Below are 60,948 nucleotides of genomic sequence, written 5' to 3' on the forward strand. Positions count from 1 at the left end.
TTAAAATCTGTCCTGTCTGTAGAACTTGGCTGACATATTATTTGTATCAGTTGATTCTATTATTTTTGAGCCGGGAACCTGGCTTGAGTAATTAAAATTCTAATAACTTATTTGGCCTTGATAATCTGAAAATAAAGTACACAGTCATCTTGTAGACTGTTTTCTACAAAGCCCCTCTTTATGGTATCCCCTCTCCCCAATGGTGAGAGCACCTGCCACCCTCCTCTTCGCCGCCCTCTTGCGGCCATCCCGGTCCCCGGGGGTCTCTCCACAGCCGATTCTGACCCTGTCCTGGCCCCACTTAGCCCTTGCTCCAGTCAATCCTCTTAGGCCGGGCCAGCCTCAGCAGAGCAGAGAGAGAGAGAATTAGATCAGATCTGGGAGGTGGGGAACACCTGCGACAGGCTCTGGAGGCGCATTCTGGGTGTGGGGAGGGGGAAGACAGACTCAGGATAGAATGAGAGCCCCTCCTGCTTACCTGACAGACCCTGCAAGGGCTGGACACACGCACACACACAGTCACTGCCACCGCAACCCCAGTAAGCAAGGGCAGGGAGGATCACATTTATCTACCCCAGGAAAGGGAGCAGAAGTGGGGGAGTCTCTGGGGGTGGGGGTGGGGCTGAGATAAGATTGAGACTCATACCCTGGGCAGGGGGGTGAGAGGGCGGGTCCCCTGGGGACCTCCAGGCATCCAAGGACCACCAGTGAGTGGAAAGCAGATTGATTTTTTAACTCATGGAGACAGAGTTTGCATCAGCCCTAACTGGATGAGTGGAAAGTGAATGGGTTAAGGGGACAGGGGTCCCTCCCTTCTTCACTTCACCTCTCCCCCCAGCAGTCAGCACCCCCCACCTCTTTCTGAATCCAAGACTGTTCTCTCCCCTGGGTAGCTCTCCTCGACCTCTCCTCACAAGCCCAGGCTGTGTCCTGACTGTCAGCAGCGGAAGCACGTGGACTTTACACTCAGCTTTGGAAGGAAGGAGGCGGTGACTTCCCAAGGGAGGTCTTGGAATTTCTCTACATGTGTGTCCCGCAGGGTGGTGCTAGAGAGAGAATTTTTCTGTTTGTCTATCTGTAGTAAAAATTAAAATTTTTTTTTCGCAAAGTCAATCATGCGGTATGAGCAGCACCGTTGGTCTGCCGGGAGCTATGGTGAGCAGTAGAATCCAGAGGGATTAGTCTTTGGTGGTTTCCATGGTGATCCTTGTAGATTTATTAGTCTCCATGGGATCGATGTGAAGATGTGAATCTGTGTATTTTGCTCTGAAGAAGGCGAAGCTTTTAGAGTTGGGAAAAGGACTCAGGGTATATTTGAGAGAGTTCATCGTGCCTTCAGTGAACGGGTCAGGCTCAAGTGTCCCCGTTCAGGAATGAGGAAGGAGGGGGGCAGGAGAGTCCCTGAATTCAGTGGGTCTCTGAGTCATGGGAAACCCGTTCGAGGTAACAGGAGAACAGCGTGTGATAGATCTGGACCTAGACAGCCAGGGTGTCCCATTGTCCAGGAGGAACAAGTATGGAAGAGACAGAGGACCCAGCCAGTGTCCAGGGAGCCGGAGGAAGAGGCAGGCAGGTGGTTAGTTTCTACAGAGCTCCGTCTCTGGGATGAAAAGATAGGAGTTGGCGGATAGAGGAGGTAACCCGTTTTCTAGCAGTGACATGTGGAATCTCTGAATGGTGCACAGTTTGGGTTCGGTGGAATCACCACCACCTGAGACCCAGGTGTGTTGGCTCCTCAGTCCAGCCAGAGGGAAGGTGGGGCATGCAACCCCTAACCTGTCTTAACCTCGGGTCTGCTCGTTGGAGCCCTCCATCCAACCAGACAAGTTAGCTGTCTCCCCCAAATTCCAAGTCTACCAGGGCCTGTGAGGTCCCTGCAGGATGCAAACCTCAGGGGACCTCTTGGTTCAGGTGCCTTTTTCACCCTGAATTCCTAGTTTCCGATTCGGCCCATCCTGGTGGGGCCTGGGGCTTGGCATTCTCAGCTCCCAAGTGATGCTGAAGCCGCTGGTTCAGGGGTCACGCGCTGAGAACCACTGCCGGAAACCATGACGCTCAGACTTTGCCACCTGCGAGTTTTAGGATTCTTTAGTCCCAGGCAGTTACAGCAGTGGTCCCCAAGCTTTTCAGAATTCGGGGACTGGTGCTCCGATGAGAGTCTATGATCTGAGGCGGAGCTGAGGCGGTGATGCTGGCGCCTGGGAGCGGCTGCGAAGACAGATGCCTCTTTGCTTGCTCGCCTGCTGTGTGACCCGGTTCCTAACAGGCCATGGACCAGTGCCGGTCTGCGGCCCGGGGATTGGGGACCCTGGAGTTAAACAACACCTCTAGGGGTGGCGCCTGGGCACCAGTGTGTTTTAGAGCTCCCAGCAGCTTCCAACGGCTCTGTCAAATCTCCGCTGGGGCGTTCATATACTGGCCGTCATCCTGTCATTAAGACCATACCAAGACTCTACTTCACGAAAAGAAAATTCAAAATTGCTGCATCTGAATGTCCCTTTTGCAGAAATCCATCTAGAAAATTCAAGTGCCATAAGAAGGAAAAAAAATGATCATTTTTTAATGGTCATCATTTTTATAGTAAATGAATACAGTATTTGCCAGTTATTTCGCTTGTAAAAAAAAATAAGAAAACCATTTTATTTGACTCTTTATCTGAAATTCCTCCTAATAAAGTGTCCAGCAGGAAATAATCCTAAACCCGAGTAGCTTTTCAGTTGTTACAGTGAGTGAGTCATAACGGGCCTGGAGACACAGCTGGGTCAGATCCAAGACGCGTTTCGCTGCGGGGCACCGCAGGCCTGGGCGGGACGGGGTGTCCGCATGCCTGTTGTGACGCCTCAAGGCCACCAGGGGGCACCCACACGCCACCGCCCCTGAGCTGGAGACCGTGGGTGGGGCGGGAGAGACCAAGCAGGTTCAAGTGCGAGGAAAGCAGGGGAAAGACACAAGGAGCGTTATGTTTATGTCCACTGGTAGCATTTAAGGCGCAAACCAAACAGCTGGAACATGTTAGTTTGGCAAGGATTTGGAACCATGGCTAGTGGAAACTTATATCGGAACAAGCCCTTAGGGAAATAGTTCACCTACTAAATCCTAAGGCGCATGAGTCTTACCATCCTGAGATTCCGATCCTGAAATTCCAACAGAATTGTTCGCCTGGAGACAGACAGACGCACACATCCCAAGGTGCATGAAGGCTTGTCAGCCAGCCAAGCTGGAAACTTCGCGAATGCCCGGCCGCGCTGCAGCGGAGGGGGCCAGTTTGGCTGCAATCGCTCGAGGAAACATTTGCATGTGACCTCGACCGCTGGATGCGAACGAGACCCACGGCGGTAATGAACTTGAAACACACAGTCCAGTATCGATAGCTATGAGGACAACCGTACCTCCCATCTCTGGAACTAACTCACCTTGTGCAGCCTCGACTTTAGGCCCATGCCATCGCTCGCAACTGCCCAGACGCGGGTGGGACTATTTTAGATTCCTTGCGTAAGTGGAACCGTGCCCTGTGCGTCCTTCTGGCTGGCTTACTTCTCTTAGCGTAACCCTGCCGCTTCCTCCACGTTGTCGCCAAGGGCCCAGTAATCTTCCCTCATTTGTCTATCTAGCGCATTCCCTTTATCCGCAACTCTGATGAATGTTTTCTGGGATAGATCATAGGCTAGGCCAAGGCAGTGTTTTAAATAGGAAGAAATGGGTAGGAGAGGAAATCCAGATTCACCTACAGGAAAATGAGTAACTGAAATATAAGTCTCAATATTAAATACTGCACTGTATTTCATCCATGTAATCAACATGGCTGAAAACCAAACATAAAATACATGAGTGAAAATGTTAGTTGATGAATGCATTATACAGAATGCCATTTATTTAAGTGTTAAAAAGCCTTCATAAATACCATATATTGTTTATGATCAAACATCGCATAGTAAGAGAATGAGGCTAGGCTGGGAATTGTATACGGCAAGGTCAGAATAATAATCGATTGTGAAGATGCAGGCGGTGGAAAGAAAAGAAGCCTTAACTGCTTCGTACTTTTCTCATTTTTGTAAAAAAAAAAATGTTGACATAGCTTTGGATAATACTTATAGTATTTTCATATCGCTCTGTACGTAGGCAACATTACAGCTATTTTTTTAAAAGCTGGGAGGCCAAGAAGTGATTTAGAGGTGCCCTGGTTAATTTTCAACAATCAAACCTTCAGAGATACAAAAAATCAATTAATTCAAGGCTCCAGGATGCAAGAACAGGTTTCATGCAATTACCAGCAGTCATTCACATGCACAAGGACAGGCGAGCGAATGTCTATCTCTGTGAGATCTGGAAGTTTCTGAGCATTATTTCCATGGGAACAGCTCTTGCGGAAGGTCTGCCATCTTCTCCTCGAACACTTTATCAAAGACCTCAGCTTGGGCCACTGTCAAGTAGGTCTTCCAGTCCCCAGGGATTCCTGATGAAAATAAAACAGAGAGGCTCAGATCAGACCCAGGCACAGGTCTCAAGACCCCAACACACCTCGTCCTGGATCTATTCCTGTCTGCTGCACGTGGGGATTGTCGCTGACCCAGCAGAATGGCCAGTGGACAGTTCATTGCTGGGCCTTTGTGCTCGTTCGCCTGTCAGAGAACAATTTCCTGTGTCCTCCTCCCAATCGACCGACCCATCATGTATACGATTCACCAGCAATAACGTACCTCTGTGTTCTGATGCATCTGGCACGTGGCTGCTTCTCACCACCTCTGTGTCTACCACCCGGGCCTAAGCCAACATCATTTCTCGCCTGCATTATCGTATTAGACTTCTCACTACCCTCTCTGTTGTTTTTGATCATTCTCCTTTACGTGTTATTCTCAGCTTGGCAGCCATCCTGGTTCCTTGAGAAACTGAGTCAGATCACGTCGCTTTCTGCTTAGATTCTCTGAGGACTTCTGGTGTCACTTGACGAAAGCGTTTTTGGCTTCCATGCAGCTCGCTTTGGTCCCCTGGTGTTTCTCTGCCCCCTCGCCTCTTGAGACCAGTCACATGCTCACTCAACCTCATCTCATTGAATCTCCTGATTCTGCTATGTGTTTTTTCCTCTGTGTGTGTGTGTGTGTGTGTGTGTGTGTGTGTGTGTGTGTGTGTGGCGTGTATCTCCAATATACGTTTTAGAAAGTCACAAACTTTTCTTTTTAAGTTGCCAAAGACTTAGTGTTTCAGTATATGTAAACACATAGCGTGTACTCAGATAATTGTCGAGAAGATGACTAAGAGAATGGGAAGGGGTGTATGAGCATTATCCTCACTTTAAGGTTGAGGACAAAGAGACCTGAGGAGGTTACACAGTTGGAAAGTGGTGCATGAGGATTTGCAGGCAAAGAGTTTGATCTCAGAAGCCATACTCTTAATTATACAATTATAGTATTATTCTGTATATCACATAAATTAATACTTAGGTATTATGTTAACAAACTGACTAAATAATACATTAATTAAGTTAATCTAGAACAGAATGATATACGATTGTGTATAAGTCAGTCATGCATATATATAAATTATATGCTTAACTTGTATGCATAGACATATAATAACAGAATGTCTAATAAGTAATTGGTGCCCCATAAACATGCACTCTCACGTTCATCCTTATCCTGATCATCAGAACGATTTTTATCATAATTGATTTCTCATGTTCACGTATCCTCCATAACACACCTGACTTTTCGTGTAGCCTCCATAACAGACCTGGGTCTTGAGGTACCAGAATCTCTGTAAATCCAACATGGCCGCCCCCATGAAACATCAGATAAGAGAATGTTTCTGTGAAACCAAGCAAGTTGTCTGCTTTCAAAATGCAGTGGTAGGAAAGGCGTAGGAGAGATACCCTCATTCCAAATGGGAGCAGACAGAAAGAAGAATGAGGTCACAGGTCCCAAGCAAATCTGAAACCTATCATGGCAAATGCCATTAGATTAAAAAAATTTTTTAATTAAAATATAGTTGACGTACAGTTTTATATTAGTTTCAGGTGTACGGCACAGTGGGTCGACATTTACATACCTTAGGACGTGATCACGATAAGTCCAGTAACCCGTGTAGATTTTAAGGATGAGAAATTGGCCTCTATCTGGATGCTCTGACCTCCTGGGCTGCTGGGGTGGTGACCCCACCTCCTCTGCCCTGAGTGACAGGCCCCTTCTACTCGAGGCCTTTCGAATCATTTAATCCCTTTCTCCCATGGATCACCATCCTGGATATACTTGAGCTGTAGGGTTCTGGGATAACGGACTCCTCCCATTCCATGGAGGAGACACTCCTCATTCATCCTGAGCCCAAAGACACAGACATGACCCTTACAATGTCTGACAGCAAGGTGGCCTCCCAGCTGAGTGCGAAGTCTCCTCACTCTTCTTTCTCCACTCGAGTTATGGTTTGTACACTTTTTAGTTCAGGACAGTTCTCTGTGCTGAATTGCCAGTCCAATACGACCCTGCTCAGTCCTGTCCTCCCTCCCCGGGGTCAATCACGGCCAGCAGACTGGCAGGTGGGAATTCACCTGGCCATGTCTTATAGAGTGGATATCCCCCATGTCAAATTCTGAGGAGAGAGGACCTGAGCATCCTCCTGCGAGTCAGATGACCCCTCCAGGTCTAAACAACCTCCAAGTGCCCGCAGCCCACATCAGTACTATGAAGAGAGCAACTCTCAGATAAGGGCACGTGAGACATCCTCCAGGGGACGAGCAGTTAAAGCTGCCAAGTCCAAACACTCCCTGGTCCCCACTGTCAGCTCAAGGATGCCCTCCTCACATCCCCTCACGTCACATTTTCTTTTACCTTTTCTCAGGAACGACCCTCTCTCGTGATCCAAAAGGTTACTCGGCAGGAGGGTGTAATTAGACATCTTGTTTTCTTTCATGACCTGGAAAGAACTGTGCTTCAGGAGTGAGTTCAGTTCATCTGGCTCTAACTTCTGGCCCAGGAATTGGCATAGCTTCTGCACAGCGTTCCTTGTGTCCTAGAAGGAGAGAAAGCGCGAGAGAGTGAGGCTGTGTGAGAGAAAGAACACAGAAAAGGGGATGAAAAAGAGGAAACGGCAGAATGAGGAGAAGGAGGGTGGGGGAGAGAATGAGGGGTACAGTACAGAAGTGAGAAGTGACTGGAAGAAGTTCACAAAGGGCACAAAAATGTCAGTGATGCAAGAGGATCGACATGGAGTCCCCAGTGTGACCGAATTCAGGACACCTGACCATTGAGGTACGGAGCCTGGGTTTTCTAAAGAGACTTTTAGAAAAGTGTCTAGATGATTGTGATGAGAATTAAGCAGGAGAGGTTCAGGGACAGCTTGACAAAGATTTAAGAACTTTACGTCAAATCCTGGCTGTGCCATTGAGCCATTGAATGGTACTCGGCGTGTGATCCTGGGAGATTATTATGAGAAAATGGACTTTATAACCAGAAACACATTGTTTTGAACCACAGACCTTCCTCTTAGAGCTACGACGCCTCAAAGTTTTTCTTTATCCCATGAGCCAACACAACCTGACAAGAAAACACAACTGTAGAAATGACCACAATAAAAGTTCATTCCGTGGCTTGAAAGCGTAATTACAGGGACATGTGGGGGCATGTTCCACAGGTAGTGACACGTGTTACGAAGGCTTCTGGGGGAAAATGAAGTTCACGTGGAGGCCATAGAGGACTGGATGGAAGTAGCCGGAGGAGGATCATGGGAAATAACATTCCTTAGATAGAAGCAAAAGCCTTTTTACATCCTTTTCTCTCTTCTCCAAGGTACTACTAATAGGGAAAGTCCTTCTTTCAATGGTTTGATCACCCTGAATACTTTTCAGCATCATCCGACACTTTTTCCTGTTCACTGTTGCTTGGATCAGGACTTGTCCCATCAGAATAATTATGCAGATTGATTTCATGACTTCTCTCCCCTTCGATTAGTCAGTTTGGAATTCCAGACTGTCAGACACGTCTCCAGAACAAGCTCACTTCTGCCCGGTCTCATCTTCTTTCACAGTCCCCAACCCGCCCTCCAAACCAGCAGGGCATAAGCAGCACTGTATGTCTCACCCCTAGACTTTTAGAGCCACTTGCCAGTGTGAGTATAAGCCATCGGACTCCACCTCAGTGCATGAAGAAAGACCTGAAGATGTCGCAAAAAGAAAGAAAGAAAAGAGAATGTCGAGCTCAGGGCTGCCAACCAGAAGCAGGACAATGAAGACCAAGGAGCTGTTTTTACTCCTAGGGACCCTTTGATGAGCAGGTGGAAAAGAGATGCAGAAGCATAGAGGGAAGTCAGAGGGAGCCGAGAGGCGGGTGAGAGGGCGCGTGCTAACCGTGAAGACAGGAGTTACCCATTTCAGCTCTTCATAACTCAGCATCAAGAAGTTCTTCTTCTCTCTCATGGACAGCCAGCCACGAACGTGGTCAAACCAAGATCCAAACGCCACTGCATGGTGGGAGGGGGGAGCGGGAAGAGTGGTAGGTTAGAAAGTGGGGAAGGGGCACCCATCGACTGTGTTCTCTCTTGCGGGCACAACGGCTCACACAACACCTGGCACTTTGGGAACTGTCCTAACTTTTTGCCAAACGAATGAGAGTAGAGGTGGAAGATGATTAACCGATGTCATGCATTTACCTTGCAATGAGCCTAGTTCATTTAGAGCAGGTTCTGTACCCAGTTTTTGAGGGTCTCTTTGGAGAATTGGTGAGAGATCCATGTGGCGGAAAGAATGGTGTTCTTGCAGGCCCCGATCTGTTCAGCCTTTAGAATTTTAGGTTGTTAGGTCACTCCCACAGGCCTTGAAGATATTTTTGTTTTTGTTTTTTGCCTTCATCGTTGCTATTATAACTATCGTTCCTTCTGGAATTATCTGCCTTTGCTCCGGTTTAAGTTTTCTATTCTTTTTCCACTACAGTTTTTCTTGAGACGAGGTGAAGATTCATTTGCAATAATTCTCTGTGAGGTTAGGTGTGGTTCTTCCAATTGAGATATCCTCAGGAAATCCTCAGGCACGTTTCCTTGAAAATTTCCTTTTCCTGAATTTTATATCACCTTCCTGGGAGGTAAACCCTCTCACTCCATTCTCCATAGCTTAACCAGCCCAAGCCCTTCTTAACTCCTAAGAGTCGTAGGAAATTATTGACTGAGAATTCTACTCAGTTAAACTATCATCCAAGAGCGAGCATAAAATAAAGACATTTTTCAGGTAAAATACTGAGGTGATTTACCACTTTCGTTGCAAGAGAACTAGTTTAAGTTATACTTTATGAACAATTAAGGTGAATCCAGAGAGTGGGTTAGAGGGGAACTCAAAAGGGAATCGACAAATCTTGAAGCAAACAAATATGGAAGCACAATATCTTAAAACTTATGGGATGCGGCAAGAGTGGTTTGAAGAAGAAAATTTATGGAGATAAATGCCTACATTCAGGAAAAGAACTGTCTCAAATAAATGACCTAAATTTATACCTCGAGAAACTAGAAAGAGAAGAGCAAACTGAGACCAAAGTTAGCAGAAGGAAAGAAGTAAAGACCAGAGCAGAACATATTAGAATAGATTACCAAAAACGAGAGCTTTTTTTTTTTTTTTTTTTAAAAGATAAACGAAACGATACACATCTAGCTAGATGCAGGAAAAACAGAGCGGACTCAGATAAATAAAGGAAACGAAAGAGGCGACACTACAACAGATGCCACAGAAATGCAAAAAGTCGGAGGAGGCCGCTGGGAGCAGCACCACACCAGCGAGTTGGACGACCTGGAGGAAATGGATAAATTCCTAGGAACGGACAACCTGCCAAGACGGAACCACGAAGAAACAGAAAAGTCGAACGATCCAAGAACGAGGAATGAGACGGAATCGGTAATCCAGAATCTTCCAACAAAGAAAAGCCCAGGCTCACATGGTCTCCTGGGAGATTCTAGGAAAACAGTACAGAAACGATTAATGTGAATCCTTTTCCCACTTCAAATACCTCAAAGAGGAGGAAACACTTTCGAGCTCAGTTCATGAGGCCAGCATCACCCTGATACGAAAGCTAGATAAGCACTCTATAAAGAAAGAAAACTACAGACTAATTTCCCCGGTGGCTATGGATGCAAAAATCTTCAACAAAGTTTCAGCACACTGAGCACAAGACACATCAGGATTATATGCCATGGAGAGCACTTCTAGTCAGCATTGTTACAAAGCCTTGGCTAATGAGGTCAGAGGGGAAAAAAAGACTGTGTATTAGAAATTAAAATAACAGTCGTTAAGTGAAGGTTATATTTATACTTTATAATCAAAGAGAATCTCCAGGGAAACAATTAGAATTATGGAGAGAGTTCATTCAGATCGGTGAATACCCGATAAACATTCAAAATCAATGATACTCCCCCAAATCATAGAAAAAAATCATAAAAGATCATGCGAGATATTTAAAAAGCTTTAGATAAGGGAAAAGATAAACAAAGGGATATGTCTGCAAATGAAGAGATAAACTAAGTAAAACATGTCATGTCCACACTCATTATTCTGTAAATTACTATAATGACAATCATTGAAGATATAAAGTAACAGGTTCTCCCATATGCCTTTTGTGGGAATATGAAGTGATATGATTACTCTGGGGAATAGTTTGACATCGTCTTTTAAGATCGGAATTCATTTTCTCTGTGCCTCAGCGGTTCCGCACTCAGGTTTATAAACCAGAAAGGAAGTCACACACACGTGCCCAGAGAAGCGTTGTTCCCAACAGCCCTAAACTTGAAACACCTCATTGACTTTCTGACTTTGGATGTACAAAGTGTTGGGAGAGGCATTTGACAAAAACAAAACAAGACAAAACAAACAAAAAAACCTAACAGCTTCAGTGATGCTCACACACAGCGATTGTGGTTCATTCCTTCTGTCTCTGTCCAGCCTAACCCTGTCATGGCTCATTCTGCTGGTATGATCGGACTTGGCAGGTGGCAGACAGAGGGTCATCAAAGCATGCTCGGGGGCTTCTGCTTGGTGGATTCCAGATTTCAAGTCTCCCAGAGCGTGGATGATGAAAGGGTGGCAAGCTCCAGGAGTCCTATAGATGCCTTACTGTTCTGGGGAGCAAATGCATCTAGAACAGGGAAGCTCCCTACTCCCGCCACCCCAAGGCTCTGTTATCATGCATCAGGGGCCAGAGGAGGGACTCCTGTTACCTAGGACTAAGCACAAGATTTCCTGGGACTTAAATTCCCCCACTTTCTTCATTCGTATGAGGGAAAGGGTTTGGATTGACTTTCTACAGGCTGTAGACACCCTAGGATATCGATACTAGTTGAAAACAATAATGATTCTGGTGTTGGTGGTACCTGACTGGATGAGAGAGACTCATGTGTGAGTTTTGACACAGAGATAAACAAGATACTGGGATAGCATCTTCATCACCCACCACCGCTGACTGGGTCTTCCTGGGTTCCTGGTGACAGCTGAAGTACTTTTTGGTCTGCCTTACATGCCGGATGGCAAGATCAAACATAGCACTGACGAGCAGGCTGTCCCCTTTGCGTCTGGGCTTCCACCGTGGGGTTTCCCTGTTGCCTTTTTTTTTGTCCTGAAAGAGTAATCTGAGGCAAAGTAGGAGGTGGGGCTGAAGGGTTGGGCCAGGATCAGCTCAGTAAGAAATATGACGGTAGGGCTTGAAGGTTAAACTTTACACTGAGAGCAAACAGGTCGGGGTCTGCATACTCGTCCACATGGGTGATTGCGACACAGCCTAGAAGGGTCAAAGAGCAAACCGATGAGGACACCAATGAGTCTAGTATATTAACTTAGGAAGGACGTAAGGGTGGCTCTGGTTAATGGAGTACCTGGGGAAGGGGTAGCAAATACACGTTCATTATTTAACACAGGTGTAGTAGCCGCCTACTGTGTGACGAACCGCTCTAGGACCTGGGGTCAACAGTGTACAACCCAGGGAGCTTATGTTTTAGTGGGAAACACATGGAATAAACAAATAATCAGAATCCGAATTCATCGGTGATGTGTACTAAGAGGAAAAATAGGGAAGACTGTGGAGATGAGGAGGGATGCTATTTTATACACCACTGAAAAGGAATACTTCCCTAACTACGGTCCTTTCAGCAGAGACTAGAATAAAGATATTAATCAAGGTTGTGGGATTAACACTTTGGTTGAAAGGCACGCATGGAAGCAAAAAGACATTTCATGCAAATGGAAAAACAAAACACAAAAAAACAAAAAAATGCTGGAGTGGCAATACTTATACCAGACAAAATGGAATTTAAAACAAAGGCTAGAACAAAAGATAAAGAAGGACTGGGCAAAGAGCAGGCCGATGAGGACCAGTTCAAATGGCAGGCCAATGAGGACGCCGATGAGTATTTACCTGAAGAAATGCAAAGCACTAATTCAAAAAGACATACGCACCCTTATCAGCGTCATTTACAATAGATGAGAACACTTAGGAAGCAACCTAAGTGTTCATCGTGAATGAACAGAGAAATAAGATGTGGTACGTACATAAAATAGAATATCAGCCATAAAAAGAGTAAGCTTTTGCCATTTGCAACCTCGTGGACAGACCTGTTACGCTGAGTGAAATAACTCAGGCAGGAAAAGACACACACCACGTGATGGAGTCTAAAGAACAAAATAAACAAACAAATGAAGCAGAAACCAATTCATAGGGGCAGAGAACAAACGGATGATTGTCAGATGGGAGAGGGGTTGGAGGAATGGCCGAATAAAGGGACAGGATTAAGAAGTACAAGGCGACAGTTACAGGACAGTCACAAGGATGGAAAGCACAGTTTGGGGAACGTGGTCAGCACGATGGTACTAACCGTGTCAGGCGTCAGATGGACACTGAGCGTAGTGTGGCGATCACTATGTAAGTTGTAGAAACGTCTAATCACTGTGTTGTACCCCCGAAACTAATATAATATTTTATATCAACTGTTTGATTATGTCAATTTTTTTTTTGAACAAAAAGAAAGTATTTTATAAAATGGTTGTGGGATTTAGGTAAAGGAAAATGGCGAAGGGCATAGGGAGGTGGGCTGGGAAGAGAGACCACTTATGAAGCGTCAGAATCACACTGGTCCTGGGACGAAGGGTGGGTTTATTTATTTAACGAGGTAAAGATGCATAAGGGGAAGTTTTGGCTGCAGGGGACAATGTGCTCAGTTTTGAACTTGTTAAATGTGAGGGATCTATGGTTCTCTCTGCGGAGCGGATGTCTGTGGATTTAGAGAGACAGGGTTGTGGTTAGGGAGACAAATCACAGCTGAAATATGGGACTCGTCATGTAGTTTTGGGGAAGATCATAAAATTTTAAGTATCTGAAAAAAGCCTAGAAATACTGCATAATTAAAAGTAGAGATATCCTCAGGTAATGCTTGGGTTTCTCTTTCTTTCCTTCTTTCTTTTCTCTCTCACCTACAGCACCTGGTCTTCCTAGGTGGTCTCCCATCCAAGTACTAAACAGGCCTGACGGTGCTTAGCTTCAGGAGATCAGATGGGATCAGGCTTGTTCAGGGTGGCATGGCCATAGGCCATGAACTGTGGCTCCACTGGGACCCGAACCCACATGTGAAGCAGATGTGCTAGCCGCATGGCCATAGACATTTTTCCTTTTTCTTTGAAAAAAATTCTATTTCAAATGTACACCTGAAAATTATATAATCGTATTAACCAATGTTACCCCAATAAACGTAATAAAATTTTTTTTTATTTTATTATTTTCAAGTACACAGGATGTCGGTTAGACAATTATATAGTTTATAAAACGATCCCCTGATTGCTCTTTCTCTGGCTCTCCACCTGGCCTATACATTCGTGCTGACTGCATTCCCTGTGCCATTAATGCACACATTTTTTGAGACTGATGGGACAAGAGCATAAAGGGAGTTTTAGAAGGATGCATCTAAAAATGGTGGAAGGTCAAGACTGTGTTGTCCAGGAGGCTGGTGAACAGCTGACTTTTAGAAACCCATGGATTAGGAGGGCAGAGGAGAGGAACAAAGATGCTCTTATTGGTGTTAGACGCAGGGGCAGCCTAAGACGGATGACGGCGGGGCAGGCTGAAGGGCTGGCTGGGGTTCTGTGGCTCTGCCAGAGAGCATGTGGAATCAGAAAATGTGGGTTCCGATGGAGATGGAAGCTTTTACCCACAGGTTAGCAAGATGTAGGGCTGAGCGACAGGGTGTCAGATGAAGTCTGGTTGAGGACTCTGACCACTTCCCAGCCACCATGTCTTACATTCACTCACCATTTCCTTGGATGAACCATTCAAAATATTGTTCCAGTGACTCCGGTCTCTTAACCAAATTAGAAATAGTCCAGAAAAAATAACCGGACACGAGGACATCTCTGGGATTTCGGAAGAGATAAATCACCTTAGAGAGAAAAACGGGATACCGAAACATCAGTGCAATTTCCCATGCTGCCTGGTCTTCATAAAAATGGATGAAAAAAAGCTGGTTCCTGGAAAACGCCTAGTGAGTATCAATGGATTCTTTTAATAAGTTGACTATGGCATGCATTAATAAAATATCTGTTTTATGGTTCTTAGCAACCAGTCACTGGGGTGATTCGACAGTGGAAGAAAAAAGGATTGTCCCTTGTTTCTGAGCTATTTTAAATCTGGGTCTCGAAGGTAGTTGCTCGGCTGTGTACGTATCTAAAGATCCAACACGCTAACACTCCTGTCGGGTGAGTAGACACAGACGCGCGCACACACACGTGTGCAAGGACACGGCATCTGATCATCTGAGTTCTATTCTAGATTGTGTGTCAGCTTCCTGTGGGATGTGATTCCAGGCCCCCGTGCTCGCCAGGCCTCAGTTTCCTCATGCAGGGGGTGTAGAAAACACCAAGAAGCCACAGGTAAAGCGGCGTATTATAAATAAGCTTGGAAAGTGACGAGTTTTTTTAAAAAAAACTTCATTGTGCTGTGACATGTTGTGAAATTTCAAAGAGAGGAGAATATTATTCTAAGCTTTATGATCTAATTTAAGCATCAAACATAAAAAAAAAAAAATAGCACAGACCAGTTAGACCCTTCCAGGAAAGTGTGTTTCTAAAAGCGATCTGAGATATGCTGGGTCCTGGCTATCCGTGGTCCCCTCTGCTGGTCATCTGTCAGCCTCATGAGAGATTTGTGTGACTGTTAAGCTCAAGAGACAGCTAGCTACATGTAGAACAACAGAATGGTTAGTAAAAGCAGCTGTACTGCCAGAGAATCGCCCTGAATTTAGGCATGGATTTAGATATTTGTTGCTCCCCAAATGGGCAGCTCTATGTCCAGTGCTTCTACCTAAGTGGCAAGTGACATCTACTTAAGGTTGACCAATGACTTTTTAGAGCAACAAAGTGGCGGGGGTGGGGGGATGGGGTTCTCTAGTACATAACACAGTTATCAATTCTAGCTGGGTTTAAAACGGTTTTCTAAGATTCTGGCATTACCATTTTGCTCTGCCCCTGGTTCACGCCTGGCTAGTATAACCTGTGAAATGGTCCACAGCCTCGTACCCAAGGAAGGACCTCATGTCACCAAAGGCAGAATCTTAGGCTCCACCCCAGACCCGCTGAATGAGACTGCATTTTGGCCAGTCATCCAGGTGATTCCTAGGCACATTAAAGTTCGAAACACACTTATCACGCACATCTTGGCTCTTGTGCACTGACCTTGGCATTGGACTTGAAGATGGACTTGGGGAAGAGGTGGATGGGGAGGTGGGAGGTCATGAGGCGTAGCCCTTCCTTATCCTTTAGTAATTTATATCCGTTTGAGGTCTCTAACCAGGGCGAGCGTTCCCAAATGGGCACAGATTGGATCCACTTGGTATCCCCCTTGGAGTAAATCAGGCAGAGAATTTCAATCAACCAGTTTGTCCCTGGACAAAGAAAGAAAAAGCACAGTCGCTCATTGTTTAATCTGGCTTTTAAAAATATCGTAATGGACTAGAACGTGAAATGTACCTTCTTAACCGTGGTCAAGGGCATGGTTCACTGGCGTTAAGCACAGCCATCCACATTGCCATGCAACCCATCTCTGGAATGTTTTCATCTGGCAGAATGAAACTCTACACCCACTAAACAACACTCCTGCACATCCCCTCCCTCCAGGCCCCGGCCTCCACTACTCTGCTTTCTGGTTTGAAGTCTGATTCCTCTAGGTACCTCATCTGAGTGGAATCACACAGTGTTTGTCCTCCTGTGACTGGTTCCTTTCACTTAGCATAATATCCTCACGGTGTGTCCATGTCGTAGTGTGTGTCAGAACTTCCTTCCTCTTTAAAGCTGGATAATATTCCATTGCACGTGCATGCAACCTGTTGGTGACCCATGCAGCCTTCAGTGGACGTTTGGGTCGCTTCCACCTTGTGGCTGTTGGCCTAAACCCACGTAACGTGTTCTCATTCATTGTCCTTGGCTTTTCACTTCCCTGCCACTTCCAATGTCTTCAGCCTCACTCCTTGCCCAATTGTCCCCTCAGAGAAGTGCGACCCATATCCTATCGTCCCTTGAATTTACCAGGCTCTTTTACAGCTCCTGCCCCTGAAAATATCCGTTTTTTTCACTAAACAATTTCACATCCATTCTTTTCATCTCAATTTAGATGCTATTTCTTCCACCTTTTTTTTTTTTTTTTTGGGCAGTGAGAATTGTGTTTTAGTCATCCCCCTCAGTTTTACCAAGATACAACTAAAGTTAAAATTGTGTATATTTAAGGTGTGCAACACGATGATTCGACATACGTATGTCTTGAAATGATAACTACAATCAAGCTAATCATTTCACATAATTACCTGTTTTTTTTCTTTTTCTCTTTCTACTTCTTCTATAAGGATTTCACTGGTCATCCATCATCCTCCACTTCTCCATATAAGCAACTGCATCTGCCTTAGGATTCGCCTCTGCGCCTACCGCCCCCCACACACCTTTGATTTCCTGCTCTGAACATGCATCTCGCTGTGTAACTGCCCAGCTCAGTCATTTCCCCTGAACACAAACGGTTCTAGGGCACAGCTCTGTCTCCCCAAAGCACAGAGAAAGCACTCCATTTGTCTACTGAATGGATGAGGAACATAAGCAAAGCCTGTCTCTGTACCTGGTCTTGCTTCCTCACCTGATTTGGGGAAAGTCAGTATTAAGACATCTTCATCCTTCAACACAAAATTCTCCTTCACGTTTCTCAGGTGTTCGGGCGGGAAGTTCACGAAGGGAAAAGGTATTCCTTCAAACCACACATACTCGTCTGACATTCTGAGAGCGCTTTGGACCTGGTGCGAGAGATTTAGCTGTAGCCACTGCTGGAGGCTGTGGCAGCTGCCGAGAGATCGGCTTTTATAGTGAAGGTAAAACAATCATTAATCTCTTGGTTCGTTGAGGAGTTTGCCTGCTCATAACGAGTATATATTGTAACTATTAGGTTATCATAGGGTGATCACAGGTATTGAGCAACTGCGATGTCATTCAGAGTACATTTCAAGGTAATCTGAGTTTGAATTCATGGATCCAATAACAAGCCCCAGGATGGAGAAATGTGGGCAAATTAAAAAATATTTTTAGCAAGCTTTATTTTTTCGAGCAGTTCCATTGAGTCATCATGTCTCCTCTGAAGTGAGACTGTTTCTCAGATTTTCCCTGTTTTATTCATTCATTCATTCATTCATTCATTCATTTTTATGACCTTGACAGTTTTGAGGAGTCTCGGTGAGGTATTTTGGAAAAGTCCCTCTTTGGGATCTGTCAGATGTTTTTATTTTTATTTTATTATTATCTTTATCATGACTACATGGAGTTTCTTGGTTTGAGGAGGGAGAAAGATTACAGAGGTAAAATATTCATTCATCACCATTATGATAGCAACATTTTCAGGGTACTCATTGTCAACATGACATGTGACTGTTGGTGTTGACCTTGATTGCCTAACTGAGGTAATGTTTGTCAGATTTCTCTTCCACAAATCTACTCTCTCCCCTCCCCGCTTTCTACCTGGGCACATTTAAAAAACAAACTCTAGTCCTGAATGTAAGAACACGTTGTATAAACTCCAACAGGGATATTCTACGAAATGATTCTCTGTTACTATTCGAATTGTTATGCTAATATATATATATATATATATATATATATATATATATATATAACATTGAAAAGCTGAGACTTTGTTCCAGATTAAAGGAACATGTAAACGAAATCCTGGTTTAGATCTTAGACCAAAAAAAAAGTGCTTTCATTATATTGTTGGGACAACTGGCCACATTCGAATATGCAATATCTATTAGATAATGATATTCCATCAATTCTAAATTCCTCATTTTTTATAATTTTACTGTGGATATATAGGAAATAACTTTGTCCTTAGAGAATATATACTGAAGTTTTGAAGGATAAAGGGGAATGGTATTTGCAACTTACTCTCAAGTGGTTAAGAGAAAATAAATATTCTATATGAGCAAGAAAATGATCTAGCAGATGCTGCGAAATGGTCTCATTGGTGAATCTGTGAATTGCTTATAAGAATTCTTTGTGCATTTCTTGCAAGATTTCTCAAAGTTTGATGATAATTCAAAGTAAAGGTTAAAACTAAATAGATACAGTGGAAATGATAAGCCGGAGGGAAACCAAGAAAGCATGGAATGCAATCTCTCTTTTTGAGTATAAAGGTCAAGAACTTGTTTTAGACACACAGATGTGGGGTTAAATTTGTATTAAAATACAACCGAACTATAAAATCTGGCTCTTGTTTACAATTTAATCATCAACATACTGAGAATGTATTGAACTCTTTCAGGTTTTATGGTTTGGGCTAAGAGAATTCTCATATGTCACATTGAAAATCTGTAACAGCAATTGTCATTTCATTGGTGCAGCCCTTCTGTTTCTCAGTGGAGGACTCTAAGGGCCCAAGGTTTCACATGTTAACTCAAGAAGCAAAAGGGACAGTGCCCACTGAATGCATAAAATATTGACTTTAGGAGTATTTACAGAAATATCTACCTTTTCTCTGTGGGCTTCAGTCCGCTAAAATGAAGACCATCTAATGAATGATCTAAGACCCACGTTTGAAGCAATGATGATTAAATTAGAATACTTGATAATCGAGAGAACAATCATCATCTCTTTTTCCTATTAATTCCGGGCCGGATCAGTAGATTGAGCACTTGTGTGTTAAACCAGGTGCTGATAATGCATAGATTTAAATCTGACACCGTTTTTGACCTTTTGTGCTTTTGATGGACAAAGACAAGAAAACAAACCATATCTAGCAGTATAATAAGTGCCATGAGGGCGAAAGTGAGGGGACTTGTGAAGAAACATTGGAGAGACACCTCACTGAGGTCGGGGGGACAGGTGACGCCCCAACCTGGGGTGATAGTCAAACCGTTATCTCAAAATTGAGTGGAACTTAGCCAGGCAGAGATGGAAGTAGATATATGTTTTAGGCAGAAAGAATAAAGATCAAATAGTTAACATTTTTACCAAATAGTTAACTATTTTATTTTTTCATTCATAGTAATTTCTTTGCCACACGACTCTAGGTAGTAATCACAGCAATACCGTGAATGGCCGATAATCATTGAGAGCTAGCATGGGTCAGTGACATGCTGGTCAGTTTACATGCAACACTGATTATATGAGGAAATGACATTTTTCTCCCACTCCATACCCCACGGAACACGAATGGATAAAACCGGATTAAATCATTAATGGTTATTGGAACGATACAGCTGATGAGTGTTTGGGTAAGACTTACATCCAGCTCCTTAGCCTCCAAACTCTTTATTCTGTGCTTAATTAACAGTTATCTCCAGGTGACATCTGAGTCTATGTTCCACATTGGATTACAGTTAGCCCTAGGTCACACCTAAGTTCACTCTCCGTCCTGTACTTCGCTTATCACTGGGTGACATCCAAAGATTGGGACATCTGCAGTTTACTGAGAAAGAATTCAGGATAGCTGGTTTAAGGAAACTCAACGAGCTACAAGAAAAAAAAAAACAGAAAGAAAATTCAACGAAATCAGGAAAATGATACATGAACAAATGAGAAGTTTAACAAAGAGCTGGAAATCATTAAAAAAAAAAAAAGGAAAAAATCCAGAAATTCTATAGGGGAAGAAGATAATGAATGAAATGGGGGAGGGGAACGCAGTGGAGGCCGCCACTATCAGAAGGGATCGAGCAGATGAAAGAACTAGTAAGAGGTTGGAGCCATGCGACGCTGAGAGAATACATTTCTGTCGATTTAAGCCTCCGAGTCCGTGGTGATTTGTCGCGGCAGCCTTGGGAACCAGAGCAGTGCTCTCGGATCCTATGCTACACTGCTCCTTCCGGAGATACGGAGCGTCCCCTGTCACCTGGTAGCCGCCGGTCACCTTGCACAAAACTGTAGCCATCCCACGCCGCTCAGAGTCTCCACGCGTCTCAGGTGGAGGGCTTGGGTTCCAGGCTCCAGAAAAGAAGGGTGGCCTCCAGAAACAGTATGTTCTCAGCACGGAGCTGAGAATTTCCCTGTCGCTCTGCGATCCTCTGATCACGGACACGACGACGAACGCACCGTTAACCTAAAATCGAAAGGGCTTTCAAAGCGAGAGGCAACAAGCGTCTCTTTGAGATCACAAAGTAAATAAATAAAATAGCTGTTTGGGAAGTGATGATTCAGGCAGAAGCCCCCAAAGTGTCACCCATAGGAGACAAGAGGCAAGGTGATCATGATGTCAACTGAAGGGAGGCACTTTTCTTGGCCCAGGTAAGTGAACAGAGTGACACTAATCCTAAACGATACTTTTATTTCCCAGTCTGGTAGGCGTCAGGCTCCTAGTCATAATATCTGCTTTCTTGTTTGTTATCTTTGCAAACACTTGTTTGAGACACAATGTTGCTTCACGCTCCGTCCCAGGTTATTTTGCTGGGTTTTAACATTCCAGAGGGTTGAGGCATTGGACCTGCAAAGAGGTTCCTTTGGAATGGCAACTCTTACTCTATTTTAAAATGGCTCTGTTAATGTTATTTTTTAGAACACAAAACGGTTGCATCTGAAAGAAATACAGATATCTTTGTATAACTTTTCCTCCCAACAGCTCCTCGTCTCAGAATCTGCAGAATCTGCAGATATTCCTACTGGAGAAGCAGAGGTGAGTGCAAACATTTGGGCTGGGAGTGGGTGGAACAGAGAGAAGGCCTGAGGCCATCCTCTGGCCCTGGGCACCCGTGATGGCACTTGCAGATGGAGTCTCATCTCTGCTCTGAACAGAATGTACAGGCATCTGAGAGAACAAAGGATCACACTCTCTCTGACCTCATTAACCTTAAGAACATTCTAGCCTCTTTCATGAATACACACAGTCCCACAAATTTTTGAGATCCAAAGAGATACCTTGCTATTGTTTTAGCAAATTTACAGAGATCCCACCTATGGCGCTGCGTAGCAGTGATGAGAACTTTCCAATAACCTAGGACCCCTGCTTTCTCACAAGGATTTTCCCACAATCCCCTGCGGCTGGCCATGGCCACACCCTGAGCCGCCATCCCAACCTGCACCTCCTCAGGCTGCCCTCCAAAAGTCCCTGATGTGGTCAGTGGGACCTATGTCCCCTTGTTCCTCACCCTGGCTGCTGTTCTTCCGCTGTTCACCACTCCCAGCCTTGTAACTCCGAAGTCAGAGCTGCGGCTGGGCCGAGAGAACCAGCCTCTTCCGAGTGTCCCGCACAGCAGGGGGAGGGGGTGCTCACTGACATGCTCTCTTTCTCCAAGGGGAGAAATCGCTGGCCTGAGAAAGTCTTTCTTGGCATTCAGCTGTGCCACCTTAGGTGAGGGTGATGTGGATAATGTCACACTGGTCTTCTTACCCTCCCCATGCATCCAAACATATACACACACACACACACACACACACACACACGTATATGTATATGTATATGTATATGTATATGTATATGTATATGTGTATATATTTTGCTCCAATAGATTACTGGAACTTTCTCGATGGGCTCTTGGACTCCCACAAAGGATCTCTTGGTGGGGGTAGTGGGTAGTGATTGTCTAACTCATGATTCTTCAGGAAGCTCCAGACGAAGCCAGGTCACTGCAGGATGCACCCCGCTCCCCAAGGAACCTGGTCTGTGTGCTTATTAGCCAATGCATGGGTGGGCAAGACTCCTTCTGGGTCCCTTGGTGTGTGGTGCTTGTGATGGAACCACAGTGAAACGGGGCTGTGGCTGAACCCTCAGGGGTCTGGAGCCGTTTCTAGGTCTGTGGACGAGACCACGGCGGGGGAGCCAGTGCATGGGTGCGAGCCTGCCTTCTCAGAAGGGCCCCCACGGCCTTGGACTGGGACTGGGGCTCCTTGGACATAGCTCACAGAATGAATGTCAGCGAAAAGGGCAACTTTCTGGGCTCCGAAAGCCCAAAGTGAGGAAATGGCAGAGGGACGATGGCAGATCGCCGGAGGAGGCGCCGCCCTCTGAATACTCTCAGACCGCAGACGAGCTTTGCCCCGCGGGAGGGAATATGCCTGAAGCGTCTCCTTGACTTCCCAACAGTTTAGGTGACACAGAGGAATGTCTGCCTTCACCTCCGTGACCATCCAGAAGAGTCATGACTCTGACTGGGTCACGAGTCCATGCTCCGTGACCTGGCACTGTGACCTGACAGGGGACAGGTCGCAGTGCCAAAGCCTGAGCCATCTTCCTGGCCCCGAGGTCCGAGGGTCCCTGGGTCACCACTAATACTGAACGCACTAATGCCTCCGACCCAGCAACTGTCACCTTCGTGTGCGCACTCACCGAAGGCGCGTAATGGAAGGCTGTCACAGCGCCGCCCGTGACAGACCCTGACGAAGGCCACCCTAGCGTTTATCAGGAGAGGCTTGGATGAGTGAGTCATGGTGCAGTCACACAGCGGGAAATTGAACTTGGATGAAAATGAAGTGTCATCATCCACACACACAACGTGGCCCGACCTCACACACGCAATAGCGAGTGGACGAAGCCGGACACGAAGGCGTCATACGATTTACAGGAAATGGAGCAAACGGACCTGTGCTGTGTTAGAAATCAGGCTGGCGATTGCCCTTGGCGGTCGGGCCTGGGAGGGGAACGAAGCTGGGCTGGAAATGATCTCTTTCCAACTGTGACTGTCAGTGACACGGAGCGTTGACGTCGTAAAATTTCACCTAGCTCTACGCTCATGACAAACGTATGGATAAGCAAATGTGACACAGCCACACAATAGACTATGACTCAGACAAAGAAGGAATGAAGTAGCGACACAGGCTACAACATGGATGCCCCTCGGAAACGTTCTAAGTGAACGAAACCAAGCTGAAAGGTCACATAGCGTGTGGTTCAACTTGTATGACGTGTCCAGAACAGGGACACCCGTGGAGACGGGCGAGTCATCGGCGCGGGCTGGGACAACGAGGGCATGGTGGGTAAAGCATTTCCTCTTAGAGTGACAAGAATATTTGGAACTAGATAAAGGTGATGTTTGCACGACATCGTGACTGCATGAAATGCCACTACTTGTTATCTTTAAAGTGGATAATCGCACGTCATGGATTTCACCTCCAAAGACACGTTATACTTTAATTTGAAATTTTAAAAATTGCGTGAGTGGGAGCTCGAGTTTCTCTGAGAATTTCGTTCACTTTCCAAAGATCATACTGTTCGCGTTTCATAGGGATCTTGATTTGAATGCAAGTGCTTCCCCACAGATGCCCTTCTGCTTCCCACCCCATTATGGCCAACACCCCATCGGAGAACGTTGAGTTTTGTTTTTTTGGGTTTTTTTTTTTTTTTTGGCTGTGCCTTGTGTCAAGAAAATGAATCATCCACATAGATGGGAGATCAAACCTTTATTGGTCAGAATGATCTGGAAAAGGACGTATTTTGAAGAGGCAGCCGATGAATCCTATAACCACCGACCCTTCAGGACACCAAGACTTACCTAAGTGCTGTGGGGGAAACACAGAAGTGAGGATCAGTGTCACAGTCTGTCACCCTCCAGGATCATCTTTTTTCCCTCCTTAACAGGAGACCTGGTCCACCCCCCAAGAACTACATGGCATAGAACAGAAGAGACAGGAACACGAGAGATTGGTGACCTAAGGAAGGTATAAGTATTTCTCTTTCACTCTCAAATATAATATGCCATTATTGATTATTTTATTACTTGATTATTTTAGCATGGGTTATGTGGTCTATTATTGGAACGAATTTATCCAATTGATAATTTTCAATGTTAATTGTTAAAAATGGGTAGTCTCCTGTGTTGACTGAGGGTGATTTGGAATAACTTGAAATTTAAGATGCACGTGCACATGCACACACCAAACATATGCATAGCCTTTGACCAAGACATTTCATTGAGCTAATCGAATAATAATAATAATAATAGCCCTCACACACTCAAAAACCAATGCAGAAGGTACACATTTAGTCATGGTCATATCAAAATATTAAAACTCTCAAATTATGCTCTATTAGGGGAAGGGTATATCCATATTTTTAAATTCTTCAAAGCATGAAGAAAAGTGAGATAGATTTCTGCATTCACGTGGAAAAATTGCCATACGGTATATATTTAAGTGATGATCAAGTCAGAGGGCAAAGGGGATAGCATGATTCATTTATGTTTAAGAAGACCTTATATTCATGCAAATGCATAGAACAAGCCTGGACGTCCATACCCTGAACTGCCCAGTTGTGTTTTCTGTTGTTAACCAGACTGGGAGGAAGGGAAGGTGAAAACTCCCTTTATTTGAGTTGCCTCCATGATTAAATTTATTCACATTACTTGTGTAAATCAAAATAAATATTCAAAAAAGAAAAGCGAAGCATGCATGGGATTACAAATACTAGTGTGTAAATATATAGAAATGGAACTCGATTCAGTGCAAATGTGACTATTATTAATATTTCTTCATACTTATCTATCTAGGGCCCTTGTTCTATTGTTGTAATATACAATATTTGCTAGTGTTTAAAAATCATTTGGGTTTCTTCGAGTCCTCTACCTTGAAAATGTAACAAATAATCTTCATGAAGCCGCTTTTAAAATGAAGCGGGAGGAATTGACTTGGGCCTCTTATGCCTCAAAACTTTGGAACGTTGAAACAGGGCAAAATAAACTTGACCTGGGCCTAAAGCCACACCGTCTCCCAAAGAACTGTTTGCAAAGATAAGGAAGCAGATATTATGGCCAGAGGACTGATGACTACCAGACTGGAAATTAAAACCATTCTTTAGAGTTAGCATCACTATGTTAGCTTATCTGGGCCAAGAGCAATGCCTTCCTTCTATAGAAGTAATTTTTTCCCTTCTTTTTCTCAAAAACGCCTCTTGCCTTTTTCTCCTAATTGGAATGCTATTTAGGTTTCTGCCGGAATCAGTGTTTACAGAGTATCTATTTTAAAGATCTCCAATAAAAGCCCGTTGCCTCTCGCTTCGACCTTTTATTTCCAGGTTAACATAAGATCGGGTCCTATCCTGAATGTTTTTTGTGTCGCTAGCCACCACCTTGTGCATCTGTTTCTATCACTCTATTTCACTGTGCCCACACCCATTCTATTGACTATGACGACTGGTCTTGGTCACCGTGATGACAACCGCCTTACATACGTACTCGTGCAGTTGTCCAATGCTTTCTTTAGGATAGTCCCACAGGATGGACGTTGCTGGGTCAAAGGGCATGGCTATTTACGGCTGAGGAGGGTCCAAAGTCACGACCCCAGCTCACCTGCAGCCCACACGAAGGCTCTGGGTTCCATTTTAATCTGTTAGGCTCAGAGTTCCATAGTTTTCATCTCCTACTAATTGATCTTATATTTAATTTTACACGGCCATTCACTCCATCTTAAATCTCTTTCCATAAAAGAAAACTTGGCGAAGTAACAGAGGGGAAGAAGGGGAGGACAGGGAAAACGCAAGGAGAGGGACATGCCGACGCACAGCATTACTCTGTGTCAGCGCTTTTTTTTCGTCTTGGCGTTTTTCTCTGAGCGCTTTATAACGTCTAATTGACTTGATGCCCTGCGAGGTATGTCCAATCCATATACCTATCTTTATAACCACCATGAACGGTTAGGAACGATGATCTATAAAAGGCCCATTTCGTAGATAAGAAAGCAGACTCAGAGAAGGGGAATGAACGATGCATTAGTAATCAGCGCATCAGTTCAGAGGCTGTATTTTTTAGCTGCCGCCCGGTGTGGCTTCTCAAAGCCTGATCTAAGCCACTGTCAGATAATTGGGACCCCAACTTCCTTTTCCATTGATCCAGAGCGTCCACTGCTTTAAGAAATCTATAAGACCCCTACTCCAACCCTTCCCCCAGCGACCTACTTGTAAGGAGAACATTGCTTCCATTTTCCATCTTTGTTGTAATTTTTTGTCAACGAACACCAACTCCGACTCAGAATATAGCCTTTCGTGGTGCATTGGTAAAAGAGTCTCTTTTTGAAGGAGAAAGGGAAGGCGCATGCAGGGGGATCTGCAGAGAAAGAGGGAGGAAGAAGTCGGGTTGCCGAACCCCTGGTAAACAAACAGCACGTGATTTTTCTACCACGTGGAACAGTTTTCAAAAGTTTGGACTCAGGTTCATCCCACACCCAACATCACATAGCTAGTTGCTATCGATTGCTCCTTGGGTCGTAGGTGTTTGACACGGCCCGTCGAGGGGTGCTCACCGGTTCTCGTGCAGTACCGCCACCTGCCCTGAAATTTCTTGTCGAGCGAACACCAGTGATAGTCGCTGTGGACGGAGATACAGCTGTAGTGGGTCATGTCGTTATATATAAACGGAAAGACACAGGTGCTGTTAACAAAGTCTGGAAGAGAGAGAAGATGCCGGATGGCAGGCCGGCTCACAGCGAGGATTGACTTTCCGACCCCCATCACGATCGGTGATGATTGGCACCAGGCTCGCCTCCCCGCCCCCACACTTCCCCCTTGCCTCCAACCCCCCACGTGGTTGGCCCCGCTCCCCGCCTTCCCTGTGAGTGGAGGGAGCTTTGAGCGAGCATCAGAGGAAGCCTTATTTCGAGACTGAGCCGGAAGCCTGCTGGAGTAGCCGGCCTCTCTTGCAGCTATATTCTGTACTGGCCTTACCCACGATCTCCTAACCTCAAATTCTGGTCTCTCTTACAGTCCATTTTCTCCCTCTCTTCTAGAAAAATAAATCTCTTAGCCTGCTAAAAGCAGCCCTGAAGTATCTCTCAAAGTTATCCACTTCTCACCACGGCCCTCGTCACCATCTAGCACCGTGCCTCGCCTTGACTACAGCGGTAACTTGTTTTTGGAGACTTCCAATCTGTTCATCCCATCGTCCTTCATGCTGCAGGGAGGATGTTCTTTCTCACACGCTAACCTGCCGCTGCCGCTCACCAACGCATGCCTCAGCGCTCTTAGCATGAGAAATAGCATCGAAGTGGCTCGCGACGTCCTACTTGTTCCGGTTTCCCGGAACACCACCAGCCTCTCCTGGTGTCCTCTCTGCTCAGGCCACGTACGGTGTCCTGAGGGCTCCATCGCCTTTCCTGCATTGAGGCTTTACAGGTGTGACCTTGGCTTTGTGCGTTTGGCCTCTTCTTACGTTCAGCCTAAACTATGAAACTCCCTTAACGTCCAGACTACGCTAGATCTACTTATCCTGACTTCTTACACGTTCCCGTTGCTTGCATTTATTGAACCTGTGATGACTTGTTCAGCGTGTTCCTCGTCTGTCAGAAATGACCCCAGATATTTTGTTCAAAGCTAGATCTGTAATGTCAACTGAGAGGCACTGGAACAAACGGGAACCACAAATATTGGTTGTCCTTTCATCAGCCTGAAAGAATCTTGACGCAAGATTTATTTACTTTTATAGTTTAGGAACGATTTATTATTTATCGATGCCTGTTATTTATGTTTATTGTGTAATAATAATATTTTTATCTTTAGCAATGTTCACCTTAAATTTCATTAAACTACATCGCTATAATATTTACCGCTTAATAGTTTAGATGACTGTTTAACAATGGTTGTTACTATGTTCATTATTAATCTGTTGTTATTACTTATTTGTACGATAAGCTATTATTTAGTTTACCCTGTGGGGGACATATTTACAAACACTAACTAACGCATTTATTGCTATCTTTATGTCAGTCCAACGACTTGGTCACTGTGCTCAGAGAAAACCCCATTGTCCTGAGCTCTGAAAATAGCTTCCCACCATGTTGGCCAAACTCCCAAATGAATAATTGGTGATCGAGATAGTTTAAAAAAAAACAACCCAGTCGATATTTTCGTAACTAAAGTTTCTCTTTCACCCGCTGGACTCTCCCCATCAAGTGTTCCCACATCTCTGTTCCTCTCTCGAAACCCCCAACTTCATGGCAGCTACAGGTTAAATCCGAGGTCCAGCTGTCAACAGCTGGATATGGTTTGACTCTGCCTGGAACGGAGACGCTGAGGCACCATCATCCATGGGGAACTCCCATGAGCTCTAGGATTAACTGTCATGCTTAAAAAGCAGACACGATGGTCATGTGTATCATTCCATTTACACGAAATGTCCAGAAAAGACCCATCCAAGGAGAGAGGAAGTAGATGAGTGGTTGCCTGGGAATGCGGTGGGGTGATAGCAAAGGAACACAGAGGGTCTTCTTGGGGTGATGGAAATGTTCTAGAATTAGACTGAGGTAACGTTTATACCACTCTGAAAACTTACTAAAAATTATGAAATGGCACACTGAAAGTGAATGAATTTTATGGTATGTAGATCATACGTCTACATAGAAAGTTGTTAAAAGCAGGAACCAACCAAACAGCAAGACTCACACATGCTGATATGATTCCCAACAAAGAAGATGGTACTTTTCTGGAAGGGCCGGGAAGGAAATCTTAGGGGGCTGAATGAACTTGATCTCGGAATACAGGATTTGTCTGCCATGACCAGGGAGGGCTTTCTGTGCCAGGAGAATCCCAAAGGAGAAAGCGAAATGGCAGGTAAGTGCAAGAAACTTTCGAGAATATAATACCGTCCCATGGGCATGGGCTAACACTTGAGACGCTAACAAATAAAGAGATATCATCTCACCTGGAAGGGGAGCTTGAAAATAGGTAATCAAATCTGAAAAAAAAAAGAAGTGATATTTAGACCATCTCCTAAAATACTCTATTCCCAGACTAATGGCTGTTGAAAGTATCTTGAAGTTCACGCAGCCGACTGCTCTCCTGTTGCAGAAAACCCTCGCTGTCACATTTTGGGTGACTTAGGATTACGCCCAGTTGCTGGTAGTCGGGGGTCTCACATTTACCAGCGACAGGGCCCGTGGGGTCGGTGGAAGCTCCCACTGTTCCAAAGTTTTTCTTTGAGTAAGTCAGCGGAAACCCAGCGTTGCCAGCGCCCATCCGCTGGTTGAGGCTCCGTGTGTCTGAGAGTTGGAGGGACCGTCCTAGTTCTTACCATCGTCAGTGTTTTGGGAAAACGACCCGTTTGTTCAGCGTGACAGCCGCGACCATTCCCGGCAGCCTCGGTGACCCTGTTCTGTTTTGATTGCTAGAAAATTTTGCCCTTTCATCGCCCTGATTCAGGGACTAAGCGTCTTGGTAGCATCACTGCCATAGAGCCAGGTTAGATCCTGTTAAAGACTAGAAAGGAAACGCGAGACCCGTCGTCCAGGAGCCCGGGGTGGCCTTCGACTGGCCATTCCTACGTCCAGTCATTGTCCTCGGGTGGCCTTCACCGTGGCCCTATGAAGGAGAGGTGATAATTCAGAACTTCCTTCTCCTCCCCATTCCCCAAAAGGTTAGACAGGAGACGACACAGGCGAGTGAGAGTGACTGCAAGTCATGCGACCGCAGGCTGGTGGGGGCGAGGTTCAGACTCAGAAGTCTGACTCCGGAGCCTGTTCTGAGTGCAGCACTGAGCTTTTTACAGAACTGTCACTTTCTCGTGCCAGTGGCTCAGTGCATGAGCCTCCCTTTCTATGTCTTTGATGTCATGATGCTAATTTATACGTTTGTGTCAGGTGCTGACCCAGGAGCTCCTGTGTGGTGACTATGGCATCTGTGTCACCTGATAGTGGCTACACTCTCAGAAAGTAGCTAATGAGACTTCAACTTAAAGAAAAAAATTTTTTAAATTTTCAATTACAGTTGACATATATTATGTTAGTTTCAGGTGTACGATATGGTGATTAGACATCTATACAACTTATGAAGCGATCACCCCCATAGACCCATGTAAGACGTCAGCGTTTTTGAGGTCACGGTGAAATAAACGATTCTCGTGGGTGGGGTTTCATGGGCTCGCCCCTCCCCTAGCTCCTTACACTGATTCCCACAGGGAAACATCCTTGTCACACTGCCTGTATCTGTTGCAGATGCAGAAATCCCTTGTTCAAAGACACAGGACTAAGGAGCAGTTCAGGTCCTCTGGCTCCAGAAACTGAGCCTGTAAAGCAACCCCACGTCGGCGGGGGAGGGGGAGCATTTCTGACCCTGAAACTCTTTGAGGAGGCGCTGCCACCAAGCTGAACCCTTGCCTTGTGGGTACTTACACTGCATCACGAACCCCAGCAGCTGCTGGGGGAGCCTTCTGCTTTGTCCCCATCACGGTGGCTAATCTTTAAAACCTTTCATCCCTAGTCTCTTAATCCCCATAGACTTCTTCTCATGTCACAGACGAAAGAGCAGGGAGGTGCTTGCATTTAAACCGTTAAAAGCGGGTGCAGCCTGGACTCACATCCAGTTCGGTATGGTTTCAAGGGATGAGCTATGTCTTTCAGACCCTGGTGCCCCCAGAAACAGTCCTTTGTCATTTCGTCTACTCATAGTGCCGAACACGACCGAATCCTCACAGAGCTTCTGTCCTAGCATGTTGTGGTGGCACCACGTACATCTCTAGCCATTTGACCCTCTTTGTCCTCGCCCTCCCCTCTCCTCCTCCCGCTAACGATGATGAAGAAGAAGCAGCCCCAATACTGACTGAGGACTTACGCTGCCCCCAGTGTGTTCTGGGAAAGAGCAAACCAAAAGGTGGCCCCGGATGTCAGGAAGCCGACCTCACACTCACAGCCATCCTGATGTTTTCCTGCCGGACATAAACGATCTCACAGAATCAGGACCTCAAATGAGCTCGCTCCGAGATCGTGAGAAAACGAGCTAAGGCAGGTCCACTTCGGAATTCTGCCTGTGCCAAGTCACCGTGTCACAGATGACCAAACGCCTCCTCCCCCTTGGCTGAGATGAGTGACTGCCATTTCGTAACCTGTGACATCTTTCTCCTCCTCCTAGTCCGTCTCCTCTGGAGAGAGTTATTGAGATACCCAGGCACCGGCTCACCTCACTTCCTCTCGACATCCGTTGTCATGGGAACTCTGCTTCCTTAACTTAGTCGCCCCCCAGCCCTCCAAGCACGTCCCAGACCCTAGGTGAGTTCTGACACCATCTCGTCGGGAACCCCAAGGTGCCCCACGGCCTGCCAAGGTGTGTGTCATCTTGATTCCAGCGAGTGATAAACAGAACTGTGCAGCTCCCGAGCTGCTGGTGGGGTCGGTCAGGCTGCGGGGCCGCCATTGTCACAAGGGTGCTGCCTGCCTTTTCTACTTTCATCTGTGACCGTGAGAGATAAAGATCACTTTCTCTTTGTTGCATTTCTTTGTTTTCTGGGGAGGCAATTTAAATGGTTTGAACTTCCAACATGTAACAACAGGGGAGTCAGAGAAGTCCCCAGCCACCCTGCCCCCCTCCCCGCAGACAACCGACGTGATTCTCATGAAGCGGTCAGCAGCAGTTTCTGAATGTTCAAGGGCACACATATTACTAATGTTTCGTTCCTCGTTGACATAGAGGGTCACAGGGCCTACGTACCGTTTATTTGGGACGCTGCCCCCTTAACAGAAGACCTTGAAGAAGTTTCTGAAACAGGACATAGCAAGCTTCCACTTTCTCTTTCTACTGTGCTAAGAATATTTAACATGAGGTCTACCCTCTTAGGAGCATTTTAAGTGCACAGTATAGCACTGCCGCTCTACAGCACTGTGTTGGACAGAAGGTTTCTAGAACTTACTCATCTTCCGTGGCCGAGACTTTCCACCCATGGAACAGCAGCCCCTCCTTTTCCCTTCTCCCCAGCCCTGGCCGTAGCCACTCTACTCGCTATTTCTACAAGGCTGGCTATTTTAAATACTTGGTGTAGTTGGAACCATGCGCTCCTCGTCCTTCGGTGACTGGCTTATTTCCCTTGGCATAATGTCCCCTGGGCTTGCTCACGTTGCCACAGATGACAGGGTTTCCGAGCTTCCTCTTTCTTAAAGATGGTTATTACCATTCTCTGGGCGAGAAGGCTGAGACTTTAAGAGAGGCAGCGTGGCCACCCAACCAGCTAGGGGAGGAACGAGGATTTGAGCTCGGGACTCTTTAGATTCTCACATTCCACATCGACCACTGTGCTGTGTTCCAGACACTACGCACGCTGGACAGAATGTGTTTCCTGCCTCAGCCAGACCCCTGCGTTCTGGATTCCCTTCCTCCTCCGTCCTCTCCCCGTCCTCTCCGTCACCCACCTTGCCATCTCACCTGCTTTGAGCACATGCACGCAGAGAACCAGGGACACCCAGCCTGCCAGATTTTTCATCACCTCCAATGACCTGCAGGTGGCCTGCATCATAGCAGAGGTGGCCTTGGACTTTATACGCTCTGGCTTCTGCCCCTCCTACTCTGGCTGCTCCCGCAGCACATGGACTTACTCCAGAGAATTTTCTCCCGGGCCCCCAATTTTGGGGAGCATAGAAAACTCTGGAGTATCCCTCTCGGAAGCACTCTGGAGGTGCGGTCCCATCCCCCCCACCTGCAAATGCTGGGGTCTCACTCCAGACCTGCTGAAACTGGAGAGGGGACCAGCCACCTGTGTTGCAACGAGCCGTCCAGGTGAGTCTGATGTTGCCGCGGGTTTGAGAACCACCGTGTCACAGCTTCTTTAACACTTCCATGTCCATTTCACATCGTTCACTCTCTCGATTATTATTATTTTTTTAATGAAAGTCCAATGAGAAAGGCAAAGCCGATGACAGCCACCTGAATAAGTAAGGCTCAGACGGGCCGAGCGTCGTGGCCGTGGTCAGCCAGCACGTGCAAAGGGCCGGTTTCAATCCCGCTTCCTGTGTGTGGCCTTGGACCCTGTAGAGTTCCTTTTTTATCCACCATCTGTGGAGGGATCTTATGAGAGTAGAAGGGGCAAGAACGCTTTATAGGAGAGCGAAGGGGCTGGAAGAGTGAGTGCCGACGAAGAGGCGGGCATCCTGGGGGACCTGCAGGCCATTCCGGGGGACAAGCATCGTGACAGTGCTGGGAGGGGTGGGGATTACCACTCACTCTTCAGCATCTGTCCACGCCGAGATCTTTGCAGATGTTATGTCACTTACACCCCGTTTGTAACGCAGAGGGACTGGGCCCTGATGGCGAACACATTTGCCATTTTCAAACAGTGATGAGAAAATGCAGTAGGAGAGAAGTGAAGAAACTTTGATCAAGGCGTGGAGCACGGAGAAGCCGAGCTTCTCCCGTCCGAGCTGTAGGCTTTGGCTTTTTGCTGTTTTGCTGAACCAATTGATCTTAAGACACAGCCCTCAGCCTCTCTGCAGGGACTGAGGTCGCCTGTCAACCATGAGTGTGTGCTCATGCCACGGGCTGGCATCCCCCAGTATGACGTCTGGGAAAACTGAGGCTCAAAGAGGCAAAACCATGTGTCCAGGTGACACGGCTCCATAGGTTCGACCCTCACTCTGAACTGGTCCCCAAGACAGAACTTACCTCGTTTCTGACAGGTGCCAGCTGAATGACTCTGGAAAGTTTTGCTTTCTAACCCTGAACTCCAGATCTCTAAGATGTTTGGGCTATGTGCACTTGATCTGACAGTCCAGTGAATACTCTTTTTTTTTTTTTAACTTAATTCCAGTTAATTATATTCCATCACACCATAGTCTCTGATCCACAGCTCTCACTGTCCAGGATACACACAAATAAAATCCGTGGGAACTGATCAGAGGCCAGCTTCCCCTACCTCTTTTCCAATAAACTAAAACTTGGGGCAGATATTTAAGCTTTTGTTATTTCCAGGGAAGATAGCGCATCTTTGACTCTGATTTCTCCACAGCCCCCCCCCCTTTTTGGTAAATTTCACAAAAATGCTCTTAATTCTAATTGTAACTTCTCCCGAAGATGATGGGAGTTATACTTCTGAACACTTACGATTTACGGAGGCGGTGATAAGTTGGCGAGGCACGTTCTGGGGATTCACCCCACCCCACACCCTAAAGGCATGGCCAGGACACTCTGAGCAGGACCCAGAACAGCCTACCCACCGGGAGGGCTGAAGAGGACATCAGAGAGAACCCATTATTCCTTTCTTGCTCAACTGAATAGTCATTGTGCCCCAAGGTACTCAACTAACTGTGATCAAACATTTTTCAGAAACAGACCTGGTATCCAGCCAATGGTATTAGGAGAGCTGGGTGAGGATGAAAGAAAAAAATGTACCAAAGTCAAGTGCCAGGGGCTGGCCTTGGACTTTAGAGGCTCCCTATGAATAGCACTAATCTCAGGGAACTAGAGAGGAACGACCAATGATTCCAGCAGAGAAAGGGTTTTATGGGGCTCAGTTTTACCTTCTGTAAGAATGAAAAGAGAGAGACAGCACTGGGTTTGGATTCAGAATGTCAGCTTGTAATGCCAGCTCTGGAACCAGTGAAAATTCGTGTCTGCCAGGGCTGCTATAATAAAATGCCACAAACCACATGTCTGAAACAACATGCATTATTTTCTCACAGTTCTGGAGGCTGAAAGTCCACGGTCAAGGTGAAGGTGCTTTTCCTGGCTCGTAGACGACCATCTGCATGTGGTCTTTCCTCTGCACTCATGTGGAGAGAAAGAGAGATCTCTTGTGTCTCCTTGGGGGTTGGGGTATCAACATATGAATTTTGTTTTTGGAAGGGGACACAGTTCAATCTATAACACCCTGATTTATCTCTCCAAAAAGAGATCGTTGGCTTCACCCTCGTTTAGGTGGTGGGAAAATCTGAGATCTCGGGCCCGCATTGAGAGTCAACTTAAAAAGCCAAGATGTCTTGATTCTTGGAAAAATTAAACCAGGTCCACTTGTAGACAACTAGTTGTTACTTTTGATCTTGAACCCTGGTGGAGTTGAGAGTTCCAAGAGGGAACTAGAGATGTGAGATTTCACTGACATACAGAAATACTGAGGGTAAAGTGAAATAACGTCTTACTAAGGGTCAGAAACACCCGAGGTTTGAATTTAATGTCCGCCTCCTTCTCCCTGGGAGACTCTGGGCAACTGGCTTAACTTCTTCAATCTTGTTTTCCTGATCCATAAAATCGGGGTCATCAAAATACTCTTTATGTTCCCCTGCTCATCCTGTCATCCCCTCTCAGTAAGCGACACCACCGCTCACCTGGATGCAAGGGTCACACTGCAGTCATCCTCGGGTCCTTGTTTTCCCCTTCCATCCAAATCCACCCTCACCTGAATCCAGCTGCTTCCCACTTCTGCCAGTGCTGCCTCTCTAAACCAGCCACCACCATTCCCCCCGTGTACTGTGACAGCTGCCTAACCAGTCCCCCCGGCTTGTCACCTTTCCCTCCCCTCCATTCTCTCCACATGGTATCCAGAGCGAGATCATGTTGCTGCTATGATGGGAATCCCAGATAATCCTCTGTGACACTTAAGAAAATGCTAAAAGCACTACTCCGTCAGACCACTGATGTTCGCATCCCTCGCTCACCCAAGTGCCCCTCCTGCCATTCCTCAAACACCCCACACGCAATGCCGTCTCGGGGTATTTGCATCTGCCTGTCTGTCTGCTGGAAACTCTATTCCTTGAAAACATCGGGGAGGACTCCCATTCGCTGTTTTTTGAGATCTCTGAGGTTCCATGTCATCTGCTCAGAAAGGCTTTTCTTAGCCACTCTCTCTCTAAGGCAGGAACACCCACGATTCTCCCTTCTTCCCTCTTACCCTGACTTACTATTTTACAGGGCAATGATTACCTGTACCTGAACTAATCCTCCACAATCACACCTATGGCTAAATCCATCTCCATATCTACGAGTGTGTATATTTATTTGCTTATTTTTTTCTCTGTTACCAGACTGTGGGCTCTGGAGACGAGGACTTTCTCCCTTTCAATACTTTACCTCCAGTAACATTAAACAGCTCCTGGCAAATAGTAATGTCACTGTCGAGCGAAGAGCCTTGGTATGACGGTTTTGTGAGACAATGTGGTGAAGCCACCAGGCCAAAACGTGGCACAAGGTAAGCAACGGGCAATTACTATCACCGTTGGTCAGTATGGTGATCACAACTTGCTTTGCAATCATCGGAACGCCATCACGGGCATTCAGGTGGGCAGAGAGTCAGCGGGGATGGCTCTCAAACTCTTTTTCGTGGCTTGCTGTAGTAGCTACACGTTTTCATGAGAAACTAATATTTACGGTTCTGGAGAGCCAAGAGCCAGTTTCAGGCATCGTTGATGGTGATGCTGAAATGGTCCAGTTACCCTCTGATACATGGCTGAAGGAGAGGAGGACCTAGCGTGTGGGCCAAATGGCATATTTGTGGCATGCCTAAATGGCCTCAGATTTGCTACGTGCGTCATGGATTTAATGGCCATTTTTTTGTTTGTTTGTTTGTTCATTTGAGCCTTGGAGGCAAATTGCATTTGTGGAAGGATTTTCATCTTTTCTCAGGATCCTGAATTCTTAAATAGAAATTGATAAAACTGAAACCAAACCTAAAAAAACCTCCTAGGCTTATCTCAAAAGAGTCTCCTGAAAACTTGCAAACAGGAACAGACCTATTATGGGGAAGTATCTGAACGGCTGACGATCTGAAAAGGAATTGTGGGCTGTCGCTTTTAAATTTTGAAATATCTGTTTTCTCTATGAGGGACAGTGACAGGGAATGGCCAAGTAAGAGAAAGGAGCAGGGGTGCCCTCTCAGGACACACTGGAAGAGATGGTAGAGAGAAAGAAGGTCACAGGTGGTCCCTAGGGTGTGTTACAGGGCCTTGGGCTGGTCCCTGAATTTGATTTCTCCTGAGGCTTGATTTCTTCTTCCTCAAAAGGGGCAGATAAAGCAAACCAGCAAGGTCCTCGCGAGGGTTCAGTGAGACCATTCGTGTAATCCAGCGGTTACGCTACATAACATAGAGTAGATCTTCAATAAGTAAAGAGTTTATTTTTACTTTTTTCCCCTATGATATCTGCTGGTGCAGGTGTGAGATGGAAGGGGAGGAAAAGTCTTCAGTCTGTGGCTTTCTGACCATGGGAGGACAGCCCTAAGTGAAATATTAGCCATAGCAAGGGGCCATTTCACTGATACTGAGAAAATCAGGTCATCGATTTCTCAAGGTCAAGGTCACTCTCAAGGGAAGCATTCTGTGTGTGTTTGCAGTTGTCAGGGAGAGAACAGGAAGGGCCAGTGAGAGGAAAGAATGGCCTGGGAGGAATAAGGAGATCTGTCAGGATTAGCCAGGCCTTGCTCCAGGGTGCCCTGGGGAGGGGGGCCACTCCACGTTAACATGTGTGCCAGGCCATGCAAGCTGTAGTGAGCAAGACTCATTCTGGGGGAGAGTGATTAAGAAACGTGTGAGCACGTCGCCCGTGACTCAGACTACGTCAGTTCCTGACACGTATCTTTTCTGCATCCCAAGATGGAATTCAATTTGAGGGGATTCATTGTACCTGTGTTTACATTATTCATTTTTAGAAATTGCGTATATCGTAATGGATGCCATCCTATCAAGTGCGCATATCATAAAATTTGCCATTTTAACAATTTTGAAGTATACAGGCTGGTGGCATCACTAACATTCACAGTGTTGTGTGACCATCACCACGATTTATTCGCAAACCTTTTTAATCACCCTAAGAAATTCTGTGCCCCTCTCGCCAGCCGCGGGTAACCTCTCGTCCACTTTCTGTCTCTATGGATTTGCCTGTTCTACACATTTCATATAAATGGAATCATCCAATATCCGTTCCTTTGCATCTGGCTTATTTCACTTAGGATAACATTTCCAGGGTTCGTCCACATGTTAGGATGTATCAACGTCATTGCTTTTTGTAGCTGTAGTGTTCCGTTCTATGTCTGGACCACGCTTTGCCCTCTCCACCCATCTGTTGACAGACTTTCGGGTCATTTCCTCTGTTGGCCATTGAGGACAGTGCTGGAAAGAGTGTTGATGTCGAGGTACGTGTTCAAGGCCCCGCTCTTCAGTTCGTTTGGGGACGTGCCCAGGAGTGAAATTTGTGGGTCACATGGTAATTCCACGGCTGGCCTTTTGCCCTGATTGCTTTTTTTATATCACAAAATCTAATAGCCATCTACCTCTTTGCAGATTAGTTCATCTGCTTGACTCATAGTTTCTGAAAATGGAGACGATGCTATTGACCTCGTGCAGTTGTTGTAAAGATTAATAGTGCTGTGTCAAAAAGCACATCGATAAGCTGTGATTGTAAAGACATGACACTTGTTCATTTCCTGAATGGGATAGTAAACCGTGACCACCATGAGGCAAATCGCTGCCTGCCCAGGTCCCTTTATCCTCATGACCGTGGCTCATGTGGTTCATATCTGAGCAACTTCCTCACCCTAACCCATATTCATTCCTACCTCAGGTCCCACCTCAGTGTCACAATTTTTTTTTGTTTGTTTTTTAAAAAAATTTTTACTTAAGGTAATGCATTTTTAATAGACTTTATTTCTTAGAGCAGTTTTAGGTTCACAGCAAAATTGAGCAGAAGACACAGAGTTCCCATATAACCCCTGCCCCCCCGCCTCACGAGGACAGATCCCCCCCAGGACCAACACCACTCGCCAGACTGTGGGACGTTTGTTATAACCAATGAACATACGGTAATGCCTCATTCTCACCCAATGTCCATAAACTTCTTTTTTAAAAGCCTAATTTTATACAGCAAGTGAAAGCACTGAGGCTAGAAAACAGATTTCTATATCGAAACCCCAAGTTATTTTCAGCCATATCTCAGAAAAAATAAAACAACAAAAACAAAACAACAAAACCCTTTTAATGAGGGTCCTATCTCCCTCTTTCCCAAGAAAACCTGTAGATTCTTTCCCTTGAGAATGATTCTGCCTCTCTATCCCCAACTCCCCGCCAATAACTCTCAATATGAATCGCAATATTTCCAAATCTGGTCCCTGTTAAAATTCTTGGTCAGTGAACACCATTTTCTCCCAAATAGATTCCCATCTTCGGTGCATTCCCAGTAGATCATGCGTCCGAACCAGAAAGGAAATGCACACTTTGCAAAGTCTATGGAGAAGAAAGCATCAGAGTGAGAAGCCATTTTATTTCCTGCCTCTTCTTCATCACATGCATGCACACCTACACACACACACACACACCTTTCCCACTCTGCTCCATTCCGCCAAAAGCATGTGGAACCACGCTGGTGGCAGATGGAGGTTCTACTGAAACACACGTCTCTTCAATGTCATGTGGGCGAAGGGCTCGTCATGTGTCTTTGGTGCAGGGTGACTTTTGTACCATCAGACACCTGTGCAGAGCTTATTTTCACAATTCAGCAGATAATCTTCCACTGTCAGAACCCTCTCGAGGCGCTCGCCCGACCTCAGATCCCATGACCAAGGTCACCGACCACCCCAAGCTCTTCCGGGGCGCGGCACTCACCGTCTTTCAAGCAGTACTTCCAGTTCCCGATGAAAGTCTTGTTCAGCGAACACCACTTGCTCTTGGCCTGGAACTTGACGCAGTCATAGTAAATCCCGTTTTTATAGTAGAATGGAAAGACACACTTGCCAACTGGAGAAAAAGTAAAATTCTCCCTTCGCCTCTGGGACTTTGGTTGAGAAGTCACCAAATGACTTTCCTCCCAAGGGAGGTGACACTCTGAAAGCAGAGGTCTGAGTCATGCGGTAACAGAGTCGTTGTAGCATCTACCGATGAGGGTTTTGTTTTATAGTCCTATTCCTGACCTACTTTTTTTTTCATGGCATAAACATAGACCTCTATCTAGTCCCTGCTGTATGTTTTTTTTCCACCCTCTTTCGCCATTATACACACTAATACACACACCTACAAATGTATATAGTTTGGTGTGTATCTTTCCGTACTTTCCTCCATGCCCACATGGATATCTTTATCTACATCTATATAGATAGAGTACTTCTCCATCTGTGCAATACATATGGACCATATAACATACATATGACCATACAGCATCCACATAGCCATACGTAATATAAATGTGCATACATACACTGATGCATACACAGATTTTTGCTCCCTCTCAGAAAGAATCATACTTTCAATCCATAACTTCAGTTTCTAACTTAACAGATTGCAAAAATCCTTTTAAATGTATTCTCTTAATTTTCGTAGCTCTAATTCTTTCTAAGGCTGAGTCATAGTCTGCGATATGAATTTTGCCACAATATTTTCAATATTTCTCAGATTTATTCCATCTCTAAATAAAGCTGCAGCAAACATTCCATGTATGTAACTCCTTTTGCACTGAAGCATTTGTCCTCATAGAATACGATCCCAAGAGCAAGGTTATTATGTTAAAGCATATATAGAATTTTAACATTAGTGAGTATTGCTTTGTCAAAGGATGACAGTAATTCACCTTTCCCACCAATGTCCTCTTTTACCTGAATTTTGACCGGTATGAAACATTTATATACTTTTTAAAAATGTTTACATTTATAACAGATGTTTCCCGTCTTGTTTTAAAAGAGTTCCTGGTCTTTAGGGCATACCTATCTTACCCTACATTTTCTCCTTAAATTAAATAATTTTTCTTTTACCTTTAAAATTTGATGAAAGAGGAATTTAATTTTACATACGGTGCAAGAGGGGAGTGCAACTTAATTTTCTTCCAAGTAGCTATTACACAGAGACAAATCGATGACAAAATAAACCACCCATACATTTAAAATCATGTATTAGATTCTAATACTATATCCTGGGATGCATTCTATATTTTCTATCAAGTTTACTGAAATGATTGGAAAGATAAGATAGGCGATGGTAAAATAAGCAGGACCTGGAGCTCTCAAGCATCAGAAAATATTATTTATTATTTGACTATTTCTAGGTTGATACCCCTCTATTTATATTACTATATTTATGGTTTGTTTAAATTTCTTGTAACTCAAGGTGCTTCTCCATCCCAGCACTATTTTCATTTGTAATCCTAATTACTATTTTTTTCTATGAATTTTAAAATCAGATATTCTTTATTAGGTTGGCAGAAATTCAAGAGTAGAAACACATAATGCCATTGAAAGGTCAGGGTGACTTTTATTTCTCATTTTTCTTCTGTTTACAAGGTACTTATATTACATTTTATGAAAGGAGAAAATTTTTTTTACCAGAAAAAGAAACCACACTGATTTCCCCATTTTTATAAAATGAAAATAAAATGTGCTTAACAGTAAAAGTTTCATAATCAACTTACCTTTGGTTTCTGGAAAGGAAGTCATAGCTACTGAAAAATAAAATTTGAAGCCGACATTTATTTCAGAATTCCTATGTCTTCCAACCAAGAACATGGCATAATCTTCTATTTTTTAGAACTCGCTTTATGTATGTTCTTCTATATGATTGTATCCTTTACTTTGCATATGTCTTGTACATTTATTTTCTGATCTAACTCCAAAGTACTTTTTGTCATTGATGTAAAGTAGAATGCTTCATTTTTCATTGGTGTCTAATTGGTTCTTACCAATACAGAGAAAACCTATTGACTGTTGTATACCTGTCTTATTTTCAGCCATGCAGCTGTATTCTTTTATAAAACTAATAATCTTTACTAGCTTTCCTAGGGATTTTTAAGTATATAATCATACGATAGTTCTGCCTGTGTAATTTTCTGTAAGTGTGTGGATTATTATTATTATTTGCACTATCACATATGTTAGAACGCTCCCCCACCCCCAATACTGATCACAAAAGACACCTCTGTACCCTCCTGATTTTAGTTGGAATGACATTTAAGTTAAGAGTGTTCATTTCAGCATGGTTAATAATAGTAAAAAAAAAATAATTAACTGATCCAAAAATATCAATCACTGGGGGAATTTAAAAATAAGAATATAGCTTTATAATATCATGTAGACATTAAAAAAATGAGAATATAAATAGATATGGAGAATTTTGTACCTCATCTATAGGTGACAAAAGGTATCTTCTATTTCATTAGGTTCTATAAGACAATTTTTGCAGAAAAAAAATCACATAAAGGTATATATAATGAAATATTTGATCACCTAAAAATATTAACAGAAAAATTTATAGTAAAATCATAATTGCTCTCTTTTGCCCTTAACTATTTTAAACATAGAACATACTTTTCTTATGTACAAGGACACAAAATAGTAGTTTTTCATGAAAAATATCATTTCTTACAAAGAAAAGAAATATAGTATTCAACAACTTCGCATTTTATTGCAAAATTTCAAAAGAAACTCTAATAAAGGAGTTTTGATTGACTCACCTGTGGCTGATGTAGCACTAGGATCTGAAAGACACAATTTTAAACAAATATTTATTTCACTAGATTTAGCCTTTGAAATAAAATAAAAATATTTCACCAAATTATGTTCCAGTAAATATGATAATATATTGAAGTTGATGTATCCAAATTTCAATAGTGTTTATTTTTAGTAGTGTGATTGAGAGTGATTTCTAATTTTCCCCCTGGCCTTAACCGCGTTTTCCAAATATCGTTGGTGGATGGGAACAATTGAAATTATTTTTAAACAAAAAAATTCGGCAGGCGAAAGCAAACGGTTTCCTTTTTCTATACTTTACTACAAAATAAACCATATTAGAATAGGAAAAACATGTTTGATCATTTCACCGGTCTTTTTTGTTTTATTCTGTTTCTTTTTAGTACTCTCTGGAAGGTACGAGTCCAAGTGGCATTTTCTGTCTTAAGTGTCCTTGACTTTTACAATGAGATCAAATTAAGTTTTAGCATCTGTGAAGGAAAGGTCTTTGCAGTTCAAACTGAGACGTTTGTCATGAGGCGGAAATGAAAACATATGTCGGAGTTCTGCACAGAGCATATCATGTGGCAAGCACTTAGCACCTGGAATCGGTTTCACTGCAGTGATGAGGATTTCTCTTCTTACAATAATCATTAATTATCTGCTTCCTTACTCAACGGGAGGCTCGCTCGCAACAGATTTTTTTTTTTTTTTTTTTTACCAAATCTAGAGAACTTATATCCATTAAAGTTGCTCCAGAATTCAAGTTTAGGAGACCTTGCTATCCAGCAGATATTGAAGTTACGAGAAATCTCAAAAAAGTCCTAAGGCCTTTCATAATAAAGGAATTGTCCACTGTTCACAGATCTTCAAAGCATTTCTTTAAGATTAGAACACAGGCAGGATCTCAATATGTGTGAATTTGCCTGTGGATTTTGAACAGACAACCTGTAAAAAACATGGAAATTTGCTTTTGCTAAAACAGGGGACATGCCCTAAAGGGCAGTGAGAAAGTCCCTTACAAGTGTTAAGCTTCCAGGAGGAAGACTCTGACATACGTATTGACAGTGTGGAGAAATGGCTAAAGAAATGTATTTTTTCAGAATCTTTATCTCAGATCCCAGTAGTTGTCACTAGCTAACTGTGTGACTCGGCCCCTCTGTGCCTCAGATTCTCTTCTAGAAAACGAGGGCAAGAATTTTACATACCTCATGGTATTATTATGTGAAACAGATGTATTATGGATATAAACGACTTAGGATGGCGTCTGGAATGAAGAAGTCACGCAGTAGCTTCTACCTTCTATGGTTATCAATGATGAAATAACTGCTGAAGCATCGTGATCATCATCATCAGCATTATTTCATCAGTATTGTCATTAGGAAGATTCGGGCTAATGTTCAGGGAAGGCTTAGAGGTGTTTCTGATATGGAACCGTGTGTGTGTGTGTGTGTGTGTGTGTGTGTGTGTGTGCACGTGCGCGTGTGTGCTGATTACTCAATATTTATTCATTCTTTTCCCTTAAAAGTTGTTTTTCAATTAGAGTTGACATTCGGGACTATTTTACATTAGTTTCAGTTGTATAGCATGGTGATTAGACATTTATATAATTTACGAGATGATCCATCGATTAGTCCAGTACCCACCTGGCACTATACATAGTGATTGCAATGTTATCGACTATATTCCCTAAGCTGCACTTCACATCCCCATGACTATTTTGTGACTGCCGATTTCTCCTTCTTAATCCTTTCGCCTTTTTCACCCAGCCCCCAAACCCTACACTGGGTGTTCTTTTTGTCACCACTTCTCACTCACACCTGGATCCTACTATTAGAGATTTATGCCTTGGAGTTGTCACCTTCTAAACAGAAATCCCTTCCTCGAGGAGAGAAAAAGAAAGATGATACCACTGGGATATGTAGAGAAGGCAAAAATGCATTGAGCATCTTCTATGTAGTGGGCACTGCATTTTATTTAACATGTAAGAGCACCTTTGTGAGCCAAGTGTTATTTCTTCCACCTTACAGAAAAGAGAACTATAGGTCAGAAGAATTAGGTAAGCTCTGAGCAGGTCCGACAAGTCAATTCGAGTCCACCTTGGGGTAGTTGATTCAGTGGAATCTGATTTCCCAAACCCCAGCACAAGCCCAGCTACTGCCCAGTCAGCTGCCCAGAGTTTGCTCAGCTGTAAAATGGGGAAAGAATCTGAGGATGTCAAATCCTGCCCACTTCAAATATTTTCACATTCCTGCAATGGGAGAAACTGCCTGATGCTTCTACTTTTTTTTTCCCCCTGAAAGCAGTAATTTTTTGACCATTATTCCTTTATAAACCATGAAACCTGTCATACTCACCTCCTCGACCCCTAGAAATTGAATTTTCTGTTTGGTCCTTTGTGTGTGGTTTCTGATGAAGTGATTTTATGTAAAGACTATTGAATGTTAAATCGTGCACTTAATGAAAAATGAAATCTCTGTTAGAAAGTTAATTTAATGATATCTTTTAAAAACAGTCACGATTTTAGAGTGACCTATAACATAGAATGAATCTTAGAATAAATGGAGAACGAAAAATCTTGATTTGCCCCAAATGGCATGGGATGCACGCTGCTTGACACCTGTTAAAAATATGTGTGAGATAGAACGCGTAATTTCCCAACAGGAGAGCTTTGGGCTTGCACTTCAAGTCAGGGCCCACGGGCCTGGATCATCACCGCTTCCACAAGGGACCCCACTGTGATCCTTGAGCACGCCCCCGCAGCTCATAATACCTGCGAGATGACATTTTGTGCATGGCGGAGTTCCAGGCCTGGAAGGAGATCACTCGGCCCAGCCCTCTGTGAAGCCTGGCCAGGTGGGGCACGCCTCCAGCCTCAGGCCAGACCCAGCGAGTACCCGATGATGGTTTCTGCCTTGGCGGCAGCCTGTGAGCTCACAGAGTGGAGATGTGTCATTTCATCTCGGCGGGACCCCAAACCTACCATCTCATAGCTTCTCAAAACGCTAAAATGCAAGGCTTTTCGTGTTCTGACATCTCTGAAGTCACAGCGTAGCCCTGCCTCTTGATGCAGGCTGGGTTGCCGTGGGGATGTGGAAGTCACGGCTTGCACCGAACGTGACCCTATGCAAAAGGCCAGCGTCAGAACTGGCAGTTAGCACGTCGGAAGCTCAAAAGAAAACCCCCCAGAGACAACGACAAGGGCCCATTAGCCTCTGGAAACAGATGTTCATGAGAGAGGAGATCGAGGATGACCACAATAATAACAACAGTTACTGCTTATTCCGAAAAGTAGACTAGCACTACATGATTGTAAAGACCGGCTAACATGCCCAGGAACAACGGGTTTGAATTTTTTTACGTATAGTTTCAAGAAATTCTGCCGTTGCTCAGGCTCTTGACAGCCCCGAGGCAATATGTGGAAAAATAGGACACCGATAATTCGGGAGACCAGACACTCAAAGTGGAGAAATTTAAGACCATCTTAATCAGATTCTTTCGCTTGTATTATCTTTTTCACATAAATATAAAAATGACATCTCGGTAAAAAAAAGTCTATGTCCAAGTCAAAAAGTGTTCTTTTTCAATGAGCGTAAAATAAGCATTCTAACTAATGAGAGAGCAGTGACCATAGTTTCTTTTTTTTCTTGCCTTTTAAAACATTTATCAACCCTGCGTTTGACTTATTTCTCAGTGCAAAGATGGCCTGAAAAATTCTTAAAGCAGTGAAGTCGTCCTTTGCCAATCCACAAAAAAATTGTTTTCACAGTAATGGGTAAGAAATACATCCAAAATGACGCGTCTTCTGACATTGCCACTTTATAATTGTTAAAAGCAACATAATTTTGGTAGAGGAATAAAAACGGTCTTTCCAAAACTTAGTTTCATTTTCAAAGCCTCTATATGAGGCATTTCAAACACATTGGCGTAAAGGGAGATAACGTGGTTATCAGATAAATTCTGTCAGTAGAATTTGCTGATTGACGTTCTTACTGCATCTTGCTGAGTTGAGCCTTTTGTTTGTTTGTTTGTTTGTCTGTCTGTTTGTTTTTTAAGCCCATCAGTGGATCATGTCTATTAAATGGACATGCCTGAAAAGTACAGGGAGTATCTTTTTCTTTCCTAGAGCACAGGACGTGAGGGTGACTCTTATCCTTCACGCGTCTCAGATTCGGTGACAGACAGCCGGATGAGTGCAAGACCCGGTTTTTAAATGCCCGACCCCAGACACAGCTATGACGGTCCTCACCTTTGTAGAGCTGCCCCACCAGGGCGAGAAGCCAGCAGACCCAAACCCGCAGGAGTCCCACATGCCGCGCCATGTCCTCCCTCCCGGGGCTGCTGGTCCCCCCTCTTCCTCTCGCTTTTATAACCACAGCCACGGTCTCCTCCTTGTCCCCTCCTCCCCGCCTTCTCCTCCTCCCCACCCCTTTTCTTTTCCTCTTCCTCCTCCTTTTTCACCTTCCCTCCCTCTCCTCCTCTGCTCCAAAGCTAGACACCTGTGTCACACAACAAGAAGCACAGGAGGGAAAAACAACCCTTGGGCAAGCTGGCGTTAAATGCAGACAAGCGGCAGGGTCGTGCCGAGAATTCTGGGCTGTTGTCCAGACAGCGAGCACTAAGGATCGCATGGGCGGTCATGGGTTCACCTGTGGCTTTGACCTCACCGGTCTTCGGGAACCTGGGAACCGAGGACAAGAGAAGTCTCTTATCTAGTAAATATTGTCGATTCATCCGCATTGAACCCCCTGCCAGCAGCACTGTAACTCACGCCTGCACGAAGCTCACCTAACACTGCTTCTCCGTGAGCTCTGAAACCCTGGCCAGCACCTCAGCTCTATGCTTGGGGCCGTTTCAAACAGTGAAATCACCAACAGAAAGCACAAAGATGAGGGACTACGTTGGCCGTGACAAGGGCACTCGCTTACAGTACAAGCTGACACAGAAAGGCTGAGTGCAGCCTTGTTGGACTTCAGCCGGCAAGATGGGTGGGCAGCAGGCAACTCAAAGTGTCCAGCACCCTGGGTGCCCACGAATACTATAGATGCGCCACGTGTGTTGATTTGGGAGTTCCGAATAAATTTTAGCAAGTAAGCGAACCTGCGGATTCGGGATCTGTGAATAAAGGGGACTCATGTTTTGCCCTCTGCTCGCCTCCCACCAGCCCCTGGTTCTCCTGGAGACAGAATCCTGTCCGTCTCCCCTCCCCCTCCAGGACCCTCTGTGCTTCCTCTCTGCCCGTCTCCCCCATTCTACTCCCCGATACTCTCTCCCACCCTTTCCCAAGTCCTAAACTCAAAGAGCTTCTGAAGTTAAGAGAATTCCTTCAGCGTTTAAGTTTAAGGTTAGCTCAGCATCTCCCCCCTCCAATGGGAGCCTCTGGGCAGTAGCCAAACGACATGCGTGCTGCAGCCCGAGCCTTCTCTGTGGCGTGAAGGCACGGGAGTAACCCTGCCTCGTCTCCTTCTGCCCAGGGCTTTCCTCCTTGGTCCCAGAATCTCCCTGCCACTTCCTGTTCAACTATAAAAACAAGAATTATTTTAACTGCACTATCGAAGGGTCAAAGGACAAGCTTTTGTGGTGTGCGACTTCTTACAACTATGACTGAGACCACACTTGGGTATATTGCTGATGTGAAGGCTAGACAGGTACCACACCTGGGGGCATTGCTGGTGCAAAAAAAGGATCTGTTCCTTCCAGCATATCTGATTTGCTGAGGTCCCCAGCAAGGTAAGCTCCATTTCCAAGAGGTAAAGTGGAGAGCATGTGTGTGGGTTGGGGTGGGGGTGGGAGGGCAGACTAGGACAATTTCCCAAATTAGAAGGCTGGAAGAAATGAGGACACCTCTGTCAAGCAGGAGAGCAGGGGGAGGAGGTGAGCAAACCCTTTCAGACCCAGACGGGTGTCAATCTAAGTTGAAAGTCTGGAAGGCTTTGGGTGGCAAACATTGGGAAAGCAGAATTCCTCCAGAAATCCCACTGGAGCGGGAGATGAAGAGACTTCTCATGTCCCCAGAAGTCACGGCACCATGCTCTTGGTCCATTGTTCCCATCACTGGGGAGCTCACTGAGAAGAAGGCGGGGTTCACTCCCTTTACTTGTCCCCTCCCCACCCCAGCAGATAAGTTGACTGTCTCTGCAGGACCAAGTCCCTCCTGCCTTTTTCTAGTCCTTTCCTTCTGGACTCAGCGTCCCAAAGCCCCTAGGAATTCTCTCTAGACCTCCTGCCTGGATCCACTGACCTAATCGCCCTGTAATTCTTGAATTTAAACATACGGAGAAGCCGTCTCATCAGACATGTGGACGAAAGCACATTGCTGCTTCCTTCTGGGGTGGAAAACTCTAGCAGTAACTCCCCTTACGCCCCACGTGGCTCGTGGATGACACCCACATCAGGGACCGTCCCTCTGTTTGGGCTTGGCAGTGAAGACTCTCTTCCCCAAACAGAGGAGGGGTACAGAAGTGGGTTTGATACCCTGGGTGCCATCTTAACAAGGTTGCCACCCAAAAACACCCCCAGTGTCCCCAGCCTGTGTTTAAGACTCCTATCCATCAGAGCAGAGCTGTCACGTGCACGACCCTCTCCCACCAAGCCTCTGACCACACGAGTGAGCTGGAGGTGCTCCTTGCTCATGCGCCGGCTTACTCCAGCGAGCCCGCTGAGGGGCAGGGCTCTGTCCCCCTGCTCTTGGCCCCGCTGCTTCTGACCGAGTCTCGTAAATTCATATGAAGTCGCTTTTAATCCACGTCCCATTCCGAATCCATGCGTACCCATTGCCCGAATGCTGGTTTTCGGCCTCATTTTCAAGGCGAGGAGACAAAGCTCCGGAGGAGGACCGTGGTGTCTCGTCTTCCGAGCTTAGATAATCACCTTTAGAAATACCTTGTCCACCGCCTCGCTTAACCCCTTGGGAAGGACAGCCACCAAGAAAGGAGCCCAAAGGGATATGGCGAGGGGTCCAGATGTGTGAACGGAACACTGGCGATTGGGCTGGGGTGTCCGGGGGTGGGGAGATCAGACGGTCAGCCCAGGGACCCCCGAAAGTAACCGCAGCCTGCTGTCTCTTTCTGGAGAATCACGGATTTGGGTGGAGCGTTCGTAAGTACCCATTAAATCATTAATAAATAAATCACTAAGTAAACGGAGAGTAAAAAATGCACCGCAAGGCTGCCTTGATGATTCTTTCCCTGTAGCCGTGACAGACATCACTGCCTGATCACGGAATCTGTTTCCCATGAGCCCAGATGCAACCTCATGTTGTCCCCCTTCCTGTCCCCCGTCGCCCTCCCCCTCCCCTCGTCCTTCCGCCGCTATCCGTCACTTCAGCCAGACATCGGGAAGAGATTTTAGCCTTCCAGCCTCATTCAGTACCAATCCGATTGTCAGATTAGGATGATGTTTCATAGACACGGGAGAAGCCTGAGGATTTGACAGTGGATCTTTCCCGCTTCAGGTCTGAGCGGCCAGAGGATAAGTCCTCACTCAATGACACACAGAAACGCCACAGGAAGCACAGTTCTCTGGTCCCCAGACCCCGCAACGTCCCTTGTTGAGAGCCTCCTCTCATCTCCATTTCGACCTCTGCTTTACACCCGAGCTGAGCTGTTACCATGTTCCTTGAACCCACCGAGTCACTGGGGCCCGGGCGCCTGGCCTCATGTCGGGGTCCCAGGGTGTCCGCTCTGCTCCTGTCAGTCTCTGCACTGGGTCTCGTCAAAATGCCCCGTGACAGAGTGTGAGATGTGACCCCTAGACACCCCTTCGGCCAAGGGCATGCCCAGCTCCAGCGAGTGCTGTCTGCAGCCAGCCTTCTGTGGCTGGTTCCAGATCAGAGCTGTCCTCAGCTGCACAGTGGCCTCTGTCACCCAAGGCCACGCCCTCCCCAGGCCACTGCATAATAGGCAGGGACGGACGGATGGCAGGTTTGAAAATCCGGCCATTTCAAGCAAGAGCTGTGTCAAGGGCCCCTGTGGGTTTGGCCGATGTTATTGAACTTGTGCTCCGCTCAGTTCAACTTCCCCCTCTGCCCGATGCTAGCTCCTTCTCCAGGTGCTGGTCCTGAGGACACTGCTTAATAAACGTCCCTCTATTCATCTTCGCCCCACAGAGCAGACGCTCTGGGACCCCGACGTGAGACAGCCTGTCCACCAAATGCCCTGATTCAGCCACCCCTGGCCACCTCTCCCCCTAGCTCACTGACGCTCCGTGTTATCTTCTTCGGAGCACCCATCCCGATCTAAGCGTCTCTGAAGCCATTTTTCCTTTTCCCCTCACCCTGGATGAGAAGCTCCAGGAAAACAAAGATCTTATCGCTGGGCTGTCTCCAGGAGCCAGAATAATCCCAGGCTTATAGCACAGACACGTGCTGTCCGATGCAGTAGGTGCTGCCCACACTGGGTTGTTTAAGTGTAACTGAAGTAATTCACGAGCTCGGTAAGGTACAAATGAAATGTGATTAGCCTAATAAAAATAAACCCAAATCCAGCTTCCCGGCCTCGCTTACCACATTTACCATGTGATACCCGAATGTGGCGTGTTGCTGCCATAATGCACGGCACAGATCTAGAACATTCCCATCATCGCGGAAGAAAAAGCCTATTGAATTGTGTGGCTCTAGATGATAAGCCCCTCGAGGTCAAGTACCCCATTATCGCTCGAGGTCCCTTACCAAGGGCACCAGCAGACACGTAGCAGGGCCTCGGCAAATATGATCCCAACGGGGTTAGGGGATGCCCCGATGAGGCGTGTAGGGTGGTGAGTGTACCGATGGGGTGGGATGGAGGTGAGACAGGAGGAGGCCGAAGCCATCCTTTGAAAGGCGACCTGGATTATATCAGTCCTCCGCTCGAAGCCCTGCAGAATCCTCATGGACTGGCATGATGCAAACCCTGGTCCTCCCTGACCCCTGACCGCCCACCCCCCTCCAGCCACCCTGGACTCTTTGCCGTTCTTCCAACACTCCAGCCACTCCCCTGCCTCAGGGCCTTTGTACTCACCTTACACCATGTCCCGGACACTGTTCCCAGATACACCCCTGGGCACAGTAAGAGCCCCGATGTCCCTGTGGGGTGAGGAACCCACCCACTCCCACGATGCCTCCAGCCCCTTTTCTGCTCCATTTCTCCCCGTATCTCTTACCACCTTATCATGTTTTAAATGTGATTACATTTGCTCATTTATTTCGTTCCGTGGCTGCGTCATCCGCATCGTAACGGAAGCTTCTGGGGTCTGGGGTGTTGGTCTGTTTTCTTCACTGTTCCAGCCCCAGGCTCGGAAGGGAGCCTTGCACATGACGAACCTTCAGACATTGCTATTGGATAGATGAAGGGTGGAGGAGGGGAGGAAGCGTGGGGAAAGGAAGAAAGGAAGGCAGGGTAGGAAGCTCGAAATAAAATGGTCTCGGGACAATGAAGAATGGCAGAAGAGTGGCCACGGCAAGGGGTTAGGAAATACATGATGCCGGTTCCATCTTTTTTACATTTAAATTTCATGAAAGTGAGGCTCCTGAGCTGCTCTGTCCAGCTCCTCCACAGAGCTCAAAGTGCGAGAACCTTGCAGGAGGGCTCAGCCTGACGGCCTGAGGACCTCTGTGATACTGGCGTCCCACTCATGAGAAGAGGTGAGGAGGAATGTACAGTTCTCTTTCTCTCTGTCTCTGTCTCTGCCTCTCTGAAAGATGACATTTTACTGGGGATTAATTCCCTGGGGATCAGCTCACCCTAAACCTCGATAATCCAGATTTGTGATTTAATTCGGTGGCCTGAGTATCTTACACAAGGAAAAGGAAGCAGAAGGCCAGAGAAAAAGGAGCAGACTGTACTTCCAGGAAATCAAGAAAAGGGAGTAAGCATATGCTCTTGCCTTTCTTTCTTTTCTTTTTCTATTTTTCTTTTTTCTTTTCTTTTCTTTTTTCTTTTTTCTCCTCTCTTCCCCTCCCCTCCCCTCCTCTCCTCTTCTCTCTCTCTCTCTCTCTCTTTCCCTTCCTTCCTTCCTTCCTTCCTTCCTTCCTTCCTTCCTTCCTTCCTTCCTTCCTTCCTTCCTTCCTTCTTTCCTTCCTTCCTTTTTCCCTCTTGGCTTGCAAGGAGTTTAATAGCTTAAAAAAATTTTTTTTTAAATTGCAGTATGATAGACACACGAAACCAATTTGATGAGTTTGGAGATAAATACACATTCTCAAAACCATCTTTAATGAACTGTCTCCAAGTCCAGTCTCATCAAAAACGCCGTGCCTCGTTGTGTTATTGGCGTGCCCGCCTCTTACGAGAGAAGGAACCGGAGGGGTTTGAAGCCGGTGGAGTGGGAAGGGCGGATTATGTGCCGAACATTCTGAGTCTAACAGGAGAAAAGACTATTTTGACCCGAGATGAAGCTGGGGAAGAGCCTGGCAGGACATAGGGACTTAGGGTTACGTGAAGTCGCGAGATGTCACTTGTCTCTGGGACGTCCGGAGCGGTAATGGGACGCTAGTCCAGTCACGTTGCCACACCTAGGTTCTTCTTTCTTTATCTAGTCCCAGCGATGTGGCTTCTCCCCCACCCAATCAGGGCAAAGCCGTGGCTTTTCAGTCTGGTCACCGCGCACCCTCCCCGGCCCTCCTGAGGGATTCAGTCCTCCTCGAGTGCTCTATCCACGTTGCCCGGGCGGGGAGTGACTCGGGCTTCCAGGACCTTCTCAGCGAGACATCATCTTCACAAACTCTGCAGAGAAAAGTCCCTGGTGAGGCATTTGTTTGTAAGAGCAGCCGACGTGACTTTTTTGAGTCCTTACTATGTGTCAGAAAACCCTGGTGACCTTTGGGAAATTCATTGCTCCCTCTATGTCTTCCTTTATCTACAAATGGGGATTTACCTTGTATGGTTCTTAAGATGGTCGAACAATATAATGCCTATAAGACATAGTAAGTGTTAAATAAATAGTAATTACGGGTATCTGATTTCATCTTTCCAGCTGGTCCTGGAGGGATAAGCACCATTTTACAGATAAGCAAACTGAGGCCAGCAAGGTTGACTAAATGTGCCTGAGGTCACATGAGTGGCAAAACCTGGAATGAATGCAGGTTGTACCTAACTTTCCTGTGATTCTAGATGAACTTGCTGGCCCCACCCAGGTCTGGAGGTCAGTCTGTCTGTCCCCTGCCGTTGCCTGTGGTGGGCCTGAGGCAAGGCTCACTGCACATCTGAGCCTGGCTGGATGAGTAGGCATCCAGCGAACATTTGCTAAGTCGCAGCCGTGCCTCAGTGACAAAGTATATCTGTGAGACTTCCCGGCTGGGACCCATACACCGTGGTGAAAGGAAGTTCTTTTTTTTTTTTTTTTTTTAATTAAAATTATTGATGTGACATTGGTTAATAAAATTATAGAGTTTTCAAGTGTACTAAAAGGATGTTTCTTAGCAATGGTTACATGGGGTGAATTCTCAAGGGACGGATAAGATGTGGGAAGGCATCAATGACACGAGAGAGTGGGGTAAGTGGAAGGTACACCAGGCAGAAAGGGACAGAGGTTGGAGAATGCAGAGCACGTATCAAATGTGTGCCAGAACATAACAAATCAGACGGTGGTTGTAGAAGACACAGCTGGGGTTGGGGGGCAGGGTGGGTTATTGGATCATGGATGATCTTGAACGTCAGACTAAGAATTTTAGACCTTGGTCTTCAGGCAGCAGTTCAATACTGAGATATTTGAACCAGAGAGCATCACAATTCAAGCTTGACCTATCCTATCTATATCTCCCCCAGAAATGATCTCCGCGCCCAGCCACGCGGGACTCCAGTCTTGATTTACCCAGTTGCTTACGTGCTGAGCTCTGGGCTAGGAATCAGGGATTTAGTGATGAAAGATGGCGTGCATGATCTCGGAAGGGAACAGGCTACAAACCCATGTCTGCTGGCTAATGTCATGGACCAGGGCTGCTGCCAGAGCATGCGTGGGTGCTATGGGGTCACAAAGAAGGACGCCAAGCCCAGTATAAGAGGTGGGGGACACCCTGCATAACTAAGAGTTGGCCAGGGTGTTCCAGGCGGGAACGTCGGCGTGAGTGATGACAGGGAAGGGAGCTTGGTGCATGATTTCTTTAAGTCGTCTTCAAAACTTGGGCAGAAAGGTGCCATTATTACCCCAATTTCACAGATGTGAAAACGGACCATTAACTCAAATAAGTGACCAGGAGAAGGCCACAGGAGATGATCCTGAACTTGAACTCCATGAATCTGACCCCAGAGGATTCCAGCTATGAGCCAGTCTCCTAGCCTTCTGAGGGGACGTTTTGTTCCTATAATGAAGGTACCAGGGGACAAGAAGGGGCGGGGGTAGGTGGAAGTAAGTCCTGCCTGAGCTTGACTAGCAATGGGGACAGAGTGGTCCAAGGAGCAGCCAAGTATAGAAACAAGGAGAGGTAAGAGACACCGAGCTCCCTGAAACGACACGGGCAGGAAGGGACGCCACAAAAACACTTCCAACACCCGCCACCCAGCCTCAAACTGGGGGAGGAGTGGGAAGGAAGGGCCGACTTGGGGAATTACACAGGGTATCGGGGCTGGAGTTGCCACCTTCAAAGTCAACGGTGCCATCTCCATTCACGTCAGCCTCACGGACAACCTCGGAGATCTCCCGGGGTGTGAGCTTCTCTCCCAGAAGCCTTTGCATGGCCTGCTGCAACTCTCCCAGGGTGATCTCTCCGTCTCCATTGGTGTCAAACTGTTAAGGGCAGAAGGGAGAAATACGGGTGGCCTTGACCAATACGGCAGCTAAGGGCATCGACCCCCACACGGTTGAAAATCCACCTATATCTTTTGACACCTGCAGAACTTAACTGCTAATGGGAAGCCTTATTGATAATAGGAACTCTCAGTTGACACATATTTTGTGTGTCACCTGAATTCTATATCACAGTCTCACAATACAGTAAGACTAGAGGAAAGAAAACGTGATGAAGAAAAACCCTAAGGATCAGCCGTGTGGTCTGGCGAATTGTTACACATCTCCGAACAATTTTCCAATGTGTTTACTGGAAAAAACTCAAGTGGACCCACACATCTCCAACCCGTGTTGTTCAAGGGTCGGCCATGTTAGCAACGATGGGGACAATAATAATAACGATAATAACAACAATGGCATTTATTAATCACTTACTGTGACTCAGACTAAGAGCTTTTGTGTACCACCCATGAGAACGTCAGCTCCTTGAAGGCGTGTCATGTTGACTGCCTCGTTCACTGCTCCAGCTCAGTGCCTTCCACATGGTAGACACTGGATAAATAGTTGTTGAATTAACGAACTACCTGCAAACCTGTATGCTGCATACCCTGAATCAATCTACTGGAAAGTCTCATAGGCTCCACCTGCAAAATATATCGGGAGCCGATACCCTTCTCCAGCCACGCAGACACTAACCCAGCTCAAGTCACAGTCATCTCTGGTTTTGATTATCGTGACAGCCTCCTAATTCATCCTCTGGCTCCCATGTCCACGGCCCGTTATCCACGCACCAGGATTCACAGCCACATTTGATTGAAAACAAATCAGACCTCGTCAGTCCCTTGCTTAAAATACTCCATGGCTTCCTACCCCATTCAGAATAAACTCCTGATGCTGCCCCATGACACACAATGTGCACGTGGCCGGGATCTGCCTTCGGCAGCTCTGAGACCTTGTTTACTTCACACTGCTCTCCCCAGCTCACACCTCACCAAGCACCTGGGCTTCTAGCTCTTCCTCAGCCTGCATGAGGATTGTCACAGAGCAGGATATAATTATTACTCAAAAAAGTGAAACTTGCATACCCAAGTCATTCCAAAAATCATTGCATCAAGTATTGGCTTTTAAATGGAAAGCAATTGAATTGCTAGTCAACTGATTATAAATGGAAATTACATAAACTTAAGTAAAATTAATCAAAATGAGATACAATTAATTCGGTTCCTCCATCACACAAGGGCTTGACAGCCACGAGGGGCTGGCGGCTACTGTCTGGGATGAAGCATTTCTGTGACCACAGGACGTTCTGGTGGATGCTGCAGCTCTAGAGAGATGGTCCCACAGCCAATGCGTGGGGATCTCCTTGCATTTCGAACCCACTTTTGCCTGGCAGTAGAGTCTTTCCTTGCACATTCTACACTACTCTTTGTTTTTGTCTCATAATCGAAAGCTCTCTGAGTGAGGAAATCTTTTTACCAGGGGATGGAAGTGAATCCAGCCAGCCCCCACCCCTCCCTGAGTCTCGTTTTTTAAGCATCTCTACAAGTGGGTTAAACCACATGACCTCTTTGAGTCACTTTCTGGGACCTCAAATTTTTGGATTCCTTCTTCCCATCGCAGGCATGAAGCTTCGAGGTCCTCATGTCTTTTGGAGATTGCAGGATCTCAGATAAGATTTGTCATTTCCACGAGCCTCTGTTTCCTCATATATCTGATGAGGATAAGTGACTACTGGCTCATACTCTTATTTATGAGGGTTATGTGCTTACTTCAGCAGCACATATACTAAAAACATTTGTGAGGGTTACATTAGATAAAATAGGTAGAGGGATGTATCCACTGCATGTGCTTGGGACATGTGATTTTCCTTCCCTATAAAGCCCACCACAGCTAGAAAAAACACGGTTTGGGTGTGTCCTATTCATGACTGATGACTAATCATTGACCTCTGGCATCTCCTTTAAGCACTTCCAGCATTATGAAACTCACTTCCTTGAAGGCATCTCGCATCTCCTGGACGCCGATCATCCCAGCTGTTTCTGCAAGCAATTTTGGGGTCATCAGCTCCACAAAGTCGTCAAAGTCTACACGGCCACCCACTGAGGGAAGAAAAGGAAGGTCTAGTGAGAGTCTGTTTCCCCAACCCTCCACACCTCACCCACCCTCAAGTCCGTTCAAGAAATAGATCTGCTCCGATCTCTCTGCCTCCTGAGAGCTTTCTCTCTCAGTCAGCTCAAGCCCTCTGGTCCCCAATTTGAATAGGAGTTGATGGACAGAAGTAATTAACTGTCTGTGTGACCTGGAGCAAATCTCTTACTTAATTGGTTCAGATCCACGTTCCCTCATTCGTACATCCGTAGAAGCCAGAGTATGAATTAAATAAACCCCAAAGTCTCTTCCAGATGTGAATACCATCATGTCCTTGAATTCGACCTTGTTTACTCAGTAACATGCCCAGAAACAAATCCAATAGCAATTTAATCCCAGCTTCCATCTCAAAATCAGCTCTGGTCACCATCTAAAAATACCCATCCATTTTGCAACACCATTTATCAACATTAGCTCCAAGTCCAAGTTTTTTTCTAGCATCAAATGCAGTCTTATGTGCCATTAATGAATCTTAGTGGCGATAGTAATAACCTACATTTAATAAGTGTTTACTAGAGGCTAAGACTTTGCCTTCATTAGCATCTTTATCCCTTCCTTTCTACAATCCCACAGAGTAAGGAAGGATATCATTTTCACTTGATGAATGGGGAAAATTGACGCTCAAGAGTGGAGGTTAATTCCACTTTTCAAAATGACCACAAATAATAAATAACAAAACTGCGAATTGAACCAAAATCTATTTCTAAAAGTCATGCTTTTAACCACTTCAAATGCCTAAGTATAGTCCAAACTGTTTCCTCCCAGACTTCTAGGCCCTCTTACCCTCTCCCTTATCTCCAACTTTACTCTCAACCTCCAGATCCTTCCTAATTCCATGCTTAGCCCACCCCTGACCCCATTCATTCCTCCCATTCCCACCCCCAGCCTCACAGTTCATGCGGATTTGCTGGCCCAGTTCGGTCAGTTCCATCTCTGTGGGCATGTAACCCATTGTCCTCATGAGGTTTCCCAAATCCTTACAAGAGATGAACCCATCTCGGTCTTTGTCGAACTCAAGGAATGCCTCCCGGAGCTCTGAAAGTCAAGAGGGAAGAACTTTGGGGGAACCTGAAATAGCCAATGAGGAAGAGTGGCATCCCTTGAAACCATCAATGAGGCACATGCTAGAGACTTTTTGAAGGGGAACACAATTTAAAAAATGTGTTAGCAAGAGGTATGATTCCTGATACCTCTGAACGGCAGCACCGAAGTCCTTCCAGCTCCTGGGTGATGTTATGGGAAACTTTGAAACCATCAAAAAAACCCAACAGTTTTTGATTCATTCTAAAGCTCATGTGTCACTCTGGGGTCTCCAAGACACTTGGGGATGGGCATGCCTTCTAAGTACTTTTGGGGATACCCCCGCTGCCATGAGAAAAGGTCCCACAAAATCACGGTTGAGTGGAAAGAGAGAGCGATGTAAAATTTTTACGTGAAGGACCTGCCACCGAAATGCACAAAGGGACAGAGAGCAGGAGGCGAGTGGGGGGCGCTGTGGGGGCGTCTGGGAGGGAGCGCGTTACCTTCGATCTCATCTTGTCCCAGCGGTCTTTCCTGGAGAGGAACGAAAGGAAGAGGGAGCTGGAGAGAGGGTCAGGGATTCCGCGCCCAGCTCTCCCAACACACTTCCACGCTGCCCTTTCCTGTTCCCCCGCCCGTTCCCGCTCCGTCCACCCTCCTCCCGCCTCCCGACTCCCTCCCGCACCACTGTTACGTGCTTCCCGCCCTCTTCTTCACCCCTCTGGTTCCCTCCCTCCCATCCCTAGATTGTGGTTTCTCCCCTGCCTTTCTCAAAAAGACCCCCGTGCCACCGTGCCAGGGGCAGCTGCCACGAGCGTTTAAACCTCAGAACTGCTCTGCGAGGCCGATCCGCGTATCATCCCCGTCTCATGTGAGAGGAAGCCGAGGGACAGAGAGGTCAAGGAACCTGCCCGAGGTCACACAGTTTACCGGGGGCAGATCCCCTCCCAAGGCAGAGACACGAAATCAGTCCCCTCAGGTGGCACAGCACCTGGATTTGAATTCGGGGCTCCTGACACTCAGGTCGGACTTCTTTCCCCTACACCCCACCCACTCTGCCCACCGCCTCCGCCCTTTCTGCTGAGAGCGAGAATCCCGTCGCTTGGGACCAGCGTTCGGTGGCATCGAGGCACGGTGATCAGAGCCAGCAAGATCAGTTCCTAAGACTTCTAAGAATTTCCAGTCACCGTTGCTGCCACTCACTCCTGGACACACTGGAGGGTCCGACGGCTCCGCTACGAGGCATGTCACCCTGACGGTTCCCAGCCTCGGCCTCTTTCACTTGTTATGTCTCTTTATTCTAGGACCTCTCCCTGAGCCTCTCGCGTTCCCTAGCCTCTAAACCCCTTCCCTCTTTTTCTTCTATTTTTTGGGGTGATTTAAAGCCTAGGAATTAGAAGCGTGCCCACTGGCATCCAGCAGAACTGGCCCTGCCCCTTACCGATTGTACAAGCTTAAAGGAAGGGACTTCGCGACTCAGAGCCTCAGCCCCCTCATCCGTCAAATGCGAAGGGCAGTGTTCCCACCCTTGCGAGTCGTTCCGAGGACTGGCATTCGGAATGCAAAGCCCTCTGCACGGAGCTGCGCACGCAGCAGTGGCTTAATAAGTGGCAGCTACCGTTACCCTCTCCGTCGTCATCGCCACCAGGACAGGTGTCCGTGGAAAAACGTGATGATGGTCAATAGCGACATCATCCCCGTTTCCCCTTTTTCTCCTCCTTCATCTCCCCGCTTTTGCTCCTGACTTCCCGCTTTGCCCACGTGTCCCCACTGAGCTCCGTGGCATGCCACCTTCTCAGCTCACGTTCTCCCCGACTGTGGCCCTGTCCCACAGCACCCACGCCCCAGCTCCCTGTGCCCTGCCCGCCCTCCATCCCCGCCTCACCCGCTGCTTCTCAGCGATGCCCTTCCTCAAGAAGATGCAGGCGGGGCCCATGGGGAACTGCATGGGGCGGGGCGCAGGGCAGAGCTCACGGGCGCTGATGTCAAGACGGCTCCCCCTCCTCCCCTCGGTGGTTCGGTCTCCTTATCGCTTCTGTCACTTCTTTGCCAGCTCTTCCTGCCTCTCTTGGCCTCTCCCTCGGTCCCAGTGTCATACAGCTGCGACAGCTGGGTCGGAAATCTCCCCTGGGGTAGGGGAGGGATCAGAATCGTTCCTGCCTCCCCATCTGGCCTGAGTTTGACGGGAGGGGAGCCAGCTTCAGGGACTGTGACCTCTTATCCCCAGAATGGAATTGGAAAAGTAGTTTTAAAAGTGGGGATTAGAGCAGAGGGCATGTTGAGTGCTCGCTCTAAGCCTGGCCTGTGCTGGCTGTGGGCACGTGAAGAGGGAGGGGACATGGCCCTGACCTCTGGGTACTTCGGGAATGTGCATCAGTGAACAGGACGCGAGGTTCGCCTGACAGCCCGCCTCCAGCAAGCAGGCATGCACGGTGCTTGACAGTGGTTTTTGTCCTCCTCTGCTCTTCCCTTCCCTTCCTTTCTTCCTGAAGATCTTGGGGTGGGTGGAGGGGGGAGCAAGGTAGGCCGGCGTCCACGCTGGTGGAG

General features: G+C 46.1%; 4 protein-coding genes and 1 pseudogene across 9 annotated transcripts; all 5 read right to left on the reverse strand.

Moving 5' to 3' along the window:
• Positions 1-558: 558 nt before the first annotated feature.
• On the reverse strand, positions 559-17,323 carry SULT2A1 (sulfotransferase family 2A member 1). 5 transcript variants are annotated; one of them, XR_001598173.2, is made up of 7 exons: positions 17,115-17,323; positions 15,671-15,879; positions 14,253-14,379; positions 8,351-8,445; positions 6,819-6,999; positions 3,117-4,453; positions 559-2,514 (listed from the first exon to the last, which is right to left on the reverse strand). XR_001598173.2 is itself a non-coding variant. In XM_016155442.2 (6 exons), exons 1-6 carry the CDS (start codon positions 17,248-17,250, stop codon positions 4,341-4,343), a joined length of 861 nt encoding a protein of 286 aa, XP_016010928.2. In that variant the 5' UTR covers positions 17,251-17,323; the 3' UTR covers positions 559-4,340. The 5 variants fall into 5 exon arrangements, 2 of the variants coding, with proteins under 2 accessions (XP_016010928.2, XP_016010927.2); XM_016155442.2 differs by having other exon boundaries at positions 559-4,453; XR_001598171.2 differs by lacking the exon at positions 559-2,514 and having other exon boundaries at positions 4,373-4,453; positions 5,698-6,999.
• LOC118611801 lies at positions 13,418-13,537 on the reverse strand (annotated as a pseudogene).
• Positions 17,324-23,777: 6,454 nt separating the features above from the next.
• LOC107516043 (binder of sperm protein homolog 2-like) lies at positions 23,778-26,810 on the reverse strand. Its single transcript, XM_016155443.2, has 3 exons — positions 26,681-26,810; positions 26,337-26,484; positions 23,778-23,947 (listed from the first exon to the last, which is right to left on the reverse strand). Exons 1-3 carry the CDS (start codon positions 26,775-26,777, stop codon positions 23,941-23,943), a joined length of 252 nt encoding a protein of 83 aa, XP_016010929.1. The 5' UTR covers positions 26,778-26,810; the 3' UTR covers positions 23,778-23,940.
• Positions 26,811-39,185: 12,375 nt separating this feature from the next.
• LOC107515982 (binder of sperm protein homolog 1) lies at positions 39,186-41,598 on the reverse strand. The gene is made up of 3 exons (XM_016155304.2): positions 41,505-41,598; positions 39,713-39,844; positions 39,186-39,334 (listed from the first exon to the last, which is right to left on the reverse strand). The coding sequence occupies exons 1-3, from the start codon at positions 41,596-41,598 to the stop codon at positions 39,186-39,188; spliced, it is 375 nt and encodes a 124-aa protein (XP_016010790.2).
• An 11,145-nt stretch (positions 41,599-52,743) lies between these two features.
• On the reverse strand, positions 52,744-60,504 carry CABP5 (calcium binding protein 5). 2 transcript variants are annotated; one of them, XM_016155425.2, is made up of 6 exons: positions 60,287-60,504; positions 58,905-58,935; positions 58,273-58,416; positions 57,223-57,332; positions 55,086-55,233; positions 52,744-53,234 (listed from the first exon to the last, which is right to left on the reverse strand). In XM_016155425.2, exons 1-6 carry the CDS (start codon positions 60,347-60,349, stop codon positions 53,209-53,211), a joined length of 522 nt encoding a protein of 173 aa, XP_016010911.1. In that variant the 5' UTR covers positions 60,350-60,504; the 3' UTR covers positions 52,744-53,208. The 2 variants fall into 2 exon arrangements, with proteins under 2 accessions (XP_016010911.1, XP_016010910.1); XM_016155424.1 differs by lacking the exon at positions 52,744-53,234 and having other exon boundaries at positions 54,985-55,233; positions 60,287-60,369.
• Between the last annotated feature and the right edge of the window lie 444 nt (positions 60,505-60,948).

Source organism: Rousettus aegyptiacus, unplaced genomic scaffold (assembly GCF_014176215.1).
Source record: "Rousettus aegyptiacus isolate mRouAeg1 unplaced genomic scaffold, mRouAeg1.p scaffold_m13_p_14, whole genome shotgun sequence".
Taxonomy (NCBI): Eukaryota; Metazoa; Chordata; class Mammalia; order Chiroptera; family Pteropodidae; genus Rousettus; species Rousettus aegyptiacus.

Bases quoted from the DNA above. Each gene is read 5' to 3' on its own strand.
- LOC107516043 (XM_016155443.2), bottom strand. From the start codon at position 26,777: ATGACCCACTACAGCTGTATCTCCGTCCACAGCGACTATCACTGGTGT. The intron at 26,485-26,680 runs GTGAGCACCCCT...CTTTCTCTGCAG, and splicing joins GCGGTACTGCACGAGAACCG to ATCCCCCTGCATGCGCCTTC.
- SULT2A1 (XM_016155441.2), bottom strand. From the start codon at position 17,250: ATGTCAGACGAGTATGTGTGGTTTGAAGGAATACCTTTTCCCTTCGTG. The intron at 15,880-17,114 runs GTGAGGAAGCAA...TTCTTTGTCCAG, and splicing joins ACTGACTTTCCCCAAATCAG to GGACAAACTGGTTGATTGAA. The intron at 7,000-8,350 runs GTAACTCCTGTC...CTCTCCTTCTAG, and splicing joins GTTATGAAGAGCTGAAATGG to GACACAAGGAACGCTGTGCA.
- CABP5 (XM_016155424.1), bottom strand. From the start codon at position 60,349: ATGCAGTTCCCCATGGGCCCCGCCTGCATCTTCTTGAGGAAGGGCATC. The intron at 58,417-58,904 runs GTAACGCGCTCC...CTTGACTTTCAG, and splicing joins GGGACAAGATGAGATCGAAG to AGCTCCGGGAGGCATTCCTT. The intron at 55,234-57,222 runs GTGAGTTTCATA...TGCCCTTAACAG, and splicing joins TGCGAGATGCCTTCAAGGAA to TTTGACACCAATGGAGACGG.
- LOC107515982 (XM_016155304.2), bottom strand. From the start codon at position 41,598: ATGTTCTTGGTTGGAAGACATAGGAATTCTGAAATAAATGTCGGCTTC. The intron at 39,845-41,504 runs GTAAGTTGATTA...CTTTTTCTCCAG, and splicing joins TTCCTTTCCAGAAACCAAAG to TTGGCAAGTGTGTCTTTCCA. The intron at 39,335-39,712 runs GTGAGTGCCGCG...TCTTCTCCATAG, and splicing joins GAAGTACTGCTTGAAAGACG to ACTTTGCAAAGTGTGCATTT.